At 40.7% G+C, this 72,089-nt stretch overlaps 1 protein-coding gene across 1 annotated transcript; it reads left to right on the top strand.

Annotated features, from left to right (window-relative positions):
- Nucleotides 1–24,658: 24,658 nt before the first annotated feature.
- On the top strand, nt 24,659–30,725 carry FOXF2 (forkhead box F2). Its single transcript, XM_044658175.1, has 2 exons — nt 24,659–25,952; nt 30,559–30,725. The coding sequence occupies exons 1-2, from the start codon at nt 24,659–24,661 to the stop codon at nt 30,723–30,725; spliced, it is 1,461 nt and encodes a 486-aa protein (XP_044514110.1).
- The last annotated feature ends 41,364 nt before the right edge of the window (nt 30,726–72,089 follow it).

Consider the following 72,089-nt stretch of genomic DNA (forward strand, 5'->3'; position numbering starts at 1 on the left):
CAGGAAGTCCTGGGTTTGAATCGGGCCTCAGACACTTCTTAGCTGTGTTGATGACCCTGAGCAATTCATTTAATCCCAAATGTCTAGCCTTACCATTCTTCTGCCTTGAAACCTAATGGATTCTAAGACAGAAAATAAAGTTGTTTTTTTTAAAATGAATGAGAGGGGGCAGCTGGGTAGCTCAGTGGATTGAGAGCCAGGCCTAGAGACGGGAGGTCCTAGGTTCAAATCCGGCCTCAGACACTTCCCAGCTGTGTGACTCTGGGCAAGTCACTTGGCCCCCATTGCCCACCCTTACCACTCTTCTGCCTTGGAACCAATACACAGTATTGACTCTAAGATGGAAGGTAAGGGTTTAAAAAAAAAAATGAATGAGATCCAGAATTTACAATACTTTAAACTATCATTGCATATAATGGAGATTATAGTCCTTATAGTCCCAATTTAGAGTTTAGAGTACTCTGATTTATACATGATAGTTTTCAATAAAGTGCTAACTCATTCTAATGATTTATTTTTCATTTGTAAAATAAGGAGTTTGAACTACTTTAAAACCCCTTCTAACTTATAAGGTCTGTGATCCTATTGTTTTGTTATTCAGTTCTGTCTGACTCTTCATGACCTCTTTTAGGATTTTCTTGGCAAAGCTACTGGAGTGGTTTGCCATTTCCTTCTCCAGCTCATTTTACAAAAGAGGAAACTGTGGCAAATAGGATGAAATGACTTGCCCAGGTCACACAGCTAATAAGTATGTGAAACCAGATTTGAATTCAGGAAGATGAGTCTTTGTGACTCCAGACCCAATACTCTATCTAGTGCATCACCTACCTGCCTCTGTTATTAAAGCCATTAGATTCCTCCTGCCAGATTAACACAAAACCACTCTCATCTGCATTATCTTGTTTGAGATCAGATTTGGGGAGTTCTGTGGGTTTTTTTTTTTTTTTTTTTTTTTGTCTTTACTAAGAGAACTACTGTTCACTTCTTGTTCAGTTTAGACCAGTTCTTCAATTTACCAAGACATTTTTAATGTTGATTTTATCCTCTTAAATGCTGGCCACTTCATTATCACCCCCAGCTCCCAATCAAGCTAGCCTTCAATTACATCTTCAAATGTATTGTTCTCTAGAACAAAGTACTGCTAGAATTTATCATATACTTAGGAGAAAAACAACACATGCATAACAGAAATCCATGGTTTCATGTGTAATTCTCTTTTTCTGTTCCATTATATATATATATAAATCTTAAATTTATTTGGTATCTGTCTAGTTCGGAATAAAAAATAACTTTCTAAAAAATATTGTCTCCTCCAAAAACCGAGGTTATTGATGAAAGTGTAAGTGTTAAACCACACTGGGCCCGATTCTTGACAATGACTCACTTTTCCTAGCTGCAAAAATGGGGATAAATGATACTTCCCTTCTCTTGACTTCAAAGGACCATGTAAAGAGGTGAGGATTTTAAAAATTCTTTACGTTCCCTGGAAGAAATGTGATTCATAAGTAAATGCAAGGTTATATCATTATGAAAATTATGTAAGATGAAAAGTATCCATGTAATTGAACCATTCTCATTGTTAGTTTTTCCTTTTTCTAAGGTAATATTTCATTTTTAAAACTAGACAGCTTTAAAAATTCCAACTTTTGAAAATAACTTTTATGATGAACATACATTGTACTCCACTAAATGGACAAATTCATTTTACCTTAATGTTATAAAGAGTACTGAACAGGCAGTTAGGAAGTCAGAGTTTTTAGTCCTTTCTCTGATTCACTTAAAGCTCTAAATTCCACGACGGTATAATTCAGTGATTCCCAAAGTGGGTGCCACCTTCCCCTGGTGGGTGCTGCAGAGATCCAGGGAGGCAGTGACAGCCACAAGGGCATTTACCTTTCCTATTAATTGCTATTAAACTTTTTTAAAAAATTAATTTCCAAGGGCACTAAGTAATATTTTTTCTGGAAAGGGGGCGATAGGCCAAAAAAGTTTGGGAACCACTGGTATAATTTATTAAAGAAAGCGTGCACAATGGCATTAAAAAGTATGCAATTTAGTAGAGTAAATAAGAGTAGGATATAACAGAAGATAAGAGAAGGTAGAATTTACTAAATGTCACGAGTGAGGTGCAATAAAGGACTATTGAAGCCCACTTAACGCAGTGAGGGGGGAGTCCAAAGAAGGATCCATAAAGGAGATAATATTTGACTTGGGCGTTTTAGGATGATTAGACTTCAGAGATGAGTGAAGAAACGATATAGATAGAAGGAAGGCATCATAGGAAGAATGGAAGGAACAATTATTTATTTCTCAATCACTTTTTCAAAAGGTTCTCCTTAGAGCAATCCAAATTTATAATATTTTCATATTTTATTTTTAAAACTATTTTCCTTAACCAACTTTCAAATTAGAGTTTTGCTTCAAAGTGTAAAAAAAGAGAACCCTTTATCAAAGGTCATGTAATATTTTTATCCCCTCTTTGAAATCCTAACACCAAATCCCAGGATGACATAGAAGCTGTTAATATATTAGCACATTGAGGTGAAGAGCTCCAGCAAATGTTCAAATAGCAGATGCCAGGAAAAATATTTTAAAGGGGTTTTACCAACATGGGCTGTGTATATCACTGGATAATTGCCCTATCCTTGACTTCATTTTGTAGACAACTAAAGATCAGAAACCCAATCAAATTTCACCCCAAACTATTTTCTACTTAGAATGCACAAAGGAGGAGGAATAGACTATACTTGAAGACCAATCACACAAAATTCCTTCATGTTTTTAAGCCTTTAAAGTTCTATGAAAGTCAGTGTTGAAAAAGAAATATCATTTGACTTATTATAAATTGCCTCATTCTTACTTAAATCTATACATCATTTTCCTTCTCATTAAACCCCACACCCAACAAAATGTACCTAATGTGACAATACGTTAGTCTTCCCTTATTCATAAATGGAGAGAATTTCCTGTCTCAGAATTTTCTTTCTTATGGGCTAGAATAATAGAAATCACACATACACTCCCCTCCAGATGGGAGCCATCACAAATATAACCTTTTCCTATGGATCAAATCAATTCAGTTGGGTATCTGCTGACACCCAAGGGTATAGATAACACATGTCCATTTTATGTTGTATTATACACATTATATATCATACACAAGATACATATGTTGTGTTATACATAAAATATAAGAATTTATTTTATGTATCACATATGATGTCTAAATAATTTATGTAGTATTTGTATGATGCCTGAGTCAGTCCTGCTTGGATACATAGATAGCTCCTTCCTTAGCACAATGAATAGGTTCCCTTATGTGAAAATCTATGACAATTCTTTCAGCTATCTAGCTATGGATGAGGCTACTGCATACAGCTTCAAATTCACCCTGTTTTCTATATAGTACAGTGCAATACAGGGTGTACTAATGCCATTTCTTTAGCCCAAGACAAAACTAGCTTAACTATATTTTCTCTTTTCACAGAAAACTACTTTTCTGCTACTACTATTCAAAATGAGTAGGACTTCTAGTTCTTTGTCCCCATTTCTCTACTCCAGTGCCTTGCTCCTCCAACTCTGCCATTACCCTACTCAATGCAGCCTACATCCAGATTACTTATGTATATTATATATAATGCATATTACATATATATCTAATACATGTTATATATTATATGATTATATGACATATTAGTATATTATAATAATATATTAGTATATTATAATAATATATATATATATATACTAATTCTGGTAATTTATCTACTTTTTTTTAAACCCTATTTATACTTCAGTCTACCCTGAGCTACTCTGTGGGTTTTGAAAGGCAGTTGCATGAAAACTCTTACTATGGTTCCCAAACAGTGCTCCTTTCAGGAAAGCTACCTCCTCCTAACAAAGCAAAGCTCAAACTTTGGTTCACTTTTGCCAAAAAGGACAGAAATATGAAGCATGGAAACTGCTGTTGGTTTCTCAAATACTTAGCATATTTTAGCTCTGTAGTTCTGCAGCAGTGAGGATCCAAGAAGAAAATTTGGCTCTAGTTGTTGTTCCTGGTATGCCCTTTTTATTCCATGAATTAGAGACAGCTGCATCACTCACTGGTTTGAGTTGCAGCATTGTGACATGACTTGGAATTCTCATTAGCTAGTTAATGATCTGTAAAAGTAAAACTCAAAAGATGGCCATCTTATTCAGAGAACATCTTAATTCTCTTTCATTAAAAAAAATCTAGATGATAAATACTCTGTACCTAGCCTAGCTCCAACTTAGGGAAAGTCATGTAAAAGGCAAGAGTATAAAGTACCATAGTGCAGTGGGAAGAGCTCTGGACCTGAAATCAGAAATACTAGATTCAAATCCTGGCTTGTATACACTAACTGTATTAATTATGGAACCAGCTTCCTGGATACTTCATTAGTAGTTTTACTTCTCTGGCAGTGGGTTTATCCACTTTGCAGAATGGTCCTAGGCTAGCTCTGTGACCTTGAGCAAATAGCTCTAACCTCTCTACAAAATGAAGATTTTAACACTTGTATTTTATTATTACCACGAAGGGATGTGAGTGTGAGGATTCTGTGTAGCATCAGTGGAAGATAATCCATGTTTTAAAACATGAGGATTATGTATTGTTGGTGGAGTTGTGAACTGATCCAGTCATTTTGGAGGGTAATTTAGAACTATGCCCAAAGTGCCAGAAAATTGAACATACCCTTTGATCCTGTAATACCACTATTGGGTCTGTATGCCAAAGAGATCATTAAAAAAGGGGAAAGAGGGGCAGCTGGGTAGCTCAGTGGATTGAGAGCCAGGCCTAGAGACAGGAGGTCCTAGGTTCAAATCCAGCCTCAGACACTTCTCAGCTGTGTGACCCTGGGCAAGTCACTTGACCCCCATTGTCTACCCTTACCAATCTTCCACCTATAAGTCAATACACAGAAGTTAAGAGTTTAAAATTTAAAAAAAAAAAAAAGGGAAAGGACATATTTGTACAAAAATATTTATAGCAGCTTTTTCATGTGGTGGCAAAGAATTGGAAGCTGCAAGGATCTCCATCAATTGGGGAATTGCCGAACAAATTATGTATAGAATACTATTGTGCTATAAGAAATGATAAGCAGGATGATTTCAGAAAACTCTGAGAAGATCTACATGAAAAGATGCAGAGTGAAATAAGCAGAACCGGGAGACCATTGTGTACAATAACAGCCATATTGTATGATGATCAACTGTGAAAACTTGGCTACTCTAAGCAATGCAAAGATCTGGGACAACTCTGAAGGATTTATGAAGGGAAATGCTATCCAAATCCAGAAGAACCGTTGGAGTTGGGTGGATACGGATCAAAGCATACTATCTTTCACATCAGTGTATTTATGGTTTTATTTTGCAGTTTTGGTTTTGTATGAGTGTACTCATACAACCATGACTAATATGGAAGTGTGCTTTGCAAGATAATAAAAAATAATAAAAATGAAAAATGAGGATTTTTTTAAATCTGAGAATGGCTTCCAATCAAAGATAAATACTCTGTGATGGACAGTCAAACTTTCATAGACAACCCTCTCTTTCTATTCTGCTATGTATATGGAAGTGCTCATTTTAATTGATATTTTTTAATGTGTTGGAGGAGACAAAGATCTATGTGCTTATACTACTAATTCAATATGGCACCCATGTTAGCAGGTTTGTTTTTTGTTCATTGGAACAAATATATTCTCAGATGTACCACAAATATCTGGCTTTATTCCATGAAAACAACCTTTTATGTGCCAAGAGAATCTTGTTTGCTTTCTTAATGAATAGTACAGCTTTATGACTGTATTTTTATTTATCATCTACTTGCTGTGTACATGAGAATTTTACAGGTAGTTTTGCGACTTAAAATAAAGGGAGTGAAGCAGAAAGAACTATAAAAAAGTGAAGTGCATTTTTAACATCAGCATTTAAAGTAAGGGTAGTTCTTTGGAGGACCTGGCTATCTCAGTTACTATCAGTTCAACAATTGGCACTCTTCCACCAAAGGGCAGTGGAAAAGTAGGTGTTTTCATTTCAAAAGGCTAAAGCATATTACCAAAGAGAATTTACAGTCAAAGAAATGAGTGAAGGGCATTATCAAGTGGACATATGATTGGAAGGGAGGTAGATCAGTTACATAGGAAGAGTAAGGAAAGACACCTTGACAGCTCAGATGCTTCATTGACATCAGAGAAACGTTAAGGCCTCTGTACATTTGGAATGTTGTGGAAAGAGGTGGGTAGAAGTTTCAGATAAGAACACCGGTCTAAATTTCTATTTGTGCTAGTGGAGAAAGTTTTCACACAAATAAAGACTACAGGATTATCAAAACGGATGAAGGATCAATTGAAGGGAGAAGGGATTAGAGACAGTAGAAGCACCTAAGTTCCTTGTGGACAGAGATTCATCTTTTCTGCCTTTATGATTATACTACCTAGCATAGTGCCTAGCAAAGAACGGCTATTTTATGTTTGCTAAAATTAAAAAAATGTATATATTCTATACAAAGGTAAACTGCTATTAAAATTGGGCTTATGTAATTATAAATCACAAACAAAACATTAATAAAACAATTTCAGTTTAAATTGTTTTATTAATGTTTTGTGATTTATAATTTATATATATTTCTATATGTAATTTATATAGATATATAAATATATATATATGATTTATAACTGTCTGGAGAGCAAGTATTAAATAGCCAAATGCATCAATGGCAAAAAGGACACAGAAAGAAATATCATGATAAATGAAAGGCATGTTGAAAGAGGTATACTTAAGAGTTAAGGTTACAAGATTACTTAAAAGTAAACTATTAAAATATAAAGGCATTTTGCCAATGCAAAAGATGAATAAATTTAATTCAACAGTCATCTGTTAAAAGTCATCAGGTATACATCGGATAAAAAGATGAAGAAGCTTACAAACAAGCAGAGGTATACTCAAATAAATCTGATAATAGGGGGTATGTGATTTGGTCAAAGGGCTGGAGAGGAGAGGAAGAAATGGGGGGTGGGGTGGAGAGAGAGACAGAGACACAGAGGGACAGAAATTATTTTCAGCCAGTAGAATCGAGAAAGGCATCGCGGAAGTGTGTCATTTCATTTGAGACTTGAAGAAAGAATCTCCTTAATAGATTCGGATGAATTCTGGCGGGGGGGGGGGGGGGAGGAGGGGAGAGGAAGGGATGAAGAGGGGATGGCTTGATGAAGTTGGGAGAGAATAAAACGAATAGGAAGTGCCCTTCAACTTCCTGAAGATAGGGGGACGTGGATAAAACCATAACTCTCAATCAATAATCGAGCTCCCCCAGAGAAATCTAGAAAATTTTTCGAGAACTTGAAGGTTCGAAGGACTAAAAAAATCTCTTTAAACTCCAAAAGGGTTCAAGGTTTTTCCTCTCCCCGTTCCCCTTTTCTATAGAGGAAAAAAAAAAAAAAAAAAAAAAAAAAAAAACAAGAGTATTTGCGTTCGATGAAGTTCAATAGGTCATTTCCCCTCCTGCATTGCCCCTCCTGGCCTGAGAAGACACAGTTTTGTGGCTGTGTTTTCGAAAGTAGTCCAGCCCAGCTCTGCCTGGGAAGCGGTGCAGCTGCCTGAGGTTTCGCGCCTCGTGTCCTGCGGCCGCCTAGTCAGAGAGCCTCAATGCCCAGCCTGATACGCGGCTCTGAGCGGCGGAGCCCGCCTCCAGGAACCGCTGGATGATTAGAGCCGAGCCCGATGAGCAAGGCCGCTTTGCGTGTTTGTTTTCTTTCCCACAGACCGAAGAGGCATCATCTAGCTTTTACTTTCTCCTAGCACATTTTGGAAATAGGCCCGTCCGATGACTAGCCAGGAGATGGGGAAAGGAAACTACCAAGAACAGGGACCCTTCTTGCTCATCTCTTGTCCCCTTCGCCTGGAGCTTCCACTCCCCATTCACCTCTGGAGAGATGCTCACATAGTGCAGCCTCAAACCCACTACCCGAGCAACTGGGCGGCGATTTGAAGGTCGAGGCGCCAGAGGGCGCGAGTCCAGATAGAGAAAAGAAGGAAGAGAAAAAGAGAGATAAATGAATCGAATTCTGAGTCTGGCCTCTGCCTGCAACCTTCATTCTCTGAGAACTGGAACTGTACCAATTCACGTAAAACACGAGCGCGGTGAAAAATGATTTTTGGAGCACGAACGAGTACACTCACACCCACACACCTACCTGTCTACAGTTCTCTGCTCTTTGTTCATTGAGACCTCATCTTTTCTTGTTTAATTTTCTTTTTTAAATGATCTATTGTAAATGCCATCTACAAACACGTACAATTCAACAGACAAAAAAGTACAAGAAACTATGAAGTTCTTGGGTATTTTTTCAAGGATATATATTCTTCTCTAGCTTTCCCCCCCCTTTTTTTTCATTTCTCTCCTGCTCTGTCATCATGTACTCCTTCCTAACACGAGAGCCCTAACTAGGGACAATTGCTGAAAACAGACGTTGCTGCAAGGGGCTCTGGAATTAGCCCCATTTGACCAAAAACCCAGATTTAGGCCGGATTTTCCTGGAAGCTTCCCTAGATAATCTGGCCTGGAGCTCAACCTTTCCCTTCCTCCCCTTCCCAATGCCCTCCCGGCCCCTACACCTGTGACAAGACCAGAACAAACTTTTCAGAGAAAGAGAAAGAAGTGAGGGAGGGGTCAGGAAATCCAGAGTAATACTGCAAAATGTTTGCAATCTCATTTTAAAATTATCGAGAGAAAGCAGAGTCCAGAAGCTTCTTGGAGGCAGGAGCTGACAATATACTATTTTTTTGTTTCTAATGTAATTCGTTGAGGCTACAATCAAAATGACTACTATTTATGGTAGCTCTATAGTTTAAAGGTGAGGAACGAACAAGAGTAATCCTATCCAGTGAATTCTCTGTTCCATCAATAAAGTGGCACTGGTTCCAGTTTTCGCTGGACCTTGCAAGCTCCGGGTGGGAAATGGGCGCATTGATTCAATTGATATCTGCCAGTCTCTGTGAGAGCACCCTCTGCCTCTTTTTGCTTACTGACAGCCTAAAGAATTGATTCACTCTTTCACTAAAAGAAGAGAAGAAAAGTTCCGTTTGATACAAAGAAATGTGTTTTGGTTTCTCCAAGAAAGAAAGTCTTCTTCCTCAATACACCAGAATTATTTTTCTCTAGAAGTTTTGAGCTCCTTGCTCTGAGTCTGGTGCATTGAATTCTATTCTACTACACATCAGCAAACTCTTCGCATCTTAAAGCCTGCTCTCTATTTAGTGAAATGTCAGGGCACGGAATGCAAGAGTTGTCAGCCTCCCCTCCCCCAGCCCAACCTAGTGCCAGTTATTTTACCGAATTGCAAGCTTTTGGATATTAATTCTTCAAATAAGCTTTCGTGGTACAGTGCATATGGACTGTTGAACCAGAAGTCAGGGTGACCACAATTGAAATCTCGCCTTTGACACTACCTGTGTGGCCATGGGCTACTCATTTAAGTTCTCTGACCTTCGATTTCTCCCACCTGCGAGCCGTTATGAAGTTCTAGATGTATATGGTATTGCGGGGTAAGAGATTTAAGTTCATGTGTTGTGAAGCTCTTTGATAATTCTAAAATCTAAAATGAAAATAAGGTTATTGGGGCAGCTGGGTAGCTCAGTGGATTGAGAGCCAGGCCTAGAGACGGGAGGTCCTGGGTTCAAATCCGGCCTCAGACACTTCCCAGCTGTGTGACCCTGGGCAAGTCACTTGACCCCCAATGCCTACCCTTACCACTCTTCCACCTATAAGTCAATACACAGAAGTTAAGGGTTTAAAAAATTAAAAAAAAAAATAAGGGTACTGAGGGAAGGAGTGGTCCACAGGACAATTTGCTGTCGAAGTTCTAAGAAAAAGCCGCCCTCGTTGCCGTTGGCCCTACCCCACTCCCCCCATCTCTCCCCCATTTGCCTTCGGTCTCTTTTCTGCCTCTGAACTATTCCTAAACTGTCCCCAACAGTATAACTCTGTCTGTCTGTCATTCTTTTGGACTCCTTGCTTATAATCTCTTCTCCCGTACTGAGCGAATGTCTAAGGTACAAATGGTGCCGGCTTGGATCAAGGGTTCAGGCTGAAGTCCACCCCGACCAAAACTGAAAATATTCCGCAGTGGGCAGGAGAATCACGGGAAATGGCTCATACCTGGAAGGGCTGTCTTGGTGGGCCTAAAAGCCCACCAAGTAGACAGACACTGCTGGGCAGGAATTTGGGCTCTATGCCTGACAGCTAGTTTCTCTCTCTGTCTCTGCCTCTGTCTCTGCCTCTGTCTCTCTGTCTCTGTCTCTCTCTGTCTCTGTCTGTGTCTCTCTCTGTCTCTCTCTGTCTCTCTCTCTCTGTCTCTGTCTCTCTCTCTCTCTCTCTCTCTCTCTCACACACACACACACACACACACACACACACACACACACACACACACACACATTAGCTGAGAACACTGAGATCTATCACCCAATAGGTACTGGGCTGGGGGGAGCCGGCGGCCCTGAGGTTGGAACCCAGCACACTTAGTAACTAGATGAATTAGTCATGCACAGCGGATTGGAGTCCAGCGGCGCCACTCTGTGGAGCTGCAAAGACCGGCAGTGGGAGATGGTTTCCAAAGCTAGCTAGAAAAAATCAATCAGCCAGAAAATATTTATGGAGGCTTTCGAGGTTCTCTGTGCACGCACGGCACTAAGAAAGGGCTAAGGAATAGGAAGGATGTTGCCTCGCCTTCCGTACAAGCTTTGTTATGATTCAAGAGAGAGGCTTCTTTTCTCCCAGAGCACACCATGCTAACGTGCACTTGCCTAACGCATAGAATAAATTGCTAACATTTCTCCTTTCTATTTTTGACAATGTCCAGAATAAACATTGAGTAAAAATTTTAGATGATCAAAATAGATCACTTAATTAGAGCAGGGGTATCATATTCCTCAGAGCCTAACTCCGTGCAAACTTAGTAGAAGCTTAGCATTTGTTGGATTTTGTAGAGAAACTGTGAGTTGCCTAAGCAGTCTTTCAGTGGGGCAAGCCTCGATCTTAAAAATACATACTGACTCAAGAGACTTATTTTAATGCTATCCAAACGCCATATAGTAGGTGGCTGTGGGTAGATTTAGCCTCCATAAATTGATGGAGTGTGGGCACCTCTTTATCTCTTTGGTAACTTCCATCTGTAAAGTGAAGGTGAAAGTTCTTATGTCAATAGGGTTTTTTAAAACTTACAGCCACACTACTGGGTTTGTATCCCAAAGATATTTAAAAAAAAAAAAAAGGAAAGGTTCTGTTTGCATTTTTTGTGGTGGCAAAAAATTGTAAAATGAGGAGATGTCCCTCCATTGGGGAACGGCTGAACAAATTGTGGTATATATTGGTGATGGAATACTATTATGCTATAAGGAATGATGAACTGCTTGATTTCTATAAGAACTGGAAAGACCTACATGAACTGATGCAGAGTGAAATAAGCAGAACCAGGAGACCATTATACACAGTAACCAAAACACTGTGGGATGATCAAATGTAATTGACTTTGCTACTAAAAGCAATGCAATGATCCAGGACAACTCTGAGGGACTTATGAGAAAGAATGCTATCCACATTCAGAGAAAGAACTGAGGGAGTAGAAATCCAGAAGAAAACATATGATTTGTGTTTTCTTGTTTATTTTCATTTGTTTATATTGGGGTGTGGAGTTTTAAAAGATTGCTCTATTACAAAAATTAATAGTATGAAAATGGGATTTGAGTGATAATATATGTATAAGCCAGTGAAATTGCTTGTCTACTCCAGGAAGGAGAGGGAAGAAGAGATGGAGACAACAAGAATTGTGTAACCATGGGGGGGGGGAATTAAAAATTAAATTTAAACATTTTTAAATAAAAAAACGTACAGCCATGTAAACATGAACTATCATTATTTTTATTTTTCTTGAAAAATCCTTGCCTTCTGTCTAGAATCAATAGATTCCAAGGCAGAAGAGCCACAAGGGCTAGGCAATTGGGATTAAGTGACTTTCCCAGAGTCATATAGCTAGAAAGTGTGTGAGGCTACATTTGAATCCAGAATCTTCTGTCTCTAGGCATGGCTCTCTATCCATTGAGCCATCTAGTGTTCCTATTATTATTTTTAAATAGACATATGGCTGTCAGCAGCAAAGGCCCTACAATGAAATATTCTTTGGGTCACTGACTGACATATCTTAAGCACCCAGTGTGGAGGAGAAAGGAATGACCATTTTTGGAATTTAACAGAGGCAGCTTGGTAGGAAAGAGATGAACACAGGGCAGTTGAAAATCCTCAGTTTGTTTCATGTATATGGGACTTGCCTAGGAGGGCCCCGGGCTACCAGAATCCATTATAGAAACAATTCCCCAAACTCTTGAACAACTTTTTCATCTGCCTCTCATCTCTCTCAACTGCCTTCAGCAAAAAGATTCACTGCCAACAAAACTTACTTTTTAAGAAAATGTTTGTGTGGGTGTTGCTTTGGATTGTTTTGTATGTTGGGAGTTCACGACTTCACCAATAGAGAAGAAAATAATTGTCATTTGAAAAAAATCAGGGGTTCTTCTGTTGAAATAGAGACATGAATTTTTATTTCATTAAAAAAACAAACCATGTTGATGTAGGGAAATATATATTTCTGTATATATCTTTGTTTCAAAAGGAGATGCAAATTGACAGAGGAAAATAAGAAAGCAGAAGTCAGAGCTTCCCGCTCCCCACGCCCCCCAAAAAGCTGGAGGGAAATCTTGGTTCCCTGCTGAAAGTTTTTTTTTTCCTTTCTCTTTTCCCTAAGATCCACAATATACTCATTTGCATCTCAATCATATACATATCCCTCCCAGCCTCAAAGTACATCCTAAAAGGTTCCTTTTTACCCCACAGTTGAGACTGTGATTCCATCTCCAGGCAAAGACTGGGGAAGCCAAGGAAACATTCCTTCCATTTTTTTTTTTCCTGAATGTCTTTCAGTAAGAGCTAAAACTTGGCTTCCTTCTTTTTGTATCCTTCCCACACTACAGGTATTACTAACAGTAAAGCAGGGAAAGAGAGTATGGAGTTCTCCTAATGAAGCCAAGTAGACACAGGTCTCTAAATCCTTTACCTTTCATTTAGTTTACACTAAATTCAATTCAAGCCTGTTTCTTTGCTGACATGGTTCTTCTTCTATAATAACAGAGGGATTAAACACTAAAATGTGCCACTAAACTCTCCCCCCTCTTCCCCTCTTAATGACAGTTATGAGAAGGATCTGAAATACAGAAGAGGGCAAAGTGTATAGTCATCACAACTGAAACTCCATCAGAATGGGAAGAGTACCCTAGAACAAGAGTGAATACCCACTTCTTGGAACTTAAAGCTCACATGGACATTTAAATATAATATAGTTCAAGCCCTTTATTTTACAAATAAGGAAGCCATGACCCCCCCCCCAAAAAAATGGCCTACCCAGAGTCACACTGATAGCAAGTGAATGAGCTGGCATTTGGAACCAGTTCCTCTGACATCTTATCCAATATGCTTTCCAGTAACCAAAACTGGTTCCCAATCTAATGGAACTCCTTCCTTTTATACAGAAGGAAACTGAGGTCAAGGGAGACCTTGATTTAAATCTAACAATTAAGTTAAACAAGTATTAAACATCTGTTTTGAGCCAGGTGCTGAGCTAAATGATGAAATTACAGGGGGAGAAGTTAAATTGTCCCTGCCATCAAAGAGCTGACATTCTCTTGAGGGGAAGGGGGAAGTACACAAGTAAATAAGCAGGAAAGAACTCTTCAGAAGAGGAGACTTGCATTGAGACTAGAGGCAAGCAAGATAGAAGTTAAATGTCTTGTCCTCTTGCCCCTTTATTTACAGGAAGTAAAGTAGTATAGGTAGTGGTAAAGTGAAGATTCCAAACCAGATCTACTTGGGTTTCCAAGAAATCACTCAGCCTTCACAGTGTTCCTCCCTCCCCCCCCCCCCCCCCCAATGACCAGCTGTATGACACTGGGCAAATAATTTAATTTTTCTGGGTCCTCAAATTTTTTTTTTGTCTGTAAAATGAAAGGATTAGACTAAACTGTTTCTACAACATTTTCTAGCTCTAAAATTCTATGACTGTTTATCATTCTAAGAATTGAAGAGCTAGATTCCAACTTTGAGTGCGGAGAAGAAAGAACTGGGTGAATGTAAGCTTTCCCACTGCCCTCAGGGGAGGAAGTTGACTGATTCTTGCCTCCAGAGTTTTCCAGAGTAGTTTCCTGCTGGAGCTTGACTCCCCTCCCTTCTAACCTCCTTCATATCTTCCATATAGCTATCTGCAAAAGCCTGTTGGAGGTTTCTGACCAGGGGATTGACAAACAGAGGCTGGGAACCCAGACATACAAACACAGAAATATCACACACACATACACACACACACACACACACACACACACACACACACACACACACACACACACACACACACACTATTCCCGAGAATTTAGTGCCATCAAGTGGTAGGGACAAGAACTCATGTCTTTCAGGGCTGGGAGAATAAAACTGAGTTGGGGGTGGTGGGAAGGGGGTGGGGGTGTTGGGAGAAGAAGGGCGGGGAGAGATAAGTGGGACAATTTGAGTAGTCAACTACAGCTGGAAGGAGTTTCTAGATAAAAAGGAGTCAGATCCTTTCAGAAAAAGTAAAGCTTCTGAAAGACGAGACCCGCCCACTGACTCCAAAAAAGGAAGCAATAGCCCACTCTTTCCCAATTCATTACTCTTCTCCTCTAGTACAGCCACTCCGCCCATCCCCCTGAGAAAGTCTTCTGCCAAAACAGAGCATCATTTCTAATGATGGAACAGGCCATGGTTCAGCTTTTTCGTACCGTTCAAAATGCCTAAAGAAGGATTTTTTTGTTTTAACGGAGAGAGTTGAGGGTGAAGGTGAGACTAGGATTGTGTGTATGCTCAATTCGAATATTTAAAGAGGCGGAGAAAGGAAATGGATGGAAAGATAAATACATATTTTGAAAAGTCATTTTGGCCCTCGATCCCTGTTTCCCAAAGATTGGGGGAGGGGGCGGGCGTGATTTTAACGTTGATCATAGAGTTGTTTTTCTTTACAACTGTCCCTCTCCTTCCCACTCTTCCTCTCCATCCCTCGCCAGTCCGCCTAGTGTGTGACGATTGTGTTTGAAAGGGAGGAAACATATTCTTGAAGTGATGGGTGATGGATTGTCTAAACCATTCGAGGACATTTCATGTGTATGGGAGGGGGTTTAAGACACCTCATCAATAAAGACCCTCAAGAAGTATGGGAAGGGGTGGAGTACAGCTTCAGCTGCTCTTCTTGGAGCCTCTGGTCCTTAAACACAATTTGAGGAGGATCGGTGCTGGGGAATATTGGGCCTCTGTGGTGGGATGGGGTCAGGTTGCCCTGCAAGACCGTTAATGCTCTTTGGTCCAATGGAACCCATTCGCCTCGAATAGTATGATTAATGTGTGTTAGGAAAATGGGGTGAGTACAAATACAGTTTATCAAACAGACAGTTCATCAAACTGACGTGAAGCTAATTTGCCAGTTTCTAACGACTCACAGGCACTGAGACTGAGGAGCCAAAGAGCCTGAATCACCTACAGAAGTCTTTACTCTCAAATACCTGACACTCCAAAGAGTCGTTTGAGCGTGTCTCTTTCTAACTTGTATTTCTGAGGTTTTGTTTTCTTTACTAAAACCTTCTTCCTCTTCTACTTTCCCACCTAGTGCCCCACAAAATACGCGGCTTTAAAAACGTTTCGCTCTAACACTAACCTCCACAACCGAAATCTGAAGCAATGCTATCCAAGCCAGCAACAGGGAAGCGAGAAACCTGCTCAAGTCGCGATTTCCCCACCTGCAAAATTAAGGAATGGAACGAGACGACTTCTAAGCCCACTTCCCGCTGGAAATATATAATCACGTGGATCCTAAGTCTTTAGAAACAGAATCTTGGAGAATCTAATTTACCCAATGCCGACTGGGTGGGAGTAAGAAATGAGGGTGGGGGGGATTATATACAGGAGACACAGCAACTCTCCCAGTTGATACACCGGAATAAGAATAATTCCCCTCTACGCAGTTTTTGTCCAGAATGTTCCGACAAACGCGCCAGGTTCTCTCTTTCCGGGAGGGGATCTAGGAAAAGGTTCAGGTTGCCTGAGAGTGAAGCAAAGAACCACTCTGGTTATTTTCCCCGAGCCCGTCTTGGAAGAAAAGTGACTGGGGTGGAGGAGGTGTGAGGGCGGAGCTTGAGGTCTAGGTGTCCCACTTGCTGTCCCACAAGCTCCTTTAACTGGCTTTCCGTTGCAACCAAGAGAGTAATTTTTTAAAGTGTCAAGTTAAAATACGCGTGCACACCAATTGCACAACCAGTGGGGCACCATATATGAAGCACCTCCATGTAATGAAAGGAAAACTCCAGCTTCAGTTTTCTTTTGAAAACGGATGGGGTTGGAGGAAGGGCTAGTTCTCTAAATTCGTTAGGGATTTTTAGCACAAAAGCAAACTTCTTCGGTGCCTGAAGGATCCTGATGCTAGGATTCTGCCAGTATCCATCATCTTGCCTTCTGTTAAACGAACTAATTCTTGTCACCTCATTGTTTTCTCTTTCCCCTGAGCGTAGAGGTGAGACCATCTCTTTTACGGCGAGACAGACCGACCGAGAGATAGACAGGTAGACAGACAGAGAGGCAGACAGGCAGGCAGTGAGACAGGAGAGGAAGGTAAGCAGTCGAGAGAGAAACAGCACCCCCACCCCCATCCCCCATCACCAGAGTGCTAGCCCTCTCTCCCCAGGTCTGGCCCTCTCAGAACTGAAAAAGATCACCCAGGCTGGGTCGAAGAAGAGGAGTCACAGAAAAAGGAGGAAGGGGAGGGAGAAGGAAGAGCGGAAGGTCTCCCTGAAGGCAGCGCCTCTAGGTCGCTGTCTAGGGCGCCCTGAGGTTCGAAGTGGGGCCTGGGCGCCGGGCACGTTTTATTTACTCGAACAAAGGATGCTGGAGGACAAAAGAAATATTTGGACGTCAGAACTGATTTATATTTTTGGAAGAGCTACGTTTCCTTTTCTGAAGAGGGCGAGCAAGTCCCATATCCTGAGCTCAGCGGGGAGTGTGTGTGTTGGGGAAGGGGTGGGGGGTGCGGTGATGCTCCTGAAAAGTCATGTAGAACTTTGTGGTTATGCATGTGACCTAACTTTTGGAGAACGAAGGAAGGAAAGAAGGAAGGGGGAGAGAGACAGACAGAGAGACAGAGAGACAGAGACAGAGACAGAGACAGAGAGGCAGGCAGGCACTGGAAAAACTAACTAAAAATGAAGCCGATCTTTCCTCTCCTCTGACCTTTTATCCTGTCCTCTTCTTCTTTTCTCTTCACTTTCCTTTGTTCTCTTTTGCCATTCTCTTCATCTTTTTATTCTTCTGTTCTTCTTGCTTTCCCTTTCTTTCCTCCCCTTTCCTTATCTCTTTTCTCTCTGTTTCCCCACCCCCATTTCTTCTCTTATCCTCTTCCTTTCTCCCATCTCTTGAATAGTGTTTCCTGAAGCCCAGGAAGGAATAAAGGCATTTGTGAGTCCAGAACCTCTAGAACCAAGTTTAGAATTTCTAATTCTTTGCCTTCCAGGTCAGCACCAGCTGCAACAATGGTATCTGGGCCTTCTTTCAGCATCCCTGTTATCTTTCTTTATTCCTTTCTCTTCACCTAAGGGCCCTTGCCTAATTGGTTACTGACCGGCAAGGAAGCTTTCCTGAAACATTCTTGTTTCTGGGGGCCATGCCTAGAGAGGGAAAATCTAGTCAGCAAGTCCTAATTAGAATTATTCAGGGTTTGTTCTGGGCACTCCTAAATCATAACACTCTTGGTCCTATCCAGGCAAGGCTCCCTGACTTGAGTCTTAGGGAAATATATGAACGGGAAAGGAATTTTGATTGCCACCTTTCCCTAAATGGAAGAATAACCTAAAATTCAGCTAGAGAATTGAAAAGAAAAGGAAAAAAAAAAGCTGGGTTCTAGAGATGCAAACCCATTGTCAAACTGGACTGCCCACATCAACTAAAGTTCTCTTTTTCTATGCCTTACACCACATCATAGAATAGTAAGATGGGAAGTGAGCCAGAGAAAAAGATTAGAAAGGGAAGAATTCTCTTAGCAGTAGGAGCTGATTCACTGAACTGTAAGATAACGGTAGAAAAAAAAATCAAATCTACCTGCACCACCTTCCCACAAATTAACGGGCTTCTCTCTTTAGCATTTCCACATATAATTCTTACTGCATGCTAGATAAGTAGTAATTACTCTATTCCTCCCTACTTTATTTACTGAGAAATCATTCCATTTCCCTTCCTCATTATTGGGCTCATTGTTCTATTTAAGATTGGAACCCTGAACTATACCACAGAATCTTGTTTGTGTCAACCACTATAGCATAGGTATCATTCCCTTCTTCAAATTATAACTAACAACTAGATTCCTGAAAGGAAATTCATTTCTAGAGCCCCCACTCCCACTCCAATATCCTTCCACACTCTTAGACTCTCAAGTCAGGAATCCAGCTTTCTGCACTCTAAGAGTAACTTCTTGCATTTGGAAGGTTCTTAAATCAGGGTATCTAGCCTTAAATGGGGATTAGTACTGGGTCCTCCTGTTCAGAGAACATCAATCTTCTGACCTTATAAGAACACAGCCCTGGGAGAGCAGAAGGACAGATTGAAACTGAAGTAATTGAAGTAGCTCCCATCAGTAAGATTTGGGGATTTGAACCTTTGGTCTTGTCTCTCCAATCAGCCTTATTCATCCCCACTTCTGCCCCTCCACCTTCTCCTTCCCACCCAAGCACCGACTTGGCCAAGAGAGGTATCTCTGATCTGATGATAGTGCTTAAGGAGCCTAGGACAGAAGACCTTTTGGCAATAATTGGATCTCTCAGAAAGATAGCTATAAAAAGGGCCATGCATGTGACATATGCGCTTGGAAAGCGGAAGAATCTATCCAAATAAACATTTGGGATTGCATGGCTGGTGCCCAAAGTCCTAAGAAGCCAGGAGGTCTGGGGAATTCTGGACATAGAAAGAAGAACAGACATCTCCCTGGGTGTAAAATTCTTACTGTCATCCTTTTCGGAGCCCCCCAACCCCATCCCTGCCCCACCTCACTCTCTGCTCTTTCTCTAGTCGGGTTAACTTGTTCCACTATTGTTATCTGAATCTGTGGAGATAATGTACTATACTCAGTTTCCCCATCTTCCCTGAATCCCAACCCCTCCCCTCCTTCAAAAATATCAAAGTCTCCAATGCTGAATACAATTTACCACTGTCCCTACCTAGAAAGAGATAGCAAGGGAGTCATAAAGCTATTAGTCACTAGCCTGAGACCATACTGGAAACTAGAACCCAGGCTTCCTGACTCTCAAATCTAGAAGAGAATGTTCCAAGTCAGGAGAACAGAGAACTTTGTTTTTTGTTTTGTTTGTTTCAATTTTTAAACTCAAGGGTCCAATTGGAATGGGCCAGTTTCCGACTTAATTAGAAATTAGTATTTCACTAATATACAAGCTGAGGGTCCTGTAGAGGATCTCTGGAGGGCAGGCCTTTTACTTATGTACTTACTGGGGCTAGGGGAGGATGGAGGAGAGGCAGTCACAAGTTTGCAGAGAAACAGAGGCATACATCTCTCAGAGGACAGACACATTTATCCTTTCCGATTCATCTCATTTTGCTAACGGGTTTAGCCTAGGCTATTTCACTTAAAACACTAAGAAAACCCTTTAGAAATATGCAATTTAAACTCCACTGAAGAAGTTACCTAGAATTGGGGCGAGGAAAAAAGACGATTACAGAACAATGTTTGAGAAAGCTCAGCTTCAGTTACATTTGCTCTCTCTATGGCAGGGGCAAAGGACTGGGTTTTTTGAGCCAGTCAGAATCAGCCAGCCACTGAGAGAAATTTGCCTCACCTCTTTGTAGAAAACACTGTCTGTTGCAGAAAGAAGAGAGAAATAGTTTCAGTCAGAGAATTTCTGTTGGATAGCAGCCCCTTTCCCTAACCTCACCTAAACAATCCGTGAAGGAAACTTTTCCTTTTCTAGGATAAAAAGAAAAGAAAATTGTGCTGCTTTGCTTTGTATTAAAAGCAATGAAAGTCAGAAGCAAGGGGACCACCACAGAAGACGCATTTTCCCCTAAGGCAAGCAGGGAAGCTAACCCAAGAGCAGGGATGTGAGGGGATCCCGGCAGGGGCCACGGTTACGCCTGCTACGTTTCCTTTAAAGACGGTCTATTTAGCAGAAGACTTTTCCTGAGAGGAAAAATATGACATAATTTGTTATCACATTCTCTCTTCCCCAGCAGTATTGTGTAAAGTGGAGGTGAATAAAGGACGCGGGAGAGTTTAGGGCGCTTCCTTGCTCTCTGTTAGTCTGTGCATGAAAAACATACAGTGTATGTATAACAGTGGGGTCCCCAATGCAATTCAGTTCAATTCGACAAACATTTATTAAGCGCCTACTGTGTGCAGAGGATTGTGCTAGGCTCTGGGGAGGCGTACAGTATACAAAGTTTAGACAAGACACCATCCCTGACCCCTTGGCTCCTCAAACAAAAGTTTCAGAAAAGGCAAGCCTTATCTTTTGTTAACTGCAACACAGACAGATTTGTAGACCTCTCTGACAATCGGGGACTGCTTAGACAGTATTTTTACCCTCAAGAAGAAACAAAAGGAAGAAATCGTGCAAGAACTAGAGGCTAAACTCCAAGATGTCAAGGTTAGAGGCTTATCTAAATCTGGTATGCCCCCTATCGAGTAGCACAATGTTCTGCCAGTACTAGGTGCATAATAAATGTTTCTTGCAATGAACGGAATAAACTGGATTCTGGATAGCTTCTCACATCATTTTCCATTTTCCCTCTTACAGAAAGAGTCCTGCAAGAAATTGAGCAACCAGCTTGTTTATCGGCTTGTGAGAAGCTCTCATACATTTTGGAAGAATTTGCTAATGTGGCTATTGTAGGTAAATGCAATGGTTTAGCCACATGAGAAGTGCCCGAAGACTGATGGTTAGCTCTTGTGGAACTGAGACCCTGAAGCCTGATGGAGAGCTACCGCTGTCTTGCCAATGATTTCTGCCTCACTGTAGGGATTTCTTCAATTAGGCCTTGAACCCCCAAGTCTTTCAGTCTGTTTATTAATTATAGCTCCCTCTCAATTCATAATACCCTAATGGATTTGAAATTGAAGGCATTTAAGTTTCTAAAGAGTGAATTATCTAATAAGATCATAAGTGGGAAAAGTGCTTTGTAAATGGTAAAACGCTTCAGAAAATGGAACTTCTTAAGTATAATTGTTAGTAATAATATTATATTTAAATAATATAAATTAGTATATACACATCACCTCCCTCATCATCATCCCTTATATCCTGGATTCTATTGTCCTGTATGTCCCTGTATCTGTTTCATTTGTCTCTGTTTCCGTCACCATATTTCATCTCTCTTTCCGCTTCTGTTTGTCTCTCACATGCAGACATATATACACACACAGTCGATAAACTCCAGGATGAGTTTATTGATTATAAAAATGAGGGGGAAGAATTTTTCCATTTCAAGGGAAAAAAATGTCTTGTAGAGCAAGGAGAACTCCCTTCAGTTATTGCCCCTTATTCAACATTGTTTTTTCTCTCTCTGAATCAATTGATTGAAAAAAATTTTTTAATATTAGTAGACAATAGAATTACTAAAATCTGGTATTTTAATTGTCCTAGTGTAAAACTAAATGTCATGACATAAAATGGGGATAGGAACTACCTTGAAATAAATTTGGACTCATTTCCAAAAACAGAACCTCACCAGTCAGACCCGGATTCTTAAAGAGTGGGAACAACCAAAAGCCACCTACAACCCCCAATCAAAACAACTCACTAGGAAAGGAACGAGTTGTTTCTTCTTTCTTTCTTTCTATTGGAAACGAGCGGTAAACTGAGTTCAGCCTCTCGGTGTTTTCTTAGCTGATTCTCGGCTACAATCAAGCCATTTTCGGACACATTCCCATGTAGGTACCAGGGGTGCTCTGGAGGAAGCTGTCGACGCCTGTTCAGCTAATTTAGGTTTTCTTTGTCTAATTACTGTGGAGCTTAGGGAAAAGGAGCCGGGCTCAGGGCAGTAAACTGACACTTAGTCTCTGTGTGTGGTATCCAGGCAGAGTTTGATGGAAAAAGCCTGCTTCCACTCAACTTCAGGTCACTGTCTGGGACCAGCTCCCCCCGACACACACACACACACACACACACACACACACACACACACACACACACACACTCTTCACTCCCCCCTCCCCCCACCTCCTCTTCCTCCCCAGTATATACCCACTAGTAAACTCAGCCCGGAGCCGATCCTGTAGCTTTGTAGAAACACAGCTAACTCCAGGCCAGGCTCGAGCAAGACAGTGTCCGGCCTTTCTCCCTAAGATTTTAGGTTCTTCTTTCCTCCTCCTTTCCTCATCCTTGTCTGTTAAAGGACGCCCCTATTCTCAAGTCCTCCGCTACGCATATCACTTGTTCCCTTGGCCCTTTTGGTTTGTCTCAGAGATGCGCCATATCTCCAGTTTATTTTCCCCTCCCTTCTTTCCACCACCAGTCCCACCCCCCCAACTCTCCCCGCGTCTCCTCTCCAGCATTCTCTCCCTTCCTCCCATTTCCCAGTCTTGATTCCTGGTCAGACTGCATTTCCTAGCACGTGTAATCCAATAACTAACTGTCGGGTCTCATTGAAAATGATTTCTCCCGAGGGCACATCCTTTTGCAACGTCTGTAGAGATCAATGCCTGCTAGACTGGGGAGCCAGGCAAATGTAACACCGGTATAGTTTTAGTCTCTAGATGAAGATACACTAAGGCTGTGAGAGATACTTAATTTTACCGATCATGTGTCAAGGCTAAGGAGTTAAAGCTGCACATATATTTACCCACTTTCCTTAGTGTACCCACGCCTTTCACATTTAGGGAATCTGTTCATACAATAACCTCTTTCTGTGACGCTCCCACTCTGCCCCACCCCCAAGAGTAAATATTTTATCCCTCTCTTTAGTGTTCTGCAGAAGGTTCAAACTTAGATCATGCAACTGAAGTCTTTTCCCTGCATTCAGCCATGTTTCTGTTGTTGTTGTTTTGGGTTTCCTATGACTATCCTATCAGGCAGAAGATGGATTGGAGAAAAGTCCCGAGCTCCCTCCCCCCACTATCGTCTCTAAGCTCTCCTCCCCAGGCTACAGCCCCAAGTCCTCTTCTAACTAAAGCATAGGAAGCAGGACTATGCCAGGAAGAGTGATTCGAAGGTTACCTTTGGGAGACTGGCACACTGGCGTGAGATTGTGGGGATTGTAATGTCTATATGAAGTTGATAAATTGTGCGAGTGCGTGTATTAAAGAAGGCAGCTAAGGAGATCAAACAGGGTGGCAGCGGCAGCAACCAGTAGTGGACAGATGCCAGAAGGAAAAGTGTCTTCTGTCCCGCAGCAGAAGCCGAAATAGCCTCGGATTTCTTGGATGGGTTGGGGATAGAGGGGCGTCTATAAGGGAGAAAGAATGATTTCATAAATTGAGAATTAAGTAGTTAAGTTTCCTGAGGCCCAGTGGACTCTACACAAAGCCAAAGAAGCTCATGTGATTCCGGGGTGGGGGATAGTGGAGGAGAGAGAGAGAGAGAGAGAGAGAGAGAGAGAGAGAGAGAGAGAGAGAGAGAGAAAAGGGGGCAGCTAGGTGGCTCAGTGGATGGAGAGCCAGGCCCAGAGATGGGAGGTCCTGGATTCAAATTTGACCTCAGACACTTCCCAACTGCGTGACCACGGGTAAATCACTTAACCCCCATTGTCTAGCTCTTACTACTCTTCTGCCTTTGAACCAATACACAGTGTTGATTCCAAGATGGAAGGTGAGGGTTTAAAAAAAGAGAGAGAGGAAAGAAAGAAAGAAAGAAAGAAAGAAAGAAAGAAAGAAAGAAAGAAAGAAAGAAAGAAAGAAAGAAAGAAAGAAAGAAAGAAAGANGAGAGAGAGAGAGAGAGAGAGAGAGAGAGAGAGAGAGAGAGAGAGAGAGAGAGAGAGAGAGATGGCCACCAGGTGGGGAGAGAAGTTGTGATTTCAGAAACAGTGAGTGAGCGAGCCCTCCCCATGGTGATGCAGAGAGCAGAGGGAAAGGGCGGGGGCGAGGAGGAGGAGGAAGAGGAGAAGGAGGAGGAGGAGAAGGGAGGGGGAGAGGGAGGAAAGAAGAGAGACAGAAGTGAGGAGGGAACGTGAAGGGAGACATCAAGTTCCAGGGTCCCAGCTCTGGGGCACAGCTTCTCGAAACTCTGTAGCCAGGAGCTTAGGGAAGGAGAGGGTGGTTGCGCAAGGAAGAGGGCTGGATGCTTGGGGGAGGGATGCGCCGGGCGTTGCCTGCAGTCCTCCTCTGCCGCCGCCTGAAGCCCCAGCAGCGCTGAGGGAGGAGACAGCAAAGAACTGGCCGGGAGTAGCCTCAGTTGCAGCTCAAGCGGCAGGAGAGGGATCACTGCCGGCTTCACCCCCTACCCTACCCTACCCCAAAGCCTTCCCTTTCTTCCCCTCAACCCCATCCCTGCCCCCACTCCAACAGCAGCTTCTTTCCTCAGTGCCAGATGACCACCGAGGGCGGGCAGCAGCCTCAGCAACAGCAGCAGCAGCAGCAGCAACAACAGCAGCAACGCCTGCCGCCCCCGCCGGCCCCTCTCCAGCGTCCTTGCAGCCCGGCCCCCGGTGCGCTCCAGTCAGTCTTGATGAGCCAGCCACCTCCTTCCTCCTCCTCCGCCGCTGCTGCTGCCGCCCTGGAGACCACCTCTTCCTCCTCTTCCTCCGCGTCCTCCGCTTCTTCTTCATCTTCCTCGTCCTCCAGCGCTTCCTCCGCAGCTTGCAAGAACGCTAGCGGCGGCGGAGGCAGCAGCGGGAGCGGAGGGGGAGGCGGAGGGGGAAGCGGAGGGGGCGGCGGGGGCAGTGGAAGCAAGAAGGCCAGCTCCGGACTGCGTCGCCCGGAGAAGCCCCCGTATTCGTACATCGCCCTCATCGTCATGGCTATTCAAAGCTCACCCAGCAAGCGGCTCACACTCAGCGAGATCTACCAGTTCCTGCAGGCTCGCTTCCCCTTCTTCCGCGGAGCCTACCAGGGCTGGAAGAATTCTGTGCGCCACAACCTCTCGCTCAATGAGTGCTTCATCAAGCTCCCCAAGGGGCTGGGCCGCCCTGGAAAGGGCCACTATTGGACCATCGACCCAGCTAGCGAGTTCATGTTCGAAGAGGGCTCATTCCGCCGCCGGCCTCGGGGCTTCAGGCGGAAGTGCCAGGCGCTCAAGCCCATGTACCACCGCATGGTCAGCGGTCTGGGTTTCGGTGCCTCCCTCTTACCACAGGGCTTCGACTTCCAGGCTCCCCCCTCGGCGCCTCTCGGGTGCCACGGCCAAGGTGGTTACGGCGGCCTCGACATGATGCCGGGAGGCTACGATTCCAGCGCCGGCGCCCCGGGACACTCCCACCCTCACCACCATCACCACCACGTCCCCCATATGTCGCCCAACCCGGGCTCGACCTATATGGCCAGCTGCCCGGTCACCACAGGCGCTGGAATTGGGGCGGCTGGAGGAGGAGGTGGAGGAGGAGGAGGAGGAGGAACGGGAGGGGGAGGAGGAGAGTACGGACCGGACAGCAGCAGCAGCCCGGTGCCCTCATCACCGGCCATGGCGAGTGCAATAGAGTGCCACTCGCCCTACACTAGCCCCGCGGCTCACTGGAGCCCTCCCGGTTCCTCACCTTACCTCAAGCAGCCGCCTGCCCTCACGCCCACCAGCAACCCGGCAGCCCCTGCCGGACTCCACTCCAGCATGTCCTCCTACTCCCTGGAGCAGAGCTACCTGCACCAAAACGCTCGCGAGGACCTCTCAGGTAATCCGAGGCTCCCAGCAGCCATCTCTGGCCCTCCCATCCCGCGTTCTGCGTCTCAGTTGCTCCTTGTGTCCACCCCTTTGCCACACTGAGAGGTCGGACACCCCAGAGGTCACCTGCTTGGCGGACTGTGGAGTAACTCTCACTTTTTCATTTTTCCTAGGTGTGGGAGTAAGTTGGGAGGGCAGATAGAGCGAAGAGGGAAACAATGATCTTGTTACCCTGGAAGTAACTAGGGTCTGAGGCTTGGCATCATGAGTATTCACCCAGCCTGCTGTGGAGAAGGTTGTGCAACTTTGCCCACCATCCCGGAACTGAGGCTGGCTGGTGATGGATAATTTTGCATGTTAAAGGTCTCAGGCCTAGGGTTTTCAGGAGAACGGAGACTGCATTTGAGAGAAAGTGCTGTGACTTCAGATTTTCTTTTGCTTGTTTTTGTTTTGACTTACTTTTAAAATATATGTTAATTTCCTTTGGTTTTATCTGGAAGCGAAAAATGTGACAAAGCCTGCTACTGAAAGGCAGAGACTGCCCAGAAAGGGGAATGAGTGTTAGAAGGTGAAAGGTGGAGGAGGCGGGGAGCGTGGAGACAAAGAGAGAGAGACAGAGAGAGAGAGATACTTAAAACCAGAGAGAGGCAGAGAAAGAAATGTGCAGGGAAACGGAGAATGGTCCCTTCTCACCCAAAAGAGGAGCTGGAATAATAAGGTTACAATGTCAATTAGGAGAGGGGCAATCTTCCCAGCGAGAGACAAGGGAAAAGATATGGGAACCCAAAAAGAACCCTGAAAACTACCCAACAAAAACAATGACCTCTGAGCTGACCGGAATTTCTTGGACTATTCTCTCAGTCCTGCTCATAGGACAGATTCAGAGATTGTAACTTGCCCTAAAGCGTTGGTATAGAGAGACTCCACAGAGAGACCCTCTTGGTGATGGTGTCCAGTTTTTTGTTTGTTTGTTTTTTATCTTGTATTTTGGTCACTAATTATGAGAAGCCAAAGAATTGACAGACGTCAGAAGAAGGGAAATTCGAGGGGGAAGATGGGGTGTGAAGAGACAGGAAGTATTCTGTTAGGCTAATAACAAAAGTGAGGGGAAAGTGTAAAAGTTTCACGAATCTCTTCAATACCTAAATTCTCAGCAAAACCCTCTAATCTCTAAGAAAACTGTAGCTTAAAGTAAATCAAATGGGTTTTTTCCCTACAATAGGAAGGGTCCGAGAGGACTCCAGTGTATGTAAAAAAATGTTTCTAACTATACATATGTTTCTACCTCTAGAATGTTAGAGAAGGGAAAATGAGGCACAAAATACACATCCCCCCAAATGGGTAAAAGATGTGGCTCCCTTTACGGTGAAATTTTCCAAATAGCCCTTTTAAATGCGGGTCTTAGAGGTTAACTAAACAAAGACAGTCTGGGCAGGACCACACCGAAGAGGATTTTAGCCTGACTTAACCCACATGAGAGCAGGGTCTTGTTCAATTTTATGGGAATTTCAACAAGTAACAAGTACAGACGACCCTCTCCCTCTTATTTTTTTATCCCTTCGGAGAGGCTGTCAATCATCACCCCCCCCTTACAAACATACACACAAGGTTCCAGCCCTCCCCTCCCCCCCCCACTATTCCCTCTGTAATACTCTCAGGGAAAGGTAGGAAACCCCACAGTTGAGGCCACAGTAGAGCTCATCCCCAGAAGATATTAACAAAAATAGTTTAACAGTACAGAGGACACTATCACTTGGAAACAGTTTGTTCAATCTCTCAGTGAAGTTGTCTAAAAAAGTAAGCCAAAAATACACCCTCCTTCATGGTTGGGAAATAACAACGGAGAGCACAGAGAATGAAGGACCAACAGTCAGTATCCAAAAGCTAGGCTAATGTCGGCTCTCAGAGCTCAGCTAGCTTACCCGCTAGAGCCCTAGGAGCGCTCTCTCTCTTGCTCCTTCTGCCCAATCCTCCATGTGTTCTGTTTTCCTTCAGGGGCAGATCAGAGAAGAGCTGTCGAGGCCTGAGCTTTGACTTTAACCACAAGGAAAGAAATGTTTTGTTTTGTTTTGTTTTGAATCTCGTTCTTTGCCCCCCACCCCCACCCCCATCCATTTCTGCTGAGAAGTTAAGGAATATTTCCTGTGTCCTCTTCCCAACTGGAAAGATTTCCCCAACCACCTGGCATCCTTTATTAGAGAGGGAGGGTAAATTCTGGCTACACAGCCTACTGTCTCCAGCAACGGGAGGAGGTAGAGGCTATCCCAGAAGACAAGTTAGCCCCAACACGATTCCCCTATGTGGGGGACTTTTATAGGAATTGAGATAAAGGCAGAAAAAGTATTAGACTGTCCAGGCTAGGCCAAGTCTGTGGACTTTTGGTGAGAAAATAGGGGCAGAGAGAGGCGGGAAAGGACAACCCAAACATTTGACAAAAAGAGGGAACCACACCTAATAAATGGCCACTTCTAACCTTACACTTGCTAGCTTTCTCTATAGATCCCCTATCCCTCAGAAATACAAAGAGGAACCTAGAAGATTAACTATTCCCAGTCATAATATACTGCATTAATAACCCGAGTCAATAGATGAGAGTAAAAGGAAGCATCAGGCAAACTCTTTTGACCTTAGTATCTCTTTTCCAACTAATTCCTTTATCAGGACACGGATGTTCCATGGGAGGTGAGGGCGTTGTAGTAAGAGGTGGGGGTGGGTGGGGAGGAAGGGACAGCGAGGGTGTGAGGGTTTTTGTGCGTGTGTGTGCCCGTGCGCATTTTCGCACATTAAAAAAAAAAAAAAAAAAGGTTTTGTCTGTAGATTCTGGCAAGAGATAAAAACAAATAACCAACAATAACCAAGTGGATTGTGGTGCAAGGGTATGATACGTAATTTCACTGCCCCACGTGTGGAATACAGTTCTGGGAGAAGGGGAGAAGAGTGGGGGAGGGGAGACAATTGCAAAATGTTCCGCTTTTAAGCAACCAGATCAAGGAATGGTCACCAATGGTCATTGGAACAAGTGCAATTCCTGCTGCTATTGGGGGGTGTAGCTCCTTTCTCTTTTACTAGTGAGCGCAAGGCAATGCATATATTTTGTTACAACTGATTTTTATCCGTCCATAAACAGAGGCCGAATCGCCAGCTATTTATGATAGTGGCCTCGTTGTTTCTTCGACTTAAAAGAGATTGAAAGGAAGATTGAAAGCAGAGGTCCCACCCCACTTACAGGCTTTCGATACATTTTTCACACACTGTTAAAGCATGCTAACTGATTGAATCAGGCCTGCAATAAACCGGAAGGTTTTATTGTCGGCATACCAAGCGGGTTATTAGAAAAGACCGAGGAGAGAGAAGAGTTTTTCAATTCTGGGCGGAAGAGTGAGGAAGGAGGCAGGGAACTTCTCCAGCTCAACTAGGGTACGAGCTTCTCCCATCCACATCTGCAAACCCCAGCCCCACCCACGATCTGGGAAGGGAGCAAGGTAGAGGCAAAAAAACCAAAAACAAAACAAAACAAAAAAACCAAAAAAGCCCTGGGTTTGCCGTGCAATCCACGATGGTCACTTACTCGGTCGCTGTAATGCCACTGAGCAGAACTGTGACACAGAATCATTGGCCGTGGGGTGGGTTGATCTGCGCAAATTACTGGGCTGAATTATGCGTGCCCCGAAAGCTCGCATTCTACAACCCCTTATCAAATAAGGTTCCCTAATGTCATCTGGGTGCTGCCTCATAAATCCAGATCCACCGCGCAGAATGCGGGAACACGTGGAACTCAGGTTCTGTTGAATTTCGTAGTCCTCTCTTCTTCTCCACCCCCCCCCCCCAATAGAATAGTTTCTACCATTAAATTGAATGAAGAAGAAAAAGACCAGTGACTGTCCTCTAGTAAGATAACCAAACAATCAAGAAGTATTTATTACGCCTTTATTTTGCAGCAGATACTGTACTAGGCACTGGGGATACAAATTCAAAGAATGAAACAATCTCTACTCAAAGAAGCTTCTGTCTTCTTAATGAGGAGGGGAGACCAGAGACTTGTAAAAGTGAGAATTGGAGGAATTCCTAGGATAAGTTCTCCTATCAGTTGCCTAAAAGCACCCAGGGCTGCTTCCTTACCCTCCAAAAGCCCTGAGAAAGAAAGAGGAGGCAGAGACCCGTAAACATACGAGACACACACACATATACAGAGAGATGTACCCAGAGAGTGGAACAAAATGAGAAGAAAGTGGGAGAAAATATGAGTAAGGAACTTGCCTCCTCTCTCATGTAGAGTGTAATTGGTACTCTCCCTAGCTATAAAATAACGACAAGGAAATCACTTCACACAAATACACAGGTGCATAGAGGGAGTGAATGCTACCTCTTTAAAAATGAATTTCCTATAATTTTCTGGAATCAGAGGAAGTTTTAAATATCTGCATCTTCCCCTGGATCTCGATTTTCTTGAGAATTTTCTATGGTAGTTAAGGAGATGAGGTATTCCCTTTGTGCTCAGGGTCAATACACGATCCCAGTTCAAAGAAATCAGACAATATACCTACACCAGCAGTATCGGTAGGATTGGTTTTTATTTTTTAAAGATATACATATCTTTTCTTAATTTCTTCTTTCAGTGGGACTCCCTCGATACCAGCATCATTCTACCCCAGTGTGTGACAGGAAAGATTTCGTCCTCAATTTCAACGGCATTTCTTCTTTTCATCCTTCGGCTAGTGGATCATATTATCACCACCATCACCATCAAAGTGTCTGTCAGGACATTAAGCCCTGTGTCATGTGAATAGAGAAGCAATTGATGGAAAGACAATTAAACAGTGGCTCTTTGGGACCCTGGTGGATGTCAGGTTTGAGGTCTAGCTGGACTCACAAGGTAAAATGTAATGTGCAGCCTTGTTAGCATTAAGTAGAACACAAACACGTGGCCAGAATGTCAGAGGCTGCCAGTATTGTTCTACTACTCATCAAAGGACAGACCAAGACAAGGTAAGGTTCAGAAACAGCAAGAAAAAAACCTGTGGGGGAATTGGAAATGTAGATCACCAGGGAAAGAAAGAATGGACAGAAGAGACTATTATTTCCCTAGTGGGGAATTTAAAAACTAACGCAGTTAAAATACAAATAAACGTTTCTGAGATCTTCATTGCCTTCAGGAATTGAGGTCTGAAAAGTGGACAGTTGGTATTTTTCTATGAAAAAAAACTTGGAGTTTTACAACGAAGGGGCAATCAAAAGCAAAAACTATAAGAAATCTTGGTTTGTTTGTGTGTGTGTTTAAATGTTGCTTCCCCGTTAATTAGGAGTATTCTATTTCTCCAAACGCTATTTTTGGATAAAAGTGCCCATCAGTATTATTAAGAAAGTATTTAGAAATAAACTGTCTAGTTTAAGAAAGTGGATTTTTCAGTATTGTGACAATACAACATTTTTACAAAGTTGTTTTCTACCACCATATTTTTAAAAAATATTTTTTAATGATCTTCGTGTATACTCGCACACTATTGCTTGTACTTTAAAAGGAGGATATATTTGCACTTATGTATACTTTTACAGTTTGACAAAATATTTTGATGTAAATTTTTTTTCAATAAAACTGTATATAACGAACGAGCGTTTCATCTCTAGGATATCCTAGAGAACAAAGTTCTTTTCACCTCCCGGTGATAAAGTAAGGAGCCCCACTTTCTTTTGGGCAGTGAATGGCCTGGTGTGGGGGCTGTATCCAGAGTAATTTCAGAAGGGTTTGGGCTCTTTGTCCTTTCTCCAGGTATTTGCTATTCTTCTTTTCTCATACAATGTGACTTTGGACTAAAAGGAGGGGGGGGCGGAATGGGAACAGAAGAAACATAAAAGAAAACCAGACACGATCCTGAAAAACAGGTCTAGATGCACAGGTTGTTAGAAATTCACTTCTTTTCAACTTTTTTGCCTTCCAAGTTCTAGAGTGGCCCAAATCATCTCAACAGTGCCTAATCCTTTCCCCTCTTCTACGTTGGGATGTTTTCGATTAGGAAAAAGGGATCCCCTTCTACTCCTTTCCTATTCTCACCTTGAGGTGCATAGTGACTTCACTAGATTCAACTCTACCTCGAGGGGTCAGGAGCTCTGCTAATGCTATAGATTGACGGATGGTTCCCGTGTGTCTTTAGAAAGTAAGCACCCCATCTCGCCCCTGTAGGCGCTCTCCTTTTCTAGGTGGTAGTGATCAATGAAAAATCTGATGGAAGAGACTAGAGCTGGGGAGAAAGCAGGTGAGTGGTAGCTGGGTTGCCTCAAAGCATGCCAGAGATCAAGGAGCTCAGTTTTTACCCAGCTCCGCTCGTAAAGGCTAATTTAATCCCACAAAGCACACGGAAGCCCAAGGCGCTCACACCTTCTTGGCCGGGTGAGTTTGGGGCCGCTTGTTCGGCCCGAAGCCGCCGCCACATCTTCGGCTTCCCCTCCCAGTCCCAGTCCCTTTAATCTCTCACCCTCCCCCACACCTCGCCCAAGCCTTCGGGGATTTACATCCAAGATTCCTTTTCAACTCTCTTGAAGGGCACAATTTTGAAGCCTTGAAACTTCGAAGGGAAGTCCTGGAGGAAAGGGAAAGAAAAAAAAAAAAAAAAAAAAAAAGGCAGGCCAATTAGGCGGCAAGGGGTAGAGTTTGCTGTCCCTTAAAACTTAACTCTGCCTTTAGAGTCTGTCTAGCTCCTTTCATTTAAGCTCCCTGAAAGCCTCCATCAAATCTTTGAGAAATGCTTTCCCAGTGTCACATGGAAGGACCTTTCTCTATTGCTGTGGATTATTTAACTAATTGATTTTTTTTCCCTGTACGGAAAACTGATGGTTCACTCATATTCTGGAAAGATCTTTCTTCCAATTAATTACCATTCAATTACCACTCACCCAAGCCTACCCCACAAATGAACCGACAGAGAAAGGAGACAAAGACAAAGAGAGAGACATTATGAGATCTGCTTTTGTATTTTCAGTGGATTTTAGCTTAATCCAATTCTATCCCTATTAGAAAGAGATTGCAACTAAAGCATCTTCTTTCAAAGAGCTATAACCACCTCTTAATCCTTAGTTTTCCTTAGTGTATTTCTCAAAATTAAGAAGTGATTTCAATGGTAGGGTGTTTTTTTTGTTTGTTTTTTTGAGGTGGGGGGCGGAGGGGTATCTATCTCCATTATCATATTTGTAGCTAAACATGCTCTCTGTCTCTGTCTCTCTGTGTTTGTCTCTGTCTCTGTCTCTCTGTCTCTTCAAATGAGCTAGCTACTCGGGGGCCTGCTATAAATTATAAAGTCAGTTTCAGAGTTTGCTCCGACCACAGTGCTGTGTTTACATTCTTTCCAAGGCAGCCTGCATGGTCGTAATTTATATCCTAAACACTTGAACGTAACTTGTTTATACAGAGAATGACAGGACCTCAAAGACAAAAAAACTGCGTCTGCCTCACTGATGCTTTTTAAAAAGGTTATCCTGCCCCCTAGTGGACTCAATATGCTTAGAAGAAGAAATTATAATTAAGCACTTTAATTTTTAAGATTAGATAGAGACAGATAGACAAACAGGCAGGCAGGCAGACAGACAGACAGACAGACAGAGACAGAGACAGAGAGAGAGAGAGAGAGAGACAGAGACAGAGACAGAGACAGAGAAACAGAGAGACAGAGACAGGCAGACACACAGACAGAAAGACAGACAGATAGATAGACAGAGACAGAGAAACAGAGAGACAGAGACAGGCAGACACACAGACAGAAAGACAGACAGACAGACAGACAGACAGACAGACATATAGATAGTTTTGCAATTATTTTCATTTCCAAATATCTCCTATTAAGTGTCCAAAGGAAATAAGTTTTACATAGTAACAAAAGGAAAAGGCAGCTCAGTGAAACTAACACATCAAAAGTCTGATAAAATATGCATTAAGACAATTTCAAGACCTATGCAATATCTACTTGTTTTAAAAAATAAATTCAAATTGTCTATTGGAGCATTTCAAATGCCATTATCTTAAAAATGCATCTTTCCAGGTTTAGGAAACACAAAATCATTGCGGTTTTGTGTGTGTGTGTGTGTGTGTGTGTGTGTGTGTGTGTGTGTGTGTGTGTGTGTGACTCTTTTCTCCAGTTTAAATTTCATCTAAGGATTAAAAAGTAGCAAGCAAATGGCACGATTCTTTAGTAAGATGTTTTATAATGCTGATTTCCTATCTTTCCTCTCCCTTCCCCAATTTTAATGCTTGCTATTCAGTTTCTAGACAAAATGGCATAAAGTGTATGTCCTAGCTGCTTCCCTCTCTTTAACCCACTATTGCCTTTTACCTGAAGAAGTTATAATGCTCAGGTTTTAAATATGGCTTAGGTTTGGATGAGTGGTTCTGATTCATGTGCCTCAATGCATTGAAGGATGAAGAGAAGTGATCTCAAATTAGAGGAATCCATGAACTTCACCTGTATTTTTTGAATAATTTAAGTGTTTCTGACATTTTGTGGTTATCAGATTACCATGTGGGAAGTTTCAACAATGGGGCAAGGTACAAAATAAAAGCTTCCCCCAAAACAGAAATTTCTTTGCCAGATTCCATACCAAAAAAAAAAAAATCTAAAAACCTGTATGAGTCACTAACCACAAATACTGTAGTATTCAGAACTGACCTCTTCCTGGAGATTTGTATGAGAGCATGTGGAAACATTTGACGTGGCATTAGAGGAGTTACTTGACCTCTATGGACTTTAGTCTCCTCATCTAAAGATGAGATTTTGGGTGTATAGAGGGCATATAAGTTTCCTGAACAGCACTAAGCTTTCATGCAATGATGGTCTTTTTAGAAAATAAATTAAAAAGTTACCATATCAGTTTAATGTCAAAATAGGTGAGTGCCAGAGATGATGCCCTAAATTATAAAGAAAAGGGCCTCCAAAAGATTTAGAAACAAATGATGATGCTAGTCTGTTTCAATAGGTGGTTTGAAAAAAAAAAGTATTACTTTACTTGCCCCACTATCTCTAATTTAGTATTGCCCCAAGAAGAAATGGCTTTGAAATAGAGGATGAACTCTTGTTAGGAGGGAGGCAGAGAGAGGACCTATTAAGTTTTTCAGAGAGGAGGAACTTTTATTTTTCTTCCAGCAAGATTTCCAGGCAGAAGCCATTTGTAGTCATTAGCAACTGCCTGCTGAAATATTGAGACTGTTACTGAGATTTCACATCAGCAGTCATGTCTATTTTTTCCTGTCTATTTTTTTTAAGTAGGGGAAAATATTTGGCCTTTGTGGGTCTTGACTACTTTGGCCTTTGGTATTAAAACTGGTCTAAAGGAATAAAGGAATTAATAGAAGGAAGTGAGATGGAGTAGAGCATGTGAATTGCCAAAAAACATTTTCCCCCCTAGATTAATGGAGTTGAGATTGAAAATGATAGGTGAGAGGGGAAAGGAGAAAGAGAAATACTAATTAAGAGAAGTGATCCTTCAAAGAAACTTTTTAAAGAACAAATCGAAAGGCTAGGGTTTAGCCATGAACATAGCTGCTCTGAAGTCTGGATTAAGTCACCATTGGTCCACCTCTGACCAAATCTCTAGTCAATTTCTGACTTGGCTAAAATAAGGTAATTTTCTTCTCCCTACTTTTAAATGAATTCCCTGGAGAAGAAAATTCTCTGAAGAGATAGCTGTAGAATTTCAGAAGTATAAATAGCCTATGATTTAGAAAAAAGAAATCTAATAGGGATAAGGAATCTAGAGAACCCTGACATTAAAATGGGATTAGCAGCACAATAACAAAAAGAAAAGATTCCATCATATCATCATATCTACCCCAATTACTGTGCATTATGGTAATTAATTCAAAACAGGCTCCACATAATTGAGAATGGAAATATATTTTAACATATTTTATCAGAAAGGAAATACTAAATGTGCCTCTATGAAACACTATCTTAGCTAGGAAAACACCAAGATTGGGACATTTGGCCAATGAGGGAAGCAGTGCTCAGAAGTTGAGATCATTTGGGAAAAAAATAAAAGCCCCCAGAGTTCCTTTGGAGTTCAGCTCTCTCAGACTCCACAGCAATCTAACTCTGATAAATATGCAACTTTCCAGCTCCTGGAGTATCTAAACTCCTTCTATCAAATCCTGAGGGATATTTGTGATATGGAAGAAAGTCTATCCCACTTCTGCATTTCTATTCTTTTTGGCATAAAAGTATTTGTGAGAGAATAGATATGAGTTCTTAGGAGCAACAGGAAGGCCATCACCCTCTGAACATCTCTCCCTTCCAAGCCATTAAAACTGGCCAATAGTACCTTTCTTCTGCTACTACTCTGTGCCTCCTTTGACACTGAGAAGTTACTGGATTGCCCAGTAAATAAAAGATGAATCATAACAGCATTTCCTATTCCAATAAAAGTACCAAGACCTGCTGATGGTGAGCCACAGAGGTTCTGTCCATTAGACCACACTACCTCTTGGGTTTGTTTAGTAGCCTTTTCCTCAACCTCTGTTCTCTTACCTGGGACATTCATTCTTCTTCTTCTTTTTTTTTTTAAATGTTCATATTACTCAGAAGAGATTAGCCATTCATAGTTACTCTTTGGACTGTATTCCTGATACTGTAGACAACATTTTCTTGGCTGTGCTCATATTCACGCTGAATTATTCCATTCAAGTTTATTCTAGGGTTTTCTAAAATCGACCTGCTTGTTATTTCTTATAGCACAATAGTATCAAATCATAACCATACACCACAACTTATTCAGACATTCCTCAATTGATGAGCTTCCCCTTAACTTTCTATTCTCCACCATTACAAAGAGAGCTACCATAAATATTTAGAACATACAGTTTCTTTTCCTGTTTCCTTGATCGTATTGGGGGAAAAGACCTAATAGTAGTATTGCTGGGTCAAGGGACATACACAGTTTTATAACTCTGGGAATAATTCCAGATTGCTCTCCAAAATGGTTGGATCAATTCACAGTCTCACCAATAGTGTATCAGTATCCCCATCTTTCTACATCTTCTCTAACATTTGTCATTTCCTCTTTTTCTCATTTTAGCCAATCTGATAGGTGTGAGATAGTAGCTCAAACTGTTTTTTATTTGTATTTCTCTAATCAATAATGACTTAGAGTATTTTTTCATGACTAAAAGCTTTGATTTCTTCTTTTAAAAATTGCCTGTTTATAGCCTTTGATCATTTATCAATTGGGGAATGACTCATATTTATATACATTTGACTCAGTTTTCAATATATTTGAGATGTGATGCCTTTACCTGAGAAACTGGATCTATAAAAATTGTCCCTCAATTGTCAGCTTTCTTGGCTATATTGGTTTCATTTATACAAAACCTTTTTCTAATCTTGGCAATATTGGTTTTATTGGTACAAAACTCTCTAACTTGTAATTGAAATTATGCATTTTATATATCATAATGCTGTCTCTTATTTATTAATAAATTCTTCTCCTATCCAAATACCTGATAGATATGCTCCATGCTCTTCTAATTTAGTCATGTATCTCCATTTATGACTAGGTCATATATCCATTTTGATGGTATCTTGGTAAATAGTATAAGGTATTTACCTATAACTAGTTTCTACCAGACTGCTTTCCAGTTTTCCTAGCAATTTTTAAGAAATAATAAGTTCTCATCCCCAAAGCTTATATCTTTATGTTTTTCAAAGACAAGATTACTATAATCATTTACCACTGTGTATTGTATGTATTCCTATTCTATTCCAATGACCTACCATTTTGTTTCTTAGCCAGTATTAGATGGTTTTGATAAATAACTTCTTTCCTTTACATTTTTTATCGATTCCTTGATATTTTGTTCTTCCAAATGAATTTTAGTATTTTTTTCTAACTCAATAGAATAATTTTGGTATTTTAATTGGGATGGCACTGAATTAGTAGATTAGGCAGAATTGTCATTTTTTACTATATTCCCTCAGCCCATCTGTGAACAATTTCTATTTCTCTGAATGTTTAAATCTGAATTTATTTGTATAAAAATTTATAATTGTGTTCATATAGTTCCTGGATTTGTTTTGGCAGGCATACTATTGTGTCTAGATAAGAAAGAAGGAAGGAGGGAAGGAAGGAAGGAAGGAAGGAAGGAAGGAAGGAAGGAAGGAAGGAAGGAAGGAAGGAAAATCTAGGAAAGGAATAGAAACCAGACCTGTAATTTCCTTGATATAAGGACTTCCTAATCAATCAACCAATCCAAATCCTGAACCTTCTCTGCAACATAAATTCTAAGAGAGTTGTTTCCTATGTTAACAGAAGTTAAGGAACTTGTTAAGGTTCACACATCTAGTATGTCAAAGGCAGGACTTGAACTCAGGTCTTCATGGCTTTAAGGCTAGCTCTCTATTGGACTCTATCAGCTCTTATTAAAATATGATATAGGGGCAGATAAGTGACTCAGTGGATAGAAAGCCCATGCCTGGAGATGGCCCCAAACATTTTCTAGCTATATGACCCTGGACAAGTACTTAAATGCAATTTCCTAGCCCTTACCAGTCTTCTGCCTTGGAACCAACATGTGGTATTGATTCTAAGATGAAAGGTAAGGATATTTTATATATATAAATATATATTTATGCATACACATATATACACACATAAATATAATGATATATATGTAATAATTTAACCATCATTATAACCATGAAGCTGGGAAACCTGAATTATATGGATATATTTATTTAGAAAGATAAGATCTGTGATCTAGAAAGTTTATGAGGAAATACTTGATTTCCACATTTGAACTGAGCAGGAAGAACCATGGCTGTGTATTCACTCTCCTGTTCTATCTCCAAGAGAGATACTTTAGGATTAAAATTATATCTATCTATTCACTACAGATATTTTCACTCTTGATATATGAGTTTTTTTGAGGATTCAGAATTAAAGCTATTTTCCCTGGTTGCTCCAAACGGAGGGTAGCAGTTGGCTTACTCTTAACCATCTTATACCCTTCCCATTAACACCATGACATAACAATCACAGATAGCAAGGAAACATATTCCTTGCTGCAACGAAGTAGTTCTTTTACTCTTCTCTAATTGATCCCCCTTCTTACTTTCTTTTTTTTTTTTAACCCTTACCTTCCGTCTTGGAGTCAATACTGTGTATTGGCTCCAAGGCAGAAAAGTGGTAAGAGTAGGCAATGGGGGTCAAGTGACTTGCCCAGGGTCACACAGCTCCCTTCTTACTTTCTATAGAAGTCATTCTAAATCTCTTCTGAGCTTCTCATATTTCTTCCTCCCTCTCTTTCAGCTGAAATTACCTCTTACTTTACTAAAAAAAAAAAAATTAAATCATTGAATGCGAGTTCCTTCTTATTCTATTCTCTTCTTCTCAAAATCCTTCCTGTTTAACCACTCCTTACCCTCTCTTATTGGCTCATCATACATATTATACTCCTTCACTATGGGTATTCCACAAGGTTTTATCCTGGGCAGCTTCTGTTCTCGATCTAAACTCTCCCTTCAGGTGCTCTCTCCCCCTCCTCTCCCTCTGTATCTCCCCCATCCCTTCTTCCTTCCCATCTTCCCCCCTTTCTCTCTCCCTCTCTTTCCTTTTCCCTCCCCTTCCTTCCCCCTCTCCCTCCTGCCCTCCATGCTAATGTTTTTCAGATCTATATATCCAGTGTTGGTGAACCTTTTAAAACCTTTTAAAAATTGCATGCCATGCTCTCCCCACCAGACTGGGTGCCATGCTCCACCCACCCCTGAGACCAAGTGCCCTTCCACTTTACCCAAGACAGAGGTGGGAGAAGGGGAGGGAATGACTCAGGTGCTCCACTCAGGGGAGGAAGAAAAGTTTCCATTGGGCTAGGTAGAGGTATAGGGAGGCGCAGTGGAGAGGAGGAAGGGAGCAGCTCCATCTGAGTCCCTCTGCCTTTATAGTAACTAACTCTGGTGGGCAGTGGTGTCCATGCCCACAGAGAGGTTTCTGTGTGTCATCTTTGGCACATATGCCATGGGTTCACCATCACAGCCCTACTCTCTCCCCTGAGGTTCCATCTTGAACCACCAATTGCCTCAGCCATTTCAAAATAGATATCCCAGAGATATCCAAGTCAACATGTTTAAAAGTGAACTTATTATCTTCCTGCCTAATCCACACCCTCTTTCAAAACTTCCTTGCTTCTGTCAAAGGTACCATCATCCTTTTAGATTCTAAGGTTTATAATCTTGGCATCATTCTTGACTCTCCAGTCTCTCTCACTCCACATCCAATCAGTTGCCAGATCTTTCCATTTCTACCTCACATCTCTCTCATTCAATCTCTCTCCCCCCTCATATAGCTATTACCTTAGATCAGGTCCTTATCCCCTCTCATTTTCATCACAAAAGCATCTTAATTTGCTTACCTGCCTCCAGTCTTTTCCAATTCCAGTCCACTCTACACATTGCTTTGAAAGGTTTTTTTTGTTTTTTTTTAAAATAACCCTTACCTTCCACCTTAGAATCAATGTATTAGATTCTAAGGCAGAAGAGCAGTAAGGACTAGGCAATGGGGGTTAAGTGACTTGCTCAGGATCACACAACTAGGAAGTATCTGAGGTCAGATTTGAACCCAGGACCTCTCATCTCTAGGCCTGGCTCTCAATCCACTGAGCCACCCAGCTACCCCCCAAATGTCATTTTTCTTAAGCACAGATCTGATCATGTGACTCTTTACTTAATCAACCTCAGTGGCTTCCTATTGCCTCTAAAATAAAATATGAACTCCTCTGTTTAGCTTTTAAACCTCTGCACAACCTGGAACCAAACTGTCTTTCCAGCTTCCTTGGCCATTACTTCTCCTTTTACTCTATATGACCCAGATAAGTTAGCTTCCTCCACGTTCCTCACACATAGCACTCCTTGGAAGCCACTTCCTCCCCACCACTCTGTCTCATGGAGTCCCTCTCTTTCTTTAACATATAACTCAGGCATCATTTTATCCATGAACCCATTCCTGCCTAATTCCCTCAGCTTTTCGCTCCCTCTCTTCTAAATGATCTTGTATTTAGTTACTTTGTCTGTATTTGGATTTATTAAATTTATATGTATTTTCTCCATATATATTTGTATGTGCTTCTCTCAGAATTCAAGCTCCTCATGATTAGGCATTATTTCATTCTTTCAGCTCGTAATCCTAGAAGCTAAGTGCCTGACATAGGTCTTAAAGAAAAACAAACCTTACTTTCTGTGGTAGAATTGATACTAACTATTGGTTGCAAGGTAGAAGAGTGGTAAGGGCATCATCAATTGGAATTAAGTGACTTTCCCAAGCTCACACAACTAGGAAATATCTTTTTTTTTTTTTTTTTAGTTTGTGTATTTCAATCCATTATTTATTTATTTATCAGCCTTAGAAGCTTTTATTTAATTGATTTATTTAGGATATTTGCTCATGGTTACAAGACTCATGTTCTTTTCTTCCCCTATCCCTGCCCCCTTCCCATAGCCGACATGCAATTCCACTGGGTTTTACATGTGTCATTGATCAAGACCTATTTCCATACTATTGATATTTGCACTAGGGTGATTGTTTAGACTAGAGTTAATATCCCCAATCATTTCCCCATCAACCCACGTGATCAAGCAGTTGTTTTTCTTCTGTGTTTCCACTCCCAGAGTTCTTCCTCTGAATGTGGATATTGTTCTTTCTCAGAGGTTCCTCATAGTTGTCCTGGATCATTGCATTGCTGCTAGTAGAGAAGTCCTTTGCATTGGATTGTACCACAGTGTATCAGACTCTGTGTATAATGTTCTCCTGGTTCTGCTCCTTTCACTCTGCATCAATTCCTGGAGGTCTTTCCAGTTCACATGGAATTCCTACAGTTTATTATTCCTTTGAGCACAATAATATTCCATCACCAACAGATACCACAATTTGTTCAGCCATTCCCCAATCAAAGGGCATCCCCTCATTTTCCATTTTTTTTGCCACCACAAAGAGCATGGCTATAAATATTTTTGTACAAGTCTTTTCCCCTATTATCTCTTTGGAGTACAAACCCAGCAGTGGTATGGCAGATCAAAGGACAGACGGTCTTTTAGCACCCTTTGGGCAGTTCCAAATTGCCATCCAGAATGGTTGGATCTATTCACAACTCCACCAGCAATGCATTAATGTCCCAATTTTGCCACATCCCCTCCAACATTCACAGCTTTCCTTTGCTGTCATGTTAGGTAATCTGCTAGGTGTGAGGTGGTACCTCAGAGTTGTTTTGATTTGTATTTCTCTAATTATAAGAGATTTAGAACACTTTTTCATGTGCTTATTGATAGTTTTGATTTCTTTATCTGAAAATTGCCTACTCATGTCTCTTGCCCATTTATCAATTGGGGAATAGCTTAATTTTTTTCTACAGTTGGTTTAGCTCCTTATATATTTGAGTAATTAGACCTCTGTCAGAGTTTTCTGTTATAAAGATTTTTTCCCAATTTGTTGCTTCTCTTCTAATTTTGGTTGCATTTTGTTTGTACAAAACCTTTTTAATTTAATATAATCAAAATTATTTATTTTACATTTTGTAATTTTCTCTAACTCTTGCTTGGTTTTAAAATCATTCCTTACCCAAAGAGCTGACAAGTATACTATTCTGTGCTTACCTAATTTACTTATAGTTTCCTTCTTTATATTCAAGTCATTCATCCATTCTGAATTTATCTTGTGGTAGGGTGTGAGATGTTGATCTAGACCTAATCTCTCCCATACTGTTTTCCAATTTCCCCAGCAATTTTTGTCAAATAGTAGGTTTTTGTCCCAAAAGTTGGGATCTTTGGGTTTATCATCGACTGTCTTGCTGAGATCACTTACCCCAAGTCTATTCCACTGATTCTCCTTTCTGTCTCTTAGCCAGTACCATATTGTTTTGATGACCACTGTTTTATAGTACAGTTTAAGATCTCGTACTGCTAGGCCACTTCCTTTACATTTTTTTTCATGATTTCCCTTGATATTCTTGATCATTTATTCTTCCAAATGAACTTTGTTATAGTTTTTTCTAATTCAGTAAAGAAGTTTTTTGGTAGTTTAATAGGTATGGCACTAAATATGTAAATTAATTTGGGTAGGATGGCCATTTTTATTACATTAGCTCGTCCTACCCATGAGCACTCAATGTTTTTCCAATTGTTTAGATCTAGTTTTAATTGTTTGGAAAGTGTTTTGTAGTTGTGTTCGTATAATTCCTGGGTTTGTTTTGGTAGATAGATTCCTAAGTATTTTATATTATCTAGGGTGATTTTAAATGCAATTTCTCTTTCTAACTCTTGTTGTGTTGGAGGTATATAGAAATGCTGATGATTTATGTGTGTTTATTTTGTATCCTGCAACTTTGCTAAAGTTGTTGATTATTTCCACTGGCTTTTTAGTTGATTCTCTAGGATTTTTTAAGTAGACCATCATATCATCTGCAAAGAGTGATAGCTTAGTCTCCTCATTGCCTTTTTTTAATCCCTTCAATTCATTTTTCTTCTCTAATTGCTACTTCTGGTGTTTCTAGAACAATGCTAAATAATAGAGGTGATAATGGGCATCCTTGTTTGACTCCTGATCTTATTGGAAAGGCTTCTAGTTTATCCCCATTGCAGATGATGCTTCTTGATGGTTTTAGATATATATTGTTTATTATTTTTAGGAGAGGCCCTTCTATTCCTATACTTCCTAGTGTTTTCAATAGGAATGGGTGCTGTATTTTGTCAAAGGCTTTTTCATCATCTATTGAGATGATCATGTGATTTTTGTTGGTTTGCTTGTTGATATGGTCAGTTATGTGAATGGTTTTCCTAATATTGAATCATTAGCTAGGAAATATCTAGAGTCAAATTTGAACTCAGAACCTCCCATCTCCATACTTGGCTCTCTAGCCACCAAGTCACCTAGCTGCCCTGCACATTGGTGTTAACAAATACTTGATTGATCCATATTAGCAGGATAATTGTTTAGGCACAGAATGTAGCTTTGCTGGCTTGGGGGTCTCTTAGCCATTCAGTAGTGATGTCACTTACATGCATTCAGGGTCAAAGGACAATTCTTCAGAGAACTATGCATCCTGACTTGGGATGAGTAAGGGAGGTTTTTTTACAGTTAAAAAAATAAAATTTGTATTTTCCCCCAACTGAATATAAGCTCCTGTGTCATTTTTTTGTTTTCATTTTAAAATCTCCAGTACTTAGTGTGGTGTCTACCACATAGAAACCTTAATATATGCTTATTGATTACTGATCAAGTCTTAAGAATGGGGAATTCTTGGCGTGGAAATTACTTCCACCAAAGCTGATCATAATCAAGTAGGACTTAATAGGCCACCTTAAGGGCTTGTCTTAGTCACAAGATAAGGGACTTACCCAAAGTCAGACAGTGTCAGAAGTAGGATTTAATCCCAAATCTTTCTGACTTTGAGCCCAGCACAACTCATTATGTCACACTGCCTCTGTAACACAATAAACACAATAAATTAGAACTAGTATGTCAGGCCAGATCCAAAGGTTCAGTAATACCATACATGATCTATATAGGGCATAACAATTATCATCTAATCAGCAAATTTTTATTAAGTACTCATTCTCTATATGAAAGGTACCATGACATCCATATCAGATATATGGTGATGTTTCTCCCTACAAAAGCTCTAATCTATAGAACTTAAGTACATTTCATCATAATTGAGGAATTATGAGGAATTCAGACAAAGACAGAGAACTTGAGTAAAGGATGCAAGGTCTACCTAAAAGGGAAGAGGAGCTTTCTTTTGAAAGGCATTCATATGTTCCATCTAGCTACTTCCCTTTTGAGTGTTAACCGAATTCTTGTCAATGTTTGGCTTTTTCATGGTTTTCAGAGTTAAAATAAAATTTATCATCTAAAGGATCTCTTTTCTTTCTTGCCTTTCAGTAATCTAATCATTTATTCATTCAACAAGCTTTTTTAAAGCTTATACCATGTGCTAGACACTGTTTGGCACTGGGTATCCCAAGACAAAACAAAACAATCTTTTCCCTAAAAGGCATTACATTTTAATGGAACTATCAGTATACTTCTTAGTTTCCTCTTCTAATGTAGTACCCACTTTGGGTATGCTCCTCTAATTCACACTAGCAGGTTAAATCTCTAGAGAAGTGGTCACTATTTCAGATTATAGGAAATAACTTTGTGACTGTCTTCCTAACACTCTATCCCATAAGCCCCCATGATTATATTTCCTTTTTAACAATCAGCCAATAGACTCACTTAACTTCTTAGAAGAGACATTTACTCAAGTTGTCTAACTAGAACCGTAGTTACAAAGCTTCCCCATCTCCTCCCCCTCCTCCACCCAAACCCCTGGAATACACTCACCCATAGATAAACACAAAATCTCTGTGGGAAGCGTGATATAAACTTAAAGACAACTTTAGTGAGGTACATGTGTAGGGAAGACATGTGCACGGGGCAATTCACAACTCTGAATCATTAGAGCTTTGAGGTCCTTTATTTCTTCAGAGTCCACATAAAGTTCATCATGGATTAAGACACTAATTCATCCTGTCATTCAGCTGGACTTGCTTCTCTTGGGTTAAAGTATCTCTACTAAATAGATTAACCCACTGGACTCTCATTCTCTCTTTTTTTTAAATCCTTGCCTTCCCTCTTAGAATCAATACTGTATATTGGTTCCAAGGCATAAGAATGGTAAGGGCTAGGTAATGTGGGTTAAGTGCCTTGCCCAGGGTCACACAGCTAGGAAGAGTCTGGGGCCAGATTTGAACTTAGGACTTCCCATCTCTAGGTCTGACTTTCAATCCATTAAGCTACCTAGCTGCCCCCCTGGACTCCCATTCTTAAATATTGGTAGCTGTAGTCTTTCCTAACTCCAGCTTCTGGATTGGCTCTGGTACACTATAATGCTCTTTTTTTTTTTTTAACATTTATTAATATTCATTTTTACCATGGTTACATGATTCATGCTCCACCTTTCCCCTTATAATGCTCTTTTTGCAAGGGTAAAGATGCTTATCCTAGTACTATCAGAATCCTCCCCTCCTTGAGGATCTCAGTTCTGAAATTTATCACCTATTGGCTGGAGATGAGATAGATCTAGCCTCCCTTGTATGGCAAGATTTCTGACTGATATCAGGGTTCTTTCAGTGAGAAATCTCACCCTTAATTTTGGTGATTAGCCAGTTTCATTTCCCAGTTTCTTGTTCCCTATGATTTTTGAGGGACAAAGGCATGGATGCTACCTGTGTCCTAAAAGAAAGTTCACTGTCTTTGTTGACCTTTTAATTTGCCTTTAAACTAGTCAAACATCAAACAGCTAAGTGACTAGGTGTCACAGTAGATACAGCACTGGGTTTGGAAGCAGGAATATTCCTCTTCCTGAGTTCAAATCTGGCCTCGGACACTTACTAGCTGCGGGACCCTGGGCGAGTCACTTAATCTTGTTTGCCTCAGTTCCCCATCTATAAAATGAGCTGGAGAAGGAAATGGCAAACCATTCCAGTATCTTTGCCATGAAAACTCCAAAAGGGGTGACAAAGAGTTGGACATAACTGAAAAACATCAATTATTAATTAATCAAACCTTGGATTCTTTCTGAGGTATGTGATGCCTCCTTTATGTTTTGGCTACCTCTATCCTACTCAACTTATGAAGGAAGAGAGAGAGAGTGATAAATGTCAGCAGGAAGGATTTGTACAGTTTAGAATGAATTTTAAGGTAGAAGAGTTAATTGTTGAGTGATGGGGCATAGGGAGAGTGTGAGCATCACAGCAGGAACAAAAAATACTAACTCCTCTTCTTGGCTCGGTGTGTCACAGTATGTAAGAAGGAAAGAACAGTTAGCCTTAGAAAGATTGTCAAGAGATGTGCTATCTTCAAGAAAACGCTTGGTTTCAGTGAATACAAGAACATGAGAGATCTGTGAGAGAAGAACTCTAGAATGAAGGTAAGTATACAATAAGAGAAGGATTTCTGAGAGCACAATAGAAAGAGTGGATAGGGATTTACTAAATCTGTTTACTATTAACAGAGGGGACAGGGAGTAGTCCTCCATATCCTGTCTTCTCTATTCATCCTCTTCACTATGCCCAAGCATTCTGATTCTCCCAAGCCAGGTAACATTGTGTTACAATAATACATCTTGATGAGTGGGTAGGACTCATAAAAGTGTGTGACAGCCATGGAACCTCTAGGCCCGTGTTGGCAAAGCTATGGCATGCATGAGGGGGCTGATCTCCTCCCCCTATTCACCATACCTGAGGAAATTTTTCACATCACCACCCATTCTGCCCAGCAGCCCAATGGGAGTGCTTCTTCCCTTCCCTGTCTGGGGTAAGGAGGCAGCTCACATGCAGCATGAGGGTGGCAGTTGGGCACTCAGTCTCTAAAAGGTTCACCATCACTGCTAGGACATGGCAACTTGGGTTGGAGGGGTGGGGAATATTGGAGAGAAATGTGGAAGGAAGCATGCCCCCTAGTGAAGACAGTATATCCCTAGGATATTAGCGCTTGTGATAAAGCTTTGGATGATGTGCTATTTCTGGCTCTGTTTATAATCCTAGTGAAAGTTGGACTTATTGTAATTAGGGACAGTTTGTGAACTCATTAAACTAGTCTGTACATATAGTGCCTAGAACAATGAGAATGTTCTATACTTGATTCATACTTATTTAACATAATTACAATAACCAGATGGTAGTGTCATGGTACATAGGGAATTGGCTTTGGTGTTGGGAAGATCTTGGTTCAGATTTTGCTTCTGATGGATACTGGCTATGATATCCTGAAAATTTCACTTAACCTTTCAGTAGCCCAGGCAACCCTCTAAGACTATTGACTGGAAAGAAGGTGCTGATTTGCACAGGTAGAGTGAGTTCCTCACTAGCTATTCCCCTATACTGATAAATCACAGGTTCAGTCAAAATAAAAACAATGAATATCAGATAGCTGATGGGCAAAGCTCCTGATAAGAAAACTCAGGCCTCAATCCAAGTGACTTCCCTCTCTCTTCCCATTTCTGATACTCTGGAGAAAGCAGAAACTATTTGAAACTATTTGTGGATATTTTTCTGAAACTTGGGCAATTGAACAAAAATCATCTTTTGGATCAGGAATACACACTCTTTCCCCCTCCAACAGTGGCCCCACTCTATCCCCCCCATCACATTCATATATATACATTCCCCTCAAGGGAAGTAATATCTGAAATCCTAATGGCATGATGTTTTACCAGTCTGAACATTCAAAATCTCAGAGTTAAGCAGCATGATATTATAATTACCTTCTAAGGCTTTCTCTTTCATAATGCCAGGACTTTTCCCTTCTCAAATCCCAGAAAGGCAGTCCCTTTTAAACTAAGATATTGTTTTGTTTTTAAAGACCAAACAGAGCCCCCTGGCCATGGATAAGGTTACGAGCTGGATACAGAACATAATGCAAAGTTTTCCAAGAAATGAACAGTGCCTCTTCAAGAAGCACTTTGACAATACATCATTGTTTATTTACATAGGCTCTTTTATAATCATCTGGCATCCCAATCCAGTTGTGAGGTCCCACTGGACTTTGGTTTTTTAACCTCTGGACACAGGATGTCCCCGCTGAAATTATAAGAAAAGAACAGGATTTAGTGAGTAAGGAAGATTTCTATTCCTTTTGGATGACCCTTCCTTTCCAGGGGTCCCAAGAAGGTTATAAAAGAATCTGACAATCTTTTGTAATCTGCAGAGTTAACCTTCAGGGAGTCCTAAACTCAAATGTGAGCTATAGATGAGAGACTTTTTTTTTTTTTTTGGTCCAAAAAGATCTTGAATATCTAGATCTCTCGGTTATCCATTAGTAGATAAAGTATACCTGCAAATTATGGAAATCTATCAAAAACCCACTTGGAGAAACAGGGAAGAGGTCCTCTTCCTTGCAGGAGTAGCCAAGGGCCATGAGGCCAGGATCAAAGAAATCCTACCACAAGTAGTAAACTTCTTCCTTCTTCTCCCTAGGACAATGATAGCAAATCTTTTAGAGATGGAGTGCCAGGCCCCACCTCTACCCCATCCCCAAGACTGAGTGCTATGCCCAGCCCCATACCAGCTGCCATGCCCCACCTTCATCAAGTGTCAGGTGCACCCTGCCCCACATCCCCTTACCCTACACAGGGAGAGAGAAATCACTCCCATTGGGCTGCTGGGCAAAGGGGTGAGTGAAGAAAGGAATGTCCTCAGCCAATGTAGAGAGGGGGAGGGGAGTGGCTCAAGCATCCTGCTCCCCTCCAGCTCTGCCACCTATGAGCTAGCCACCTTACCCACTGTGCACTCCCATTGGTTGCTGAGCAGAGGGGTGGGAAATGTGGGAAAAAATGTGATCAGGCATCATGGAGAGGGGGAGGGGAGCAGCTCCACCAGAATCCTTCTGCCTTTCTAGTAATGAACCCTGGGGTGGAGTGGAGAAAAGAGGGCAGCCATTTGCCCACAGAGAGTGCTCTGTGTGCTTTCTTTGACACCCGTGCCATAAATTCATCATCACCACCCTAGGAGTTTCTTCTCTGACTACCCAGTCAAGAGTGGGAACTTTGTTTCATTCATTCAATGAAAATTAATTGTTTGCCTATTATGGCTTCAAGTCACTGGAAGGGGCAGGGACTGACTCAATAATCCCTCTGAATCTCAAGATCTTAAGACCTTTTGCTGTGTGGAAAGGATTGTACTGAGAACTATGGGGGATATACCAAGGAGTGGGATGTCAGGTACCTGTCCTTTTAGAGCTTACTATATAGTTAGAAAGAGAAAATATATCTTCTTAGACTCAATACGAAAAGTGCTATTTGAATGATACAAATATATACCATAGTGGCAGGAGAAACCTTTTGCTTCTGGAGTAGAGCTTCATGGGAAAGGGACATTGGAAATGAAGGCAATTATGCAGTGGGAAGAACTACTGGGATAGAAGATTTACCTTCTCCCAGATGCTTTACTATGGCTGACTTAGTCTGGTAGAGCTATGATCACAAGGTTACATATAGTAAATAATTAAAATGGTAATTAAAAATAGCAATAATTTTTGTATCAGAGGTCTTCTTGCTAGACATATTCCCTAGGGATGTCAAAGACATAAAGAAATATCCTTTATATTCCAGAATATTCATTACACGGCATGTTTTACAACAGCAAAGAACTAAAAACACTATAAATGGAGCATTGATTAGCCAAAGAAATGATGGTTTGTGAATTTAATGGAATATTACCAGGATATTCAGAAGCAAAGAATATAAAGAATTCAAAGAAGCCTAGAAGGATTTATGAGCTGACAAATATGAAAGAAAACAAAATTGGGAAATCAATATTCACAATGACTGTAACAATATAAAAGGAAAGAGAAACTACCACCATAGCAAAAGATAACTAAATTCTGTGTAATTATAATGGCCAAGCTTAAATACAAAGAAGTAATGATGGAATATACCTCTCCTCCTTCTTTGCAGGGGTGAAAGAAGAGGGCTGTTGAACACTGTATAAACTTTCAGAATTGGTCGATGTGTTGGTTGGTATTGTTGAACTTTTTTTCTCTTTTAAAAAATCTCTGATTAATAAAAAAAAATCAAAACCCATATCTTCTGTCTTAGAATCAATACTATGTATTGGTTCCAAGGCAGAAGAGTGTTAAGGGCTAGGCAACGGGGGATAAGTGACTTGCTCAGGGTCACACAGCTAGGAAGTGTCTGAGGTCAGATTTGAACCTAGGACTTCCCATCTCTAGGCCTAATTCTCAATCTACTGAGCCACCCAGATGCCCCCTCAAATTTCTTACAAGAGTAGGGAGGGAGACAATTTGGATCTTGTAATTTCAGGAAACATATGTTGAAAATTGTTACATGTAGTTGATAAAATAAAATATTTTTGAATAAAAAAAATTTTAATGATTAAAAAAAATCTCTGAATGTAAGGGATGATTCACTGGATCCTAAAGGAAGGAGATACGTATTTAGAAAATGAGCTATAAAAATAATAAATATTAAAAATGAAAGAAATAGACAAAAAGGGGGAAATGATAGCAATATATCTACCTAGTATCATTAAAAAGATCAAAACAAACTTACCCAGCATTCTTCTAAAACAAAAAGAAAGTTGGCATTATTTGCATATGCTAATAGTATAAGTGAGGCAAACAAAAGCTATATGATTTTTTCTCTCAAAAAAATAAGCTTTACATCAATATAGGAAATAGAATTGAGTTCTCTCCATTCACTATCTAGTGTGATGCTCTTTCCACTAGATAATACTGCATGGGGTTAGATAAGATCTTCCCAAATGGAATGCCAACTGAGGAAATGAATGATTTCCTGCCATGCTGAAGGGGGATCTTTTGAATAAATTCAAGCCTGGGGTTCATAGATAGGGAACTGAAAGGAACCTTGGCAATCTAACCTTACAGAAGAGGAAACATGTACAGAGAACTTGGCTGATTTGCCCAAGGTAACACATATAGTAAGCAACAGGGTTGGGATTTGAACACAAGTTGTCAGAAGGTAATTTGGACAAGTCAACCTCTCAGTGTTCAGACAGTTGTTTTAGACTCTTAAGTTTCAGGAGTGTCTAGGTGACACAGCAGATACAATTCCAGGACTGGAATTGGGAGGACTTGGGTTCAAATCTGATACTTCCTAGCTATGTGACCCTGAGCAAGTCATTTAACTCCAATTGCCTAGCTCTTGCTTTTCTTCTGCCTTAGAATTAATACTAAGACAGAAGATAAGGGTTAAAAAAAAAGACTTTAAATTTCAGATGAGTCACTGAAATGCACTTACAGATGGAGACTACGTATTGGGGGCCACACAGGGGCTTCACGTAGTGAGAGACATCTACTGCACACTGACCGATCTGCAAGGCAGGTCAGGGAGTATAACTAGCACTGGATATTGTGGTAGATAGAGGCAAAATATAAGCAGACCTTCAAGATTCTGGAACTTTGAAAAACAAGTCAGAAATCATGGTTATGATTCCTCAAAAAGTTCAAAATACTAAAGAACACAAAAGGAAGAAAGTCACTACTACATGTTAGCATAGTGTCTCTAACACACACACACACACACACACACACACACACACACACACACACACACGTAGCCCTGTGAATAGAGGAACAGGTCTGGAGTCAAGTCAAGTCACTTAGCAAAATGGAACAGATTCACGGAAGGTGGCTGGAATAGTGAGAAGACTAATCAAAGGAATGGGGAATATTCAGCAAGAAGAGAAAACTTGAGAACAGTACATTATAGCCTCAAGTACTTTGCAGCTTGGTGACTCAGTGGATTGAGAGCCAGATGTAGAGACAGGAGGTCCTGAGTTCAAATCAGACCTCAGACACTTCCTAGCTGTGTGACCTTGGGCAAATCACTTAACCCCAATTGCCTAGCCTCTACCGCTCTTCTGTCTTGGAACCCCAATTCTCAGTGTTAATTCTAAGCTGGAAAGTAAGGGCTTAAAAAATTCTCATGTGGAAGAGGGAACAGATTTGCTCTGCTTGATCCCACAGTTAAGTATGTTGTAAAGATTATTCTTGTATGTGTACGAGTTGGCCTTTTGTAGCCTCCTCCATCTCTGAGATCATGTTTCTTAAGTTTGGAGCCCCTGCTAAGTTCTGTAAAAACTGACCACAGCCTTCAAAAGGACGGTATCTTTTCCCTCAGATCATTTCCTGCCAAACCTTTGGGAACTGATGCATTTGGGGGACTCTGAACTAAATTCATTTATTGGACTTGCATTCCAGGCTCATCCTCAGCCAATCACTGACTTTCGGTCAGTGATAAATGTTTTTATGCTCTAACCACCCATTCCAAATAATCATTATCTAAGTTTCTTCATAGATATAGCATGAGTATTATAAGATTTGTATGTGGAAGGGACTTTATAGTTCCTCTAGTTCAACTCCTCTATTTTATAGATCATAAAATCATAGATTCTCAGACAGAATGGACCCTAGAATTCATTTAATCAAGAAGGTGCTGGTAAATGTTTCATGACCAGTTCTTTAGGAGAAAAATTGTACCTATGACACCTTTTTTTTTAAGATTTTAAAAATTTTATGGATTAATTAATTTAGAATATTTTTTCATGGTTACATGATTCATGTTCTTTTCCTCCCTTCCTCTCTCCCCCCTCCCAGAGCCAATGAGCAATTCCACTGGGTTTACATGTATCATTGTTCAGAATCTATTTCCATATCTTTAATATTTACATTTGCGTGATCATTCAGACCCTCTTAAACTTAATCTGCATTATGAAAAAGTTCTTCTCACTTTCTTAACTTTATGCCATCAATAAAAAATATATCAACCCCTGATTTGTAGTATTTATCAATTTTTGGAGTATAAAAGCTCAAACTGAAATTTTCACCATAGCTTCTTGCTGGCCTCAGCAAATTGCTGCATCTAGCCTAACACTTGAAATTTATTAATAAGGAAACAGAGGCCCAGAGCAATAGCAATCTTGCTAGTCATCATATAGTTAGTAATAAGCCACATTAGGATTGAAATTCATGTCCTTTTGATGCAGAGTGAAAGGAGCAGATCCAGGAGAACATCGTGCACAGAGACTGATACACTGTGGTACAATTGAACATAATGGACTTCTCTACTAGCAGCAATGATCCAGGACAATTCTGAGGGACTTATGAGAAAGAAAACTAGCTACATTCAGAGGAAGAACTGTGGGAGGAGAAACACAGAAGAAAAACGACTGCTTGAACACATGGGCTGATGGGAATACTATTGGGGATGAAGACACTAAGCGATAACTCTAGTCCAACTATCAATAATATGGAATTAGGCCTTGATACATGTAAAACCCACTGGAATTGTGTGTCAGTTAAGGGGAGTTGGATGGGTTTGGGGAGAGGGAAAGAACATGAAATATGTAACTATGGGAAAATTTTCAAAATTAAAATAAAAAAAAGAAATTCATTTCCTTTGATGCCAAATCCACTAGTCTTTTTGCCATGTCTCTTCTCCCAGGAGACAGGCAATACCCAGTCTTAAGAGTGGTAATAATAACTTGGGGTATCTAGCACTCTATGATTCCCAAATGGATAGCCGCAAAGAGTACCCCTTCACACCAACCCCCCAACTTTTCATCGTAAGTCCTGTACATCAGACTGGATTCAGCAACCAGGGGATTGTTCTTAAGGAGCTAACATTCCCAAAGGGAGACAAAACACTTGGGAAATCTTCTTTCTCTCTTAAATTGGGGAGGATATGAGATAGGACCTGCCTTTCAGTTCCTTTGCAGCTCAGCTTTACCCTTCCCTCTCTTCCCATAATTCCCCACCTCCATCCTCAATATGTGAAGAGAAAATAATATAATGGTTAGGCCCAGGGGGAGAGGGGATCAGAGCTGGAATTCTTAATTTCTGGCAAACTTAATGGAGGAATAAAAATGGTATGAAACAAATAAACCCAAGGTCCTGTGCAATCTGCCCTGCCACTCCTGCAGGGCATGAGCAGCATCTCCCAAATGTGAAAGGACAGCGCTTATTAGTGGCCCTCAGTCATTAAGCACATACTCCATAGCCAACACTAGCCCAGAACCCAGAGGGAGATAGGCTGGCTCCCTCCTCCTGGGGCTTCAAACTAAAACCAGACTCCTTTTCAAAAAGAAATCGATTAACAGGCAACGAGAGCCAAAATCTCTAATAACTAAATTGCTACTTAAATGTTCACATGAATTGATTCCACCCCCTCCTAGACTTCAAGGGAGGTGTTACATGTAATTAAAACATGGGACACCCCCACACACACACCTCTAGGGGGCTAAAACACTACCAGATCCACCCCGACAGCCACTGCTTTTAAGTAAATAGGAGAGCAGGGCAAAGGAGCCCTATGGGACTCCAGGTATTTTCTCTTAAGGTCCTGGATAAAGATCAGCTGTCCTTCAGACTGGCACATAATGTATTGAAATAAGCTCTGGGTGAGTCATTCTTCAGCTGGCCGTGTGAACAATTTGTCTGACTTTATGTGAAAGTGAAGCATTTCCAGGTCCCAGTCTCCAGCCCAAAGGGAAGGTAGGAGAGGGAGCCACAAAGGCTCACTGTATGCTTGAGCTGAGCTGAGCTCTCCTCTCCCACAAAAGGTGAAGGTCCCATTTACATTAACCATTGGTTCAGGCATGAAGAAGGGGAAGGCTCTGTACAGTAGAATTCCATGAGACCTTAGATCTGGTCTATTTAATAAACAAAACCCTTATCTTCCCTCCTAACATCAATACTAAGTATTGGTTCTGAGGCAGAAGAGTGATAAAGGCTAGGCAGCTGGAGTTAAGTGACTCATCCAGGGTCACACAGCTAGGAAGAATCTGAGGCCAGATTTAAACCTGGGAACTCCAGCCTCCCAGCCTGGCTTTCTATCCACTGAGCCCTCTACACATCCCAGATCTGGTTCATTTTTATGAACGAGACCTTGGAGAATATTTTGTGAGGAAAAATGGGGATAAGTTCTTGCTTCCAAATCCAGAAAGCAATAGTGACCATCATCATCCAGATAGAACCCACTGACTTCTCAAGATCTATCATGCTCCTCCACTGGCACAGATCTCACTCACAATCAATAGTTTGAAGCATAACTTTCAAGCATTTGGAAGAATGGAAACCCCATGAGGAAGAACCACACCTAAACACCAGCAGCAGCAAAAGATTACAAGATGCATACATGCCCCCTTACTGATAGACAACCTCAGATGGCTGACGGTGGCCTCTAAGGATTTTCTTACCCTTCCATCCTGTTTTTCTGTAGACTAGCCGAGCATCTCTGGTTCCTCAGTTTCATTCTCTTAGCAAAGCTTTCCTGATTCTTTTGCAGGATTGTTTATGTTTCTTAGACCATAGTAAAGACTGAGTCATTTTGTTTTCAAAGAAGCCCAACTCAAGTTTTAATACAGGAAGAATGAGAGGGGAAAAGGAAAGAAAGGGACATGGGGAGTGGGGTTGGGAGAGACAAAGAAAGGATGGGAGACAAAACAGAGAGCCACATTTGTTATAAAATCAACTACTTTCTAAACAAATCCAAAGTCACAACCTTCATTTTATATACTTAATATCCTATATTGGGTAGGATACCAAAAAGGATTTTGTTTGGGGAATAAAGTGTTGGCATGTGGAAAAAGAGGAGGGAGAGAAGAATGATTAATGAGCAAGAAAATGGGGCGAATTGAACATTTTCTTCATTATCTGGACAGACACTGAAACATAAAAACCGATTTGACTATAAATTTGACTTTTTTATATAAATGTTATGAATTTTATATAAAAATAAAAGTATGGATGGGTGGATGCAGGGGGGTTAGGAAGGAAAGAAAATACAAATAAAGGTGAGGGAGTATAAGATGTAAAGATACTCAATGGAAGCTCCTAGAAGAGGTGTGCTCGGGTAAAAATACCTGGCCCGTTTTAATTTTCTTTTGTTCGTTGTTCAGTCATTTATTCAGTCTTGTCCAACTCTTTATCACCTCATTTGGGGTTTTCTTGGCAAAGATATGGGAGTGATTTGCCATTTCCTTCCCCGTCCTAATTTTAGAAATGAAAAAACCTGAGGCAAACAGGGTTAAGTGACTTGCCCAGAGTCACATAGCTAGTGTGTGAGGCCAGATTTGAGCTCAGGAGGGTGAGTCTCTCTATTCACTTTGCCACCTACCTGTCCTTTTACCTTGCTACCTTCCCCATGTTTCTCAGAGCTTTGCTGAATAATCTTTATCTCAAGGAACTGATTACTAGGGTGACTTAGTACATGTGGTCTCCCTGACTGGAATGAGAACAGGGATTGTTTTTGCTTTTCTAAATCTCTCCCTAACTTTTAGCACAGCCTTGTGCGATTAATAGGTATTTAATAAAATGCCTTTTGCTCAGAGGGTGATCAATTGGCTGCTCAGTCTCCCTTGGCTTATCTGCAAAATCGAGAAGGTGGATGAGATGGCCTCTGATATCCTTTCCAACTTTAAGTCTGTGTGTGCTAGTAAAGACTTCTTTCTAACTGACCAAAGAAGACATTGCAGGTTCTGGAACTTCCTCATTCAAAAATGGACCCCGAATCCAAAGGCAACAGTTAAGGATTTTAAAGCCACCCTCAGCAGCAGCAGAAGCAGCAGCATTTTTCTGGCAGTTCCTTTCCATGCAAGTCAAAATGCCTTTGTCAGTGTATTGTTTGATATTTTCCAATCTGGCCTGAAGCAGATGATGAGGCCACAGGAGGAGAATCCTTCAGGGTGTCTTGTTTGGTTTGGAAATATTTAAATGTCTGCTGCATTTCCTCTGAGAGGGGAAAAAACCAGGGGCCTGTGGGAGTGCGCTGCTCTCTGTGCCACATCCCAGTTTGGGGGCAGGAAAGAGCGTGCAGAGTTCCATCTTCTCCGTGGCCTTCTCATCAGCCTTCTCATCAGGACCAACTCCCACCCTCCAGCCCCCACCTCCGACAGGATGAGGAACTCTGGCCTCGCTCACATATTCCCAGCAAGACATTTCAAGTCCAGAGAGTCAGATGAAGCCCATTGTTCTCTCCCACTTGATGGTCCACGATCAGAGAGGCATTTGCAACGCCAACGAATAATCACCAACACGTTATTAGGCACGGCAGCTCCACACATGGTTTCGATAGGCTTAAATGCTAGTGGCCTCTTTGGGATGCACCAGACTTTTAGCATTAAGAGCATGTAATTAAGACATAATCTCTCTCACTTTGTAGTATATGAAGCAGTAAATGGCTACTAAGATTGATTAAATTCCTGAGCTTCCCTTTGGCATTTCATCAGTAACAAAACTGTTGATTGCACTAGCATGCTATAAAGCACATCATGATTGCTCCCGCAGCCCAGCAAACCACAGCGTGAGCGAACATCAAAACCCAAACCTCACAATTAGGATCCTTCTCTCTGCCCCCACCCTGCGCCCTCAAAAGCAGGTGTCGGGGAGAATCCCGGCTCTGCAGGGACGCTCGCCCTCCGAGCCGGAAAAGAATGACTGACAGAGGCAAGACGAGGCTATGACACAAATTAACTGATACGGGGCTGGGTTTTCCCCGAGTTGAAATATTGATTGAGGAAATGGCTTGTGGTCAAGAGAAATCTGATTACATAAACACACAGCTTCACTTTCGAAGTTTTCATCCCACAGACCAATTTTAGATCTTTTCTGAATGCAAGTCTTTATGCTGTTGGTGGAGACTTTTTTCATCCTTGTCAGAAAGTTTATTGAATACCTGGGTGACCCTGGGCAAATCACTTAACCCTGATTGCCTAGCCCTTGATGATCTTCTGTCTTAGATTTTGTACTAACACAGAAGATAAGGATTTAAAAAAAAGAAAAGTTGATTGAAATAAGCCTTGGATGGGTTCCAAAATCATTTAAAAAATAAAATTATTTTCTTTCAACATTTCATTAAATGTTTGTATATTTGTATTTGTTTTATATTTATTTGTATAAGGATCCCCCCCAAAAAAAACCTTTCACCCCAAAAAATCTTCACCTTCCATCTTAGAATCAGTACTACACATTGGTTCCAAGACAGAAGAGTGTTTAGGACTAGGCATTGGGGATTAAGTGACTCGCCTGATGTAACACAGCTATTAAGTGTGGAAGGTTGGATTTGAACTCAGGTCTTCCTCACTCTAAGTCTAGTACCCTATCTACTGTGCCACATAGGTTCCTCAAGGTTCATGTAATCCACCATAAATAATGGTGGAATCCAAGAAAGGAAGTTCTATGCTTTGGTGTTTTGTTATTTTGATTTTTAGCAAACTCGCATGTGCATCTTCTTGGTCATTACCTTCTTATATGTGGGGCTTTCAGAAAAGCTACCCAGGTTCCAATACTCTTCTGTCTCATCTAGTCCAAAACAGCTCAAATGCCTCTACCAATATATTTACCTTAATAGTCAGAGGGTGGGGATAATTAATTCAAAGCTTAGGTATTTAAAGAACTAGTATTTAAAGAACTAATAAAAACCTCTAGATGGAGCCTTATGGTGCCATTGTCCTTCACCTCAATCTTTTGCTTATAATTCCTGCCTTTATTGTGTATATAGTAAGAGAGGTATCAACAAAACATCTCTCCCCAAAATCACAGGGCACACTCTCCCATAAATGCGTATGACATCAATGGGATAAATGGATATTCTCCAGGAACATGCAGGTTTGTGTCCAGGAAAACACATATGATTAGGGATCATATGTAAAGAGATACACTAGGGAACACATGTAGCCAGAACACCAGTAGAAAGGCATTTCATGCCTTGGCTGCTAAAGGGCTGCTAATGGCTTAGACATTGTGATACTCCCGATAGACTTATTGGCCATTGATCTCATATGGCACAATCCCTGCCAGGCATACTGTCTCTGCTGGGCATGACTCTCTGTTAAGAGATGCCTTCTCTGGTCTCACAGAATTACTTCTGGCCAGGATTCTATTGTTTCTCCTGGCTATCAAGGACTTGGTCTCTCGGTATATCTACTAAACATCTACACTGCTATTTAAAAGGATAGCAAGCTTCTCCTTAATAAGCTCAAGCTAGGAGTCACTACAGACAGCTTTGGGCCAAAACTAGGTAAAGTATCTCTAATGCCAAAATTAATTCTGTTTTCTGAATAAGAATTTCTATAAGTGAGTCCACATCTTTCTTCTAAGTTGATCTGATTTAAAGTTAGAAAGTCCTTGATACCTCTGCTTTGGATGACAGATTTATTGTTAGAAGGTCATCTTGTCCAACCCTTAATTTTAGAGATGAGCGTTAGAGAGGTTAAGTGACTTGTGTAAGAAGCTAGGCAAGTCGCATTTTGGAACTGTGATGACGGAACACAGAAGGAGGAGAAGAAACTGGCAGATGGGCCAATGCAAAGACTTCTAGGGAAAGGACCAACTGAACACTCTAGCTTTGGAGGTTGACAGCCCAGGAGGGAGGTGGTTTTGGGGGGCTGTGGGACCCACAAAGTGAAATCTGGAGAGTTTCCTGAGACCTTCAGTGAAGGTCAATCATATCACTTGATCTCTATTGGTTCCTGATCACACTGGAAATATACAACAGTTTCTTCAGTTTGGCCAGAGGTGTCTGGACTTCTGTAGGGAGCTGACCCCTGGGACCTACAAAAATTGCCTTGGCCCTTGCTCTTCTATATTCCCTTTAGTAACAATTCTAGCTGTAGGAGTATTATTTGGGGATTGGGTCAGAGAAACTGGGATTTCAGGAACACAGAAGAATCTTTGCAGGTATCCTGCCCAGGCAAGGACTGAAAGGGGAATAAGGGAATTACCTGCACCTCCTTTCCCTGACACCCTCATTCTTATATTCCCTTGATTATTTTGTTCCTGTAATAAACCCTATCAGTTTGATTTAGTCAGATCAGAGTGAACTGTATTGGTGGGAGACAGAACATGTGGGTTGAGGGAGGAAGGAAAACACGCCTCCATTTTAAACCTGATTCCAGCTGGGGATTTCTTGGGGAGGCTTCAGTGGGTACAACCTGGCACGAACATCTTATTGGGGTTACACTTGTTTCCCCTGGAGGAGAAGACGTTCCTTTAACTTCTCTACCCTGGCAGGAACATCCAGGGATTCCCATTTTTTCAAGAATCTCCATTTTGTCTCCCTACTAAGGAGGGGTGGTTGTGAGGGAGAAGTGGTCCTTTTACATCAACCCAGGGGGTTACCAACTACACCCCCATCCTCCTAATCACCCCCCTTCTTACACTTGTCAATGCCCAGGTAGCAAATAGTACAGTTCAGATCTGAACCCACACTCTCTGACTTCAAATCCATTGCACCATATTGTCCTTGTTTCATTCCCTTTAGTGACTCTTTTACCCCAAAACTATTTGGGGAGAGGATGGATCTTGGCCAAAGAGTTATATGAGTTTCAGGCTCTGAAGTTTTTTCTTAACCCCACGATCCTCTGGTCTCTCATAATATGAAAGAGAGGAGAAAAATCAAAGAACAAAAACCCCTAGATGGAGCCTTGTGGAGCCATTATCCTTCACCTCAATCTTTTGCTTACAATTCCTGCCTTTATTGTGTATATAGGGCTGGGAACAAACCACCCTACACATGCCTTTAACATATTAGCAGAAGTCAAATGGTGACGATTTTCTATTCTATAGCTTTCAATGCCTGTGCCACACTCTTAGGAGCGACTCCCCTTTCTAGGTATACATATCTGCACAGATGCTTTTATGTGATGCAGAATAAGAGAGTGTAGGAGGAAGCCTTAAAACATTGGTTTTAAAGTTCCAGATATAATCTTGTGGGTTTGGGTTTTCTTATAAAGATCAGAAAAACAAACATACTTTGTTTGCATGTGGATGCAGAAACCTTTGACTAGCATGTTGTATGGTAATAAATAGAGAGGGCTAAGACAAACAAAATAACAAATCCCCATAATTATCTAGGAACTTTTTTCCCTTTTAAGTACAAAGCAAACATGAAGTAAAACACTATAGATGAGGAGGGCAGAAGAGCATAACCAGCATCACCTCATAAAACAGAAAAAAGCAACAAAAGCCAAAAGAAGTCTTATAGAAAGCTTGGCATGAGACCCAACTGAACCACATTATTCCTAGAATATTTAGACAAAACTGACAAGAGAACAACAAATAGATGTCATGTGGACTAAACTTCTGGCATTTCTATAATGACAGATTTTTAGCATCAATGGTAAAAGGACCACCTCATTTTCCTCCCAACACCTTAGTTATCTGAGATGTGCTGTACAGAGAAGTAGACATTACAGTTAATGAGATGAACTCAGAAAGAACAGTTGAACCAGACCAAGTCCTGACCAAAAAATCTTGGCTTGAAATAACACAGGCTTAAAAGTACTGAGGAATTGTTTTATAAGATATCTCAGGGAGAGGAAAATATCCAGACAAGTTGAAAAAAATTATAGCTACTATTTGTATTCAAAAAGGCAATTTAAGAAACAACAATGGTTACCAATTCCTATAACTAACTACTCATCCTTATAACATTTTAATAAGAATGATCTATGTATGTATGCATCAAGGGTATTCTTGATAAAAAATGTAAGAAGGGAACAACAGGCTTTCACAAAAGACTCTCTAGAAGCAAATATAATAATTACCAGGGTTTAAACAATGCTTTTGGATTTGCAAAAGGTTTGACAAGTATGATATCATTTGATCCTAATAGAGACCTTGGGAGGCATGTGTTATTCCAGTTGAAGAAACTGAGACAGATAGAAGTTAAGTAACTTGTGAAGGGTAACACAAGTTAATGTCTATAAGCTTGGATTTGAACTTGAGTTTTCTGACTCCCAGTCCAGTGTTCAATCCATTGTACCACCTAGCTAACTGCCTCTATACAGAATTTTGCATGCATAGTTAAAACAAGGTTTCCATCCTGTACTCTATCCACTTAACCACCTAGCTATCTAATCATACATTAACTAATAGTCATCTTGACTTTTGTCTTACTACTGGACTTTGATGACTCTGGAAGAGATAAGAAGGCTGATGACATTGTGCAACTCTGGCTCTCTTAAATCCAATTTATGCACAAATCAAAAGGCATCACTAGTGACATCATTTTGGTCTTCTTTGAGTATACAAAGGACAATAACCGACCAACCAACCAAGAGTCATACAACTAACTGAAAGTTTCAGAGGATCTCCTCTGTGTTTTGGGGTCGGGGAAGCAATTAATTCATTAGAGTAAAATGATGTCTAAAGGAGACACACAAGCACATTTTAAGTTCATAGAGAATTCCTTAAAAATGTAATCTCAAAGATAATTTAATTCAATGAACCAAGAGGCATTGTGGGACTGTGGAAAGAATATTGGATTTGGAGTATCAGGACATAAATTTAAAATCCACATTCTGCCACTTGTGTAACCCTGAGTAACTCAGTTCAGTTCTTTCAGCCTCAGTTTTGTCATCTTTAAAATGAAAGGTTTAAACTAAGTGCTTTCTGAGATCTTTTCAAGTCTAGACTATCTATGATCCTCAGAACTGCTAACTATTAACATCAAGTAAGGTATAACACAAAAAGTTCCACTCTTGCTTAAAATGTTTGCCATTTTCACGAAGGATATACTATGCAAGGTTCAATTGAAAGAGGGATTTCTTATAGATAGTGGTTCCCTCTAAAGGTTCCTGTTGATGGATAACATGTTAATTGCAGCAAAACCTAAGAAATTATAGGACCTCTTCAATGATTATTCTATCCATGACTTTTCAAAGGAAGTCAGCCTTACAAATCCATACTGGGAAAACTCCATGGATAAAAAGTGTCTATTGTCCAAACTATGATAGATACTTGGATGGCCGGTCTGTTGAATTAGTATTTCAGTACATCTGAAATAGGCACTGCAGATAGACAGGGAACTGGACTCAGAATTGAAGAGAAGAAAGAGGATAGGCTGGAATGCTTTCAGAAAATCATTCGATGCTTTTAACTATCCTGGGACACTCCATGGTGCAACAACCTACTTTTTTTCAGCCACATGATTATGAATCTTGGAACATCGTCACCTCCAAGGAATCAGAATGATGGGGAACACAAATGACAAAGACATCATGGGCAAAACTAGCCTGAGCCATAGTTAAACTGATGACCTGATAAGAAGAAATGGTATGAGGAATATCATCATGAAAATGTCGGATTGGAAAAAGAGGTGGGCTGCTGGCATAACCAGAGTTCCACAGGCTAGCCTGAATGTTCCATCACTACCTATGCAATGTCAAAAGTCCCAGCATAAAGCCTTCCTTTAACAAGAGAGAACATGGATAATAATGGCACAGCATGAGAAGGTGGAGAGTATTAAGAATTCAGACCACAGAGTACCTTGAATCTTGGGTAGTTGTTACCCAGGGTACCCAAACTGTGAGAGTAGGCATGAAGGTAGCCCAGAGAGAAGTTTCACAAATACTGTCACAGAGGATTGATATGCTGATTAGTTTTGCTAAAAAATTTTTCTTTATCTTTTAAAATCTCTTTGATGAGGGATTTATATGTTCAGAAAGGGAGATTATTATAAATTAGGTAAACAAAAATAAGCCTCAAAATGAAAAAAAAATTTTTTCTTCTCAAAGCAGCTGGCTCATCAGCCTGTTTGTCGCCAATAGAAGTACTAGGTAGACCCGCTCAAGTGCTACACAGGGTGGAAAGTGAACTCAAGCAGAGTAAATACTCGCACTCCACCCCTACCCCCTGAAGAGAAAGGTAAATGTTTATAACATAGATGCCTCCATGTCACTCTGCTCTAGTGAATTTTAGAGTCTTACAATACTACAAACCACTATCCAAATAAAGAACCAACCCCAAAATAGCTCCCAAATATGTTCCCTATGAGGGGTCAGGGAAGTCTTTTGCAATTCTAATGATCCTCTCTTTCTTCTGAGTCTCTAGTCCTATCATTTTAATTTCTCACTCCCCAAAACACAAGCCAATGTGGAAGAGAAATAGGGGGGAGAAAGGTCAGTTGCCCAACTAGCACCTATATCTCTTCAAAAAGTACTCACAGTCATCATTATGGGAGTAGGGGAGAGAAGAACTTTAAAAGATGTTGGGGGGGGGAATGGTTTTTCTTGTTTTTCTTCATATTGAAATGACTCATTCGCTACTCTAAAATGTCTAAACTGTCTGGCTCACCAAAAGGAACATACCATGGCAACTGGAGTTAGAAGTTAATATTTTTGAAAAAATAGGTAAGAGAAGCAACGTGGAGCAGTGGTTAGAGAGTTGGCCACACACTGGCTGTTAAATGACAAGTCAAAGCAGGCCTGAATTGTTTGAAATATTTTAATAGCTATATTTCAATATAATTCATCTCCTTCATAATTCATAATTTTCAGTGTCTGAAAGGTATAGAGTAGGAGCTGTAAAGGAATAAAGGGGAAAAGAACTGTGTCAGAGACTCAAACTCCTCAGCTGGCTATCACTGGAAGGGTAGGATAAGAGCAAGGACATATTGGTAAATGTTTAACAACCAGCTCTGTTGGGATTTTCATAGTTATTTTCATGGCCCCTTTCTCAAGTATAGATAATCAACTAAACAATAAATCAAGCCCCGATTTATAGCACAAATTTCTGGTTTTGAAATTCTCACGTTGAAATTTTGCTACTTGATTCTTGAACTGGTCTGAGCCTGCTGTAGAAAACTCCTGGATATTACCCATCTTTTTACTCTTTTTTCAAATGTTTCAAATATTTACATATACATATGCGTGTGTCCCCAGGGATATATGTGTATATGTGGGTCTACATGTATGCATGATTAGTCATGTGCCACTTGGAGTCATGTCCCCTAGGGTTAGAATACCATTTTGGACACTCTCTCTCAAAAGAAAAGCTAATGACCTTAGAAGGAAGAAAGGAAAGGAACATTTATTTATTAAACACCTACATATAGCAAATATCATTGTGCTTTACAAATATTATCTCACAGCAACCCAGGGAGGTAGATGTTTTTATTATCCCCATGTTATAGTTGAGGAACCTAAAGCATAGCTCTCTCTGTTAAATGACTTGCCCAGAGTCACAGAGCTAGTAAATGTCTGAGTTTAGATTTGAACTCGAGTCTTTCTGTAAATCCAAGTGCAATATTCTAAACCACTTAATTACTTCTAGACAGCTACCCTGGGATGTAGAGCTCCATAGTCTCAGCCTAGCCCCTTCTTCTCCAAAGAATAAATTGGTGAAACCAGAACATGTGATCGGTGATGCCTGGGCTATCAATGATGTCATGCTGGCATGAGGGGGACACCAGAACTGGAGTTAACTATTTTAAAGAAGTTAAAAAAAAAAAAAAACCTAACATCTCAGTTATCACATTAGTCCCACTATCCTGGACAAAGGTAGAAAAGGTTTAGAATATTTACATATAGGTTTGTGTGGATAGAATTTTGCTCCCCAGGGACTCTCTCTCCCAGCATCCCATTTACGTATCTACGTATGGTACTAATGTAGGGAAGATATAAGTTTTGTGTAGCTCCGCCCCTCGCTCTCTGCTCCTGAGAATGCAACTGTGGTGGTTGGGTGAGTGCCAGGCAGGAGAATTTTACTCACGTGGCTTTACTCAGGTTTTTACTTTTGTTCTTGTATTTCTTCTACTTCAAGGGATTACTAATAAATCTTATAAAATATAATAATTGGAGTTATTGAACATTAATTTAAATTTTACATGTGTGTGTGTTCCAAGGGGCTCACAACCAACCAGTATATGCATATACACACATATATGCATTGTACTGTGTTATGTATATTTATATTGTGTGTATATATACAAGTATACTTTTAGTTTTGTATGATTATATATCTGTGTGTGCACATGTGTGCATATTCACAATATACTATTTACCTGTATATATATGTATGTATGTATGTATGTATATAAACACCCACATAGATCCTGCTATGTAGAAGTTTTTTAGGTTGGCTGAGTAGAGTAGTCAACAAATCTTTATTAAGCATTTACTGTTTAAGGAGCCCTGGATTGCATTCTGGAGGGATTGTGAAATTCTGATCCCCTTAGATATGTGGATCTGGCTGAATTCCCTTTTCCCAATCAGCTGGGAGTCTAGGAAGAACAGTTACCCTGAATACCATCTCCTTCATGAAGCCTTCCATGAACTTCCCTCATCCATAAAGACCTTTCTCCTGGGATCCCCCATAGCCCTTGTTTTTGTAATTACCTACAAATAAAGGTACTCAACATATTGCCTATTGTAATCATCTGTTTTCTCTTAACTCCACTTTCCTACATTAGCAAGAGCTTTTTGCCGTTGCTGTTGGGGAGGGGAGAGTCATTGTGGGTCATCTTGGTCCTTGGCTAACCCATGGCTTAGCAAACCCAACCTTACAGGCTCTTTGCCCATGATCTAGATATATATATATATATATATATATATATAGATAGATAGATAGATAGATAGATAGATAGATAGATAGATAGATAGTAGGTGTGTGTATATAGTATATATGTGTGTGAACATTTGTATATATATATACATTCACATACATGCTGTGTCTATACTGTATAAAAGAAGCTGAATTGTTAGGAGGTTGTTGGTTTTTTCCAATGCTGACATTAACCCCTTCATCTGTCTCCCTTCCCCTTCGGTAACGCCAACACAGAGGAGAGGGGCGGAGATAAGAGGCATGGGCAGTGAGGACATTTTAAAAATAAAGGGGTGTTGGCATTGCACAGCCACCAAGGGGTAAGGATGTCCATTGGGGTAGGGGACAGTGAGGGAAGAAGATTCAGTCAGTGCTTATCCTCCAACGCTGTGTCCCCGATGCTAATGTCAGCCAAAGGAAGGACCAACATTTGTGCTTCTCTCTGGAGTCCCCCTTTTTCCTTATTTATGAATGAAGCCCAAAAGTGGCCGTGTGGTTTATACAGAGAACACCAATCTTAAACAAGGATCTGGATTCGTTTCCTGCCCTTAGCCATTTTCCTGCCAACCACAATATAACCCTCGACTAGCTGCCAGAAAACATGTAAATCACCACTTATTGGTGCTGTTTCTCATGGCCCACAGCTCAGTCCCTTGGGGCCCCGAAAAAGCTGAGTGGTGAATGTTTGTTGAATGCCCATAAAGGGGAAATACCCATTACAGAAATACTCAGTACGTGGTCCATTCCCTAACTCAAAAGTTGTTTGTTGATTGCCTCCTTGTAGGTAGAGACTCCAGGCACTGGGGAGGGACTCAAAAATATGTTAAAAAGTATCCCAAGTCTCAAGGAGTTTATAAAACATAGGCCTGGGGAGACATAGTGAAAAATGGAATAAATTCCCAAGGTTAACCTGGGAGGAAAAAAGTTTGGTTCAAACATTTTACTGAAAGCCAGGGAGCTATGACAGGTCCATGATCCAAATGACCAGGCAGAGCTTTCCTCTATCCATAAAGACTGGGATAATTTAGAATCTTAGCTGAACACGAACAGAATGGGTGTAAGAATTTAATGCCCATGGGAAAGCCTACATATGCCTCCTGGGAGTTTCAATGGAAGAGAATTAGGCATAATAATTTTATTAGACATAGGATTGGTAGTGGCCTCCAGTCAGGAAGACTTGGGTTCAGTCTCAGTGCCTAGCACATAGTAAGCACTTAATGAATGTTTGCTGACTGACTACCGATTCAAGTCCCACCTCTGACACAAACTGGCTATATCACTTTGAGCAAAGTCACCTCTCAGATTCTTAAGCAATCCTCTAAGGCTAAGTTGCAGAACAGGTATATGACTGCAGGCACAGGAGGAATTTCTTCACAAAATAGTTCTTCTACCAATGAAATTGCAGGTTTTACTTGAAAATAAAAATTATCCTGACACATGGATTGTGTTTTACAAAAACTGAACCCTGAGCAATGGAAAAACAATTGGGGAATGGCTAAACGAATTATGACATGATTATAATGAAATGTTACTGCACTATAAGAAATGATGAGCAGGTTTATTTTTTTTTAATATATGGAAAGATCTACATGAAATTAGGCAGAGTAAAACCAAGCAGAACCAAGAGAACAATACATATGGCAACCAAAATATTGTTTGAAGAATGACTTGTATATGTCCACCTCCGGAGAAAGAATTGATAAATAAAAACAAGCAAGACCTAGTTTTATATATCCATATAGCTTTTTGTTAAATGATACCTTTTCTAGAGCAGGGAGAAGACGACAGGAATTACCTGGGAATTTTAATGTGGCAAATAGATAAATACATTTAAAATAATAAATATATAAATTATAAATAAACAAATGCTCCTGAATACTAATATCAGCTAAATTTGAAGGGCCAATATTTGCATTCGTCTTTAGATTCTCCCTTCTACCTTATTTATGAATGAAGCCCAAGAGAGGCCATGTGATTTATATTTATTTATAATCACAAATATATATGTATATAAGTAAAAAACCAAGAGTATAGAGAAGAGATCATGAAGCCACAAAATACCAAGGACTAGTAAAACAGAATATTGTACTTATGATAAAACAAGTATTTTTATTTGTTTGTTTAATTAATTAATTTAGAATATTTTCCCATGGTTACATGATTCATGTTCTTTGCCTCCCGGAGCCAACAAGCAATTCCACTGGGTTTTACATGTGTCATTGTGTAACATGGAGATGGCATAACACATTGATCAAGACCTATTTCCATATTATTACTATTTGCAATAGGGTGATCGTTTAGAGTTTATATTCCCAATCATATCCCCATTGAACCACGTGATCAATCATCTATAAAACAAACTTTCTGAAAGATGTTTTTGCTTGTTTTTTGAGTTATAAGGTAGGGTTCTTTGGCAAGAGGTAAGTGGGGATGACTGAGATATAAAATCAAAAAGCACCTGAAATCCCCCAAATATTTCATATACCTTATCTCATTTATTCCTTACAAAAATCCTGATGTAGATAGTAAGAATATTGTTATCTCCATTTAACAGATAAGGAAACTAAGGGAGAAAGAATGTTCTGTAAATAACACAGGTAAGTTAATAAGATGACAGGGCCAGGACTCAAATCTAAGTGTTCTGCTTCATTTCCAGGACTCTTTCCATAATACTGTAGGTTGCCTTCACATATGAAGTCTGATCCACTATTTTTAGAGGCATCCCAAATAAGTAAACAGGCTACAAGGAAGGCACATGGTCTAACCAGGGAGACGTCATTCTGCCATGAAATACCCAAACTGCATGCCCTGCTCTAACCAAATTCCACAAATGGAGGAGCCTTGTGGTCAGGAGGAACATGTGGTGCTTTGGGGGAGTCATCACACTTAAGTGATAAATAAGGGGGCATCCAATGCTAACTGTGCAGCAAAGAAAAGCCACTCTCGAAATTCCACCCCATGTGGCTTGTCATGGTTGGAAAAAGCAAGGTTCCCAGCCCAGCTCATTACCTCTAAGCAGAAAGGAGCCCTGGAATTCTCTAATGTCGACCACCCCTGAGAAAGCCTAATCAAGTTCAGTTTTCCCAGAACCAAAGAGAACTTAAGGCTGCACCGAGATGAGAAAGTCACCACTGTGAAATATCTTTCAAACCTTGCTACAGAGTGGAAGCCCAGGTCAACCACATTTGTGGAGCAAAAGATGAGCATTCCAGCAAAAGAAACATTCCATCAGTGTCCTAGCTGTCCACTGATCAGAGAAAATTTCTGCACCAAAAAGCACAGAATTCCTGCCCTCTCTACTAACCTCTCCAAATCCAGCTTCTTTCTACAACTACCCATTTTTATTAGAGGTAACATTGCTATTCTAGTCTATTGATGAATGGGGATAGGGGTAATAGAAATAGAGATGAGGATGGAGATGGAGAAAGGGATAGTGAAAGGGATAGGGATGGGGATGGGGATGGGGAGGGAGGCAAGGATATTGATAGGACTTGTGATTTCACTAGGGAATGGGAAATTCCTATAAGTAAATCAGGTATTAGTTAGTTAATAAACATTTATAAACTGCTTCCTATGTTTTAGGCATTATGCTAAGCTCGGGGATTACAAAAGGAGGCAAAAGAAAATTCCTGGCGTTAAGGAATGGTCTTAAGTAAGGCCTACCAACTTATGGTACAAGAAAATTACACTTACAGAATGTGGTATGTTCAAAGCCACATAGCTAGTATTAGTCAAAAGCAAGATCTAAACCCAGGTCTTCCTTTTCCAAGACTGGCTCATTGTCTCTTAAAAAATTCAAAGTGAACAAAAAATATTTGGTTTCTACATAGTGCTAAAAAGTTCTGTGGGATATACAAAATATCATAATATTGTGCAGAACTCACATTTTAGTTGGAAAAACAAGGTGTATGTACATGAAAAGTTAAATAATAAAAATAAATTTAAGTAACCACTTAGTACTACAGAATAATTGTAAAATATGATAATAAGGTAATATTAATTTGAAAAAATATGCCTTCTGATTCAATGCCCTCATTTTATTTTATTTTTTAAGCTCCTACCTCTATCTTAGAATTGTTACTAAATATTGAGTCTAAAGCAGAAGATGAGTGGCAGGCAAACTGAGGTTAAGCAACTTGCCCAAGGTCACATAGTCAAGAAGTGTCTGAAGCTAGATTTGAAGCCAAGTCCTCTTGGTTCCAGGTCTGGTGCTCTATCTACTATGCTACCTTCATGTCTCTGAATCTCTTCATTTTAGAGATGAGGAATTGAGGCCTTAGACACAAAGTAAAGTGACCTGCTCAATGTCACACATGTAGTAAATATTAGAATACCCCTAGACTCCAAAATCAGCACTCTTTCCATTGTGCTATTTGGACAATATTTTAAAGGCAAATGAGGAGCCATTAGAGATTTATGAGCAAGCAACTTACATGATTAACACAATATCTTAAGATTGTGAGTGTGGTCATGTTGGTGTGTGCTCAGTTTGGTTTAGAAAAAAGAGAATCTGGCCTCTGAGAGGGCATTTGGGAGACTCTTTAACAGTCCAGACAAAAGTGAAGGGCCATGGGAATGGAAAGGGAAAAACAAATAAGATATTTTGAAAGAAGACCCAACCATATTTGGTAACTTTGGGATCAAATATATAAATGCAGATAAGAGAGGAATCAAAGAGGTAAGTGGGACATTTTGAGAGGCCTGAGAGGCAGGAGGAGAGATGGTGATTAGACTGTGTGAACTGTATATATCCCCTAGAACTTAGCACTATCAATTCTCCTTCTTGGCTCCACTCTTACCTCCTCTTTGTTTCCTTTAATGGAACATCATCCATGTTCTGCCCACTATGTAAGGTTGTTCCTATGGCTCTTTCCTAAGCCTCTTCTATTGTTTCACTACACTCAGTTTCCATGGATTCATTGTCTCTTTGTAGATGGCTTCCAAATTTCTGTATCTAGTTCTAAGCCCTCTCCTGAGCTCCAATTCTATTTCACCAACTGCCTCCTGAATATTTTAGACTGGTTATTTCAGGGATGGAACCAAGGGAGCAAAGTAGCAAAAAGAAATAGTCATTTCCTGGCCCCAACCTGACCCCTTCATAAAAATCTAGAAAATGGAGCAGACTGAATGCTGGGCAGAAAATTAAGGGAAAAAGGTATAGTGAGTCAGGCCAAGTCAGCAAAAGAAGAGAGAGACAGAGTTCTATGGGCAGTGGGAATAGGGGTCACACCAGAAATGGGCATGTCCATCAAACATCCCAGTGAAGTCAGTCAATGAATATTTA

This window comes from Gracilinanus agilis, chromosome 1, assembly GCF_016433145.1.
Source record: "Gracilinanus agilis isolate LMUSP501 chromosome 1, AgileGrace, whole genome shotgun sequence".
Taxonomy (NCBI): domain Eukaryota; kingdom Metazoa; phylum Chordata; class Mammalia; order Didelphimorphia; family Didelphidae; genus Gracilinanus; species Gracilinanus agilis.

Bases quoted from the DNA above. Each gene is read 5' to 3' on its own strand.
- FOXF2 (XM_044658175.1), top strand. From the start codon at position 24,659: ATGACCACCGAGGGCGGGCAGCAGCCTCAGCAACAGCAGCAGCAGCAG. The intron at 25,953-30,558 runs GTAATCCGAGGC...TTCTTCTTTCAG, and splicing joins CGCTCGCGAGGACCTCTCAG to TGGGACTCCCTCGATACCAG.